This window comes from Camellia sinensis, chromosome 1 (assembly GCF_055761805.1).
Source record: "Camellia sinensis isolate YWXY chromosome 1, ASM5576180v1, whole genome shotgun sequence".
Taxonomy (NCBI): domain Eukaryota; kingdom Viridiplantae; phylum Streptophyta; class Magnoliopsida; order Ericales; family Theaceae; genus Camellia; species Camellia sinensis.
The window spans coordinates 31,085,422-31,157,510 of NC_138961.1; the positions used below are offsets into that span (position 1 = coordinate 31,085,422).

General features: G+C 39.0%; 1 pseudogene across 1 annotated transcript; it reads left to right on the top strand.

Moving 5' to 3' along the window:
- The first annotated feature begins 30,701 nt into the window (after positions 1–30,701).
- LOC114279967 (uncharacterized) lies at positions 30,702–45,946 on the top strand (annotated as a pseudogene). The gene is made up of 4 exons (XR_014328042.1): positions 30,702–30,824; positions 43,829–44,020; positions 44,714–44,843; positions 45,616–45,946. The product of XR_014328042.1 is annotated as an uncharacterized LOC114279967 (transcript).
- The last annotated feature ends 26,143 nt before the right edge of the window (positions 45,947–72,089 follow it).

Below are 72,089 nucleotides of genomic sequence, written 5' to 3' on the forward strand. Positions count from 1 at the left end.
ACACTTCACACGGTGCACAATACACTGCACACACTGCACAATGCACTACACATCATTCTCTGATTTCTGCTTTATCTGCATACTGCCTTACTGATAAGCATACTCATATTTGCCCTGTTACATTCTGTAGTTGTGGGTGTATGCCTACTTTCCGAGGCTTGCCCCAGTGCCGGATGTAGAGACACCCCCCACTGTCCCATACTCTCATCGCTATGACGTGAGGTGCGAGCGAAGGCCGCGGGAGTCTTTCCTGTTCTTCTGCAAATACTTCAACACCATTACCGCAGCTGAGGTAAGTCAAACATTACAGTTTATTTGAGCTTCACTTTGCATTGTACTTTCAACAATAGATAGGTGATAACCAACTGTGTATCCTGTTATTTACAGATCACCTGGCAGCCCTAGGCCGTGTTACCAGATGCAGTGAGAGAGCAATATGCGGGTGCTCGGGAGACTGCCCAATTCTGGATTCTGCTGGAGGGTCCGGTCTGTCGGAGATGGTATTTTGTAGAGCACTTCTTGTGCCAGACCCTCGGTTTGCCTGAGCAGATAGTCCCGAGGCCGCCTCCTACCCATACGAGGGCTACCGAGAGGTGCACCCTAGAGGAGATGATGGATTACACGATCGACTGGGACTCTGACTTCTTCAGAGACGAGGGTGACTACGCCGAGTTCATCCAGGCGTATCTCATGCGGCCTCTGACCGGTGCTCGCCGAGTTGAGAGGGAGAGGCCTGCGGCGTCTGTGAGAGGAACAGGAGCACCGAGGGCGACTCAGGCCCGTGACAGGAGTGGGTCCCGGAGGGGACAGGGAGTTGGATGACCAGAGCTGCCCACCACCATGACTTGCCGAGGACAGGGTGGGGAGACCTATCAGATACCCATCGCTCCTCCTCCAGCTGATCATAAGCTCGTCGGAGTTCGCGGCTCGACCCCAGTATGTACTATACTTTGCATTCTGTACAGTCATTTCATTTCATTTGATATCCCGCAGAATACTAATGATTTTAACACTCTTGCAGGCTTTGATCGAACACTAGTCAGTCTCTTGAGCTGACGGCCTCGGTGATGGGGATCCTGTAGAGGAGCATAGACCTACTGACCATCTACGGCATCCCGGTGAGTTCTTTCAACCTCGGTCTCAAGACTCTGCACATCTATTCCATACTGATCCGATACATCACATTATCAATACGGCACTTAACACACTGCATTCACATACCACTCACGGCACTGATACACTGTAATCATACACTACTCACAGCATTGCTCACGGCATTCATACATTGTACTCATACACTGCTCATGGCATTCATACACTGTACTCATACGTTGTATTCGATATTCACACTCGACTTTGCATAGTATAACTGATGCGTTTGCCAATTGTTCTTTTCAGGCTCCATTCCAGATACCGGCCGTAGGGGGTGCTCCAGCAGGACCATCTGTACCTCCCAGCGCAACAGGGAGAGCGGGACGGGGGATGACGATACACAGCCGAGGCAGACATAGGCGAGCTCGTGCTAAGAGCAATTCACGAGAGCCTTCCCCAGATGATGAGTCGAATGCGGAGGCAGAGTCATCTCAAGGTGAGGCCAGAGATGACTCAGACAGCGGAGGTGACAGCGACGATCCTGGACCTTCGTCCAGGAAGAGGACCAGGACGAACTCCCGTACTTGAGGCTACCGGCACCGACCCAGACATTTTGTTATTTTTCTTCTTTGCTTTATTTTTCTTTTTACTAGTAGTTTAAGCACATTGTACTGCCTCAGGCAGGTTTTATTTTCTTCAAAACTATGTACTTTTGCAAAAGAAAATATGATGGAATGAAACAGCTCTTTTGTTCAAAAAGTGTTACATTTGTACATCGCATCGCATCGCATCGCATCGCATCGCATTATATAACAATGTAAATGAGATTGAACTTTGTTTTGAAAACTAAATACTCAAATTGCATTAATCAGGTACTGAACCGACTAACAACAAAACAACTCGATAAGCAAAACAAAGAACTTGACAAGCTAACCAAATGTAAATATAACTCGATAAGCAAGACAAGAACTAATGAACACAAGATACAACTCGATAAACAAAAGTACAACAACTCGATAAACAAATTGCAGTAACACAGGCGCGACTTCGCAAAATCATCACCGAAAGGCATTTGAAGTGGAACCAATTACAAATTCTCAACATATTCAACACATAGACAGTTTAGAGAACAAAGGGAAAGGCCATCGGCTAAAGGGAAAGGCCATCGGCCATAAGAAATGGCCATCGGCCAAAATTACTAGCCGATCGGCCAAAAATGGCAAGCACATCCAGTATGTTGGCATCTGTCTTCCACTCAACACCTTATCTTCTACAAAAGCCTCAGCTTCGTAGTTCTCTCCATTTCAGCTCAGTTTTTGCACCAAATGGAAGCACTTATTGTCCAAAATCTCACAAATTGGATTGCCAACTTGGATGGCTCGGAAAAGCCAAATTTCCAGGGCTTCAGCATAAATGTACTATTCACGTTGAGTCCTCCATGTTGCGGTAAGGTTTTGGAATCCGGTGACACACGTCTTTAGCTTTGGCGGACAAGAGATGTGTTCCACTTTCGAGGATTTCCAAGCTTTAATGGAATCCAAGCACGATGAAGAAATCTTGCCTCAGCTCCGGTTCGGCCACATCCAAGCCTTAGGATGATGTGCGGCCTCACTTTGCATGATGCTCGGTCATTGATTCACGACAAAGAGCTGGACATTCCGAGCTTGATTCGTCATTTTTCTGATGCCGGTGACCACGGCGATCATGACTGGCAGGGTTATCGGCGACATGCGCTTTGCTTATGCATGTTGTCTCATTTCTTGCTTGCCCCAAGCTCCGGTGGGTTTAGCACTCGTTTGATTGAAGTCGCCTAGGGCTTGAAAGAGGGCAAAAGCTGCATTGCCATGACCTTAGCCGAGACATTGATGGGTTTAAAGGCTTTTCATCGCCAGGAGATGACTAGATTCACGGGGAGTCCACTACTACTACAGGTAATTTTCCCACCCCATCTCACATATATTTCTCACATCACTCGGCCCTCAAGCTCGATTTTTCTCTCAAAACCTTTTTCTCACTTTTCTCTCAACATGCACCTCTCTATTCTTTAATCTCTCATTTTTCATCCCTCCCCAGGTATGGTTTATGGACAAGTTGAGAATGGTGGACTCATGTCCGGCATATTCAGCTCGCAGCTATTTCTTCCAACGACGTCTAGTCGATGCTCCGGATGAGGGATGGTGGTGCAACTGGATGTGCAGTTTGTCTGCTCTTGACATTGCCCCTAGCTTAATTTACCGGCAATGAGCTACAGCATGACCCGCCAGCCCGGGATTCAGTTGATTGGCCTGACACACTATGTTTTTTACTTCCCGTTTCGATTCCGACGCCAGTTCGGACATGATCAGACTTGCCCGAAAGAGGGGATAGAGTACCCTGCTACATTTTCGGTCCGAAGTGCATAGCTAGCTCGGTATGCCACGGCATGGAGGACGAGAGAGCTTCTGGCCCTTGCTCCCACTTTCAGTTGCACCCTCTCTGATGAGTGCATAGCTTGGCTTGATGAGGAGGCACAGATCGGGCCCACTTTGGCATCAGAGACTTCTACAAGCTCTGGAAGGGGACGCAGGAACACCTGACTATGTCCTGAATTTATGTGCTTTAATCAGTACTTTCAAGTTTTCTTTATGAATGTAATAAAAAGCAACTTCAATTTGTATTCAAGAGTAGAAGAACTCTGTATTGAAATCAATGTAATTGAAGGTTGTGGGTACTGAAAATTTTTCGTTTGGTCCAAAAATGGTCTAAGTTATAAAAACATTAATTTGAGCAAAATCAACTTTTATTAAAACTTTTCAAAACCATTTTCGATATGGATCAGAACTGGACACACCTGAGATTTATCACTGAGATGCACAACCCCAGATCCCAACCACTAGAAAGTTGCCCCTAGTCTGAATAGCACTGTACCGAAGATCCCAACCGAGCTCCTGAATGCAAAGTAGACAAAGATGACCAAACATGATCACATGGATGAAGTTGATCGGGGAAGTGTTTATGGCTGGACTTCAGGATGAAGTTGCCTACGTATCCAAAGATGGGAATCAAGCCTTATGTAGTTCGGCTCGGGTTCACTCATGTATTAAGTCTTTCCTTTTGTGCTCTAACTTTTGCCAAGGCCGCCCTTTCTGGGTTTTCAATCTTGCGAGCTCAGTTTTTATGATTTCAAATTTTATGTGCTCTAACTTTTGCCTAGGTCGCCCTTTCGGGTTTTCAGCCTAGCGAGCCACTCAAGAAAAATATTTCTTCAACTTGTCCATATTGATCGATTGGGAGAACTCTAGGCCATCTAGGTCCATCAAAACGACAGCTCCACCCGACCAGATTGACTTGATGATGTAAGGACCAGTCCAATTGGGTTTGAACTTACCCCTAGGGTCGTGGATGGGAGCTTGGTTGTCTTTGAGCACCAAATCTCCTTCTTTCAAATTCCTAGACTTAACCTTCTTGTTGAAAGCCCTGGCAATTCGTCATTAATAACCCTGAACATGGTACAGTGCTTTCAGCCTTCTTTCATCAAAGAGCATGAGTTCTTCGAACCTGCTTTGCTGCCAATCTGCCTCAGCTATCTGACACTCAGCCAGTACTCGTAATAACGAAACCTCAATTTCGATAGGCAGAACGGCCTCCATCCCATAGACCAAGGAATACGAAGTCACCCCAGTAAAAGTTCGAATTGAAGTCCGGTAGCCCCACAGAGCAAACGGCAGCTTATCTAGCCAGTCCCGGTAGGTTTCCACCATCTTCTGCAGAATGCACTTAATGTTCTTGTTGGCGGCCTCAACTGCTCCGTTGGTTTGCGGCCGATATGTAGATGACTTATGAAAAGCCACGTTGTATTTCTCCAACAAGTCGATCACTTCCTTCTTCAAGTGGGAACCATTATCTGAAATAATCTCGTTCGGGACCCCGTAGCGACAGATGATGTTGTTCCTAATGAACTTTGTAACGTGCGATGCCTTCAACACCGCATAAGATTGGGTCTCAACCCACTTCGTAAAGTAGTCTATCGCGACCAGAATGAACTTATGTCCATTGGACCCCTTCAGAGTGACAGCCCCGATCACATCAATCCCTCAGACTGAAAATAGCCATGGCGAAGTCGTGTTGTACAGCTTCGATGGCGGAATGGTCATGCGGTTTGCATGGATCTGATATTTGTGGCATCGCCGGACAAAGCCAATACAATCCTCCTCCATGGTGGACCAGTAATAACCCTGTCTAAGGATCTTCCGAGCTAGCATTACCCCGTTCATGTGCGCACCGCACTCTCCTCCATGGATGGCCTCCATCAAGCGCTTCGATTCTTCAGCATCAACACACAGCTTATGCATCCTGAGATGACCTCTCTTGTACAATTTTCCCCCGCAGACGATGAACTGAGCAACCATTTTTCGAATTGCCCTTTTATCTTTGGCATTTGCCCCTGGTGGATATGCCTCTTTTTCCAAGAAGTTCCAAACATCGTAATACCAGGGGTTCTCATCTTGTACTTCATCTATGGCGGCAATCAACTCGTAGGCTGGCACAAATTTCTGTTCGATGATGATCGGACGCATCCGGACTCCGAAAGGGATGTCTATCATAGAAGATAGAGTTACTAATGAATCTGCGAACCTGTTGTTCTCTCTTAACAGATGAGCGAAATTCAGTTTCTTAAACCGAGGAATCAGCATGTCCAAGGCCTGGTGGTAGATTCTCATCTTTTCTTCTTTGACTTTCTAATCTCTTTTAGCTTGAGATACAACAAGGTTCGAGTCCCCGATGACATCCAACCGTTTTGCCCCTAGTTCCAGAGCTGTTTCTAGTCCAGCAATACACGCCTCATGTTCTGCCTCATTGTTCGAGACTTTGAATCAGAGTTTGAATGCTAGGGGTATGCGAGAATTGTCGGGTGCTATCAGCAACACCCCTATCCCATACCCATATTGGTTTGACACTCCATCAAAGTACATCGTCCAAAACTCTTCTTCGACATGCAAAATGGCCTCGTCTAGGAATAGGTACTCAACTACTTCATCCCCTTCAACTGGGTGATCGGCTAGGAACTCCGCTACCGCTCTCCCTTTCACTGACTTGCGCGTCATATACTTTAGATCAAATTCGGAAAGCAGAAGCAACCAACGAGCTAGCCTACCCGTAAGTGCTGGTTTCTCGAAGAGATATTTGATAGGATCTAATCTCGAAATCAGTATTATAGAGTAAGCTAACAGGTAGTGTCGCAGCTTCCTGGTAGCCCATACTAAGGCCAGACAAGCCTTTTCCAACGGAGTGTAGCGAGTCTCGTAATCCAGCATTTTCTTGCCCAGGTAGTAGATAGCTTTTTTCACTTTGTCCTCAAACTCCTGTGCAAGCATGCAACCCATCGTAGCTTCAGTCACTAAAAGGTACAGAATCAACGGTTTTCCCAGCTCAGGCAGTGACAACACAGGTGGGTTCTGTAAATATTGCTTGATTTGTTCGAAAGCAGCTTGGCATCGGCCGTCCCATTGGAACTTCTTTCCTTTCTTCAGGAGACCAAAGAGTGGTTCACAAGTCAAGGTTAATATAACAATAAATCGTTTTATGAATTGCACTTTACCCAGAAAGCCTCGCACCTCGGTGGTGGCATTTCTAAGATGGCCTTGATTTTGGAAGGATAGACTTCGATACCTCTCTGTGTGATCAAGAACCCCAGCATTTTCCCTGATGTAACACCAAATGTACACTTCTGAGGATTCAACCGCAACCGATACTCTCTGATCCATTGAAAGAATTTCTGCAAGGCGGTGTAGTAGCCCTCTCTTTCCTTGGATTTGACAATCATGTCGTCCACGTACACCTCAACCTCTTTATGGATCATATCATGCAAAATCGTAGTCGTAGCCCATTGATATGTAGCTCCAGCATTCTTCAATCCAAACGACATAACCCTATAACAATAGGTCCCCCACGGGGTGGTGAAAGCAGTCTTCTCCCGATCTTCGGGTGCCATCAGAATCTGATTGTAGCCTGAAAAGCCATCCATGAATGAGAGCAACGCATATCCAGCAGTGAAGTCCACTAATTCGTCGATATACGGCAGAGGAAAGTCGTTCTTCGGACTGGCTTTGTTCAAATCTCTGAAGTCCACACATACCCGAATTTTGCCGTCCTTCTTCGGCACTGGAACTATGTTGGCTAACCAAGTTGGGTGTTCAGATACCAGTAGGAACCCTGTATCAATTTGCTTGGTGACCTCTTCTTTGATATTGAGAGCCCAGTCCGGGCGGATCCTTTTGAGCTTCTGCTTAACAGGTCGGGCCTCTGGGTCAAGAGGGATCCGGTGTTATACAATCTCAGGATTGATTCCAGGCATGTCTTCGTAGGACCACGTGAAAACATCTTTGAAATTTTTTAATAAAGCGACTAAGCGCTCATGCTCTTCCGAAGACAACGTGGACCCGATCTGGACCAGCCGCAGGTTCTTCTCAGTACCAACATTAATTTGGGTGATTTTATCAACCAGCGGTTTTACAAACCTCTCATGTTCTTAATCTAGCAAATATTTCAAAACCGGAGGAATTTCTTCCTCGTCGTTTTCATCGAAATTTTGAAAGTCTGAATTAATGCAATAAATCAAGGGCACAGAAAAATACTCAAAGGCCACAGCCATTCCATTCTCATTAATCACTTCCAAGTTGCCTGATTCCTCTATTACAACACACTCAAAGGAAAAAGAAAAAGATGACCTAGACAACACTGTGGCATCCGGGTTGTCACCCCCAGGAATATCAAACTCAGACTCAAACGAGCTGGAACCTGATTCCGACTCCACAGACTCGGTGGAATCAGGTTCCGGCTCACTACCTGACCCGGTGCTGCTCGATAAGAATCCCTCCTCGTACTGCCAAACGAGAGAGGGTGCGATGGATGCATCCAGAATGTTTGAAGATGGGCTCGCAGCTGTTTCATTCCTGATCATAGACACTGAGAGGTCATCCCCCAAGCACTCATGTACGATCGGAGGATCTAAAAGTAGACAAGCTAGTGCTACCCTCATTTCAATCTCGGTGCTCTCGGAATCCACTCCCTTACACTACTCAACCTCAGCTGATGGGTCTGTCTGTTCTTCGACAACATTATCCCTAGACAACTACAAGTCGAAGAAGATTTCAAATCCCGGCAGGTGCCTCTTCTCTGGGTTTAGCCATGGCTCTGGGAAGCTGCAGAATGGAAAGTCTTCCCCCTCCCGGACAAAGCGTTCGTTTAGGGTACCCTGGATAGGCCGATGCATCAACTCAAAATCCCTTCCGGTCTGCTTGGCTCTGGCTCTCTCGGCAATCTCTTTGCCTTTCCTCACCCAATCCTCTTTGGTAGGCAGATAACCAAACCAAAGGTATGCGGGTTGTGCGGCACTGCGGCTGATGCTGCAATGCCCTTCCGGCCACTTTTTCTTAATCCCATCCCAGGGATATGCTGGAGCTTATTCATGAGGTACACTGACTGTGCGCTGACATATAACCCCTTATCAATAGCCAAAATATTCTGTACGACCTAGGCCTCGGCTAGGGTAAATCCTGACAGGAACATATCCTCCGCGCCATGCTCGATTTCCAAAACCGGTGTAGACACCTCTGGCGGCGGATGGATTGACGAATTCCATAAAACAATAGCCACCCCTTTCCCGTGGGGGTATTTCAATATTTGGTATAGGGTGGAAGAGACTGCCTTCACCTGGTGCAGCCACGGCCGCCCTAGGAGTGGATTAAAGGTTACGAAAACTTCCAAGACATGAAAGTCAATATCATGCTATCCTGGACCAACCTGAGTCCGAATCTTCACGGTCCCCATCACTTCTCTGCTGGTATTGTCATATGTCCTTATCACTTGGGCAGTAGGTACAAAGTCCGCGGGCTTCAACCCAGTTGCATATGTCATCCTCGACAAGCACACGTTAATAGCGGATCCTGTATCGACAAGAACTACCGGTATCCATTTGTCTCTACACTCCATAGAGATGTAGAGAGGTTTGTTATGATTTGCGCCCTCAGGCGGCAGCTCCTTGTCGGTGAAAATCAACGTCGGGGAAGCTCCTCCCAGAAAGACCAGTCCTACCAACTGCTCAGGCGTGGTCTCAATTGAAAGTTTGGCTTTGTCCATAGCAGAAAGGACAGCTTGTCAGTGAACTCTTGAAGCCATAAGCAGTCCCCAGATGGAGATGTCCACTTGTATCTTCTTCAGTTGTTTCAACACAGCCTCCTCTTCGAGCAATTTATCTTTCTGTTTCTCTGCCTCCTTATCCTTTCCGGACGCCTCTGGTTGATCTAAGTGCGGGGGCTTAAAATACCGCCCGCTCCTAGTCATATGATCAACTTTGCCAACATACCAGGTATCATCCGACTGGCTTTTCCCCCAGTCTTCATCAGTGTGGGCAAGACATAGGTCGTCATCTTCCCACCACATGCCATCGGGAGCCGACAGACACCTATATGGCTCTGTTACAACTGTTCCTGTGCCCGCAGCACCTTCCGTTCCTATACCCGCAGCACGTTCTATTCTTGTGCTCGCAGCACGCTCCATCCCTATGCATACAGCACGTTCTGTCCCCGCAGGGGCTTTGGCCTTTCTGGCCCTCTCAGAATCTTCGATCCTTTCCTGCTCAAACTGCTTCAGTGCAACCTGCTGTTTAGTATCTTCCGTACCTAAACTGCCCGTACTTTGAGCAAAATTCTTAACACCGGTGCTCTCCGGCGATGCATTCTGATTACCAGACCTTCCCGCCACGGCTGATGTCCCCGTCCCTAATGGACCCTGTTCTGGCTGAGGTTGCTCAACAACATCCGACTCGTCGCTGAGCCACGCAGTAGCTTCTGCTGACCCTTCCAGATCAAACCAGTTAACAGTCACATCCCCTAAGTCTTGTTCATTGAAAAACTGAAGGTTTGCAATGTCTTCTCCCAGACCCGCTAGGCCATCTAGCCCCTGATTAGGTCCATCCTCCCGTACTACACAAATCTCTGCCCCTACTGGCAATTCCACATTCGGTCTAGCATGGCCTGCTGATGTAATGTAACTGCTCGGGTTGTACATGAAACTCGCAGACCCCTCAGGCTCTGTTTGATCATTCTGATCTGCCCCTGCAGTCGACCCACTTCTATCTTCGATAGCCACCACCACCGTTACTAGTTGGGTTTGGGAGATGTCCAACACGCACAAGTCAGTACTGTCAGGAATGAACACCTCCAGCTTGGGTAGGTGAGAATGGGTGATATATATGCTAGGGTCGTATGACACAACCCTAGTTTGGATCAAATTGATGTGTTTGGGAGGTGGAGCTTGGTTATGTGGTAGGAGAGGGTTGGTTGTGACATTCAGTTTCTCCGGAGGCACGATCACCCTGTTGTCGACGAGATCCCGAATCTCGTGATGCAATCGATAGCACTAGTCGATGTCATGACCATGCTATTGGTGAAAGGCGCAGTACTTCGTTGCGTTATGGGAGGAGGGAAGTTTTTCTGGCAATGGCAGCGGCTCTAGGGGCTTCAAGTGCCCTTTCCTGATCAAAACCCCCAAAGCCTTGGACAAAGGCATGTATAATGGGGTGAAGGTTCTTTGGCCTCAAGGTGAAAACTTGGTTGTTTGCGAGCTACTTCCGAACGCGCCAGTGAATGTTGTAGCTGAAAGGGTTCTTGGGGTGGTGGTGGTGGTGGTGACCATACTCACATCTGAAGCTCTGGCAGCTACAACACTGCTTGTGCCTGTATTCGCACTGCGGTTGAATGCCCTCTTAGGCTGCTCTCTTTCATGATCAATGAGGCCCTGCTTCATCGCGTCTTTGACCTGCACCCCTATCTCATGTAGATCTGCAAAGGTGAGGAGGGGGAGAACGATCATCTCCTACATGAGCTTGGGCTGGAGGTTGCGCACAACCATCCGAATTTGGTCCTTGTCAACAGGCCTGATGGTCATCATCAAGGCCTTAGCCCTCCACTGGGTCACAAAATCGGAGAAGCTCTCCTTCGGCTCTTTCCTGGTTGTCTCAAGATCACGAGTTGTGACATCAATCTGTGTATTATAGGAGTTTTGAGTTACAAAGGCCTCAGCCATCTCCTCCCAATTCCTCTTAACGAAGTCCTCCAATTTTGCATACCAAATAGCCGCTACACCTGACAGGGTCCGGCTAAACAAGGAAAGCTTCTGCAATCTGGAGAGGCCCATCGGCCTTAGGATATCCGAAAACAGCCGCAAATGCACCATAGGATCTCCAGACCCGTTGAAACGGTCTATGTATGGCATTTTAAACCGATCGGGCAAAGTCACGGCCGAGTCGGTATACTTGTCCTCAATATCTGGAATGGATTTCACGCCTTGAGCCTTCTTGAACAGCTTTTCAAGCTTGCTCACTTTTAACGTTGTGGGGTCCACCTCGAACTCAAAGGGAGAATCCAGTAGGTTAGTAGGTGCTTTGGATAGTTGGGGTAAAATTGGGGGCAGAGCCGGCCCTGTTGGAACGTCCGTATCATCCTGGACGTATGCAGTCTCCCCAAGTATGGGAACTCTTGGTGGGGGAGGAACCTGGTGTGAAGCAGATACTCCGGCTTGCTGCGGTGGTTGTTGTTGCTGCAGTCTAACAATCAACTCTGACTGTTGTGCCATAACCTCGGCCTGGCGTGTGGCAAATTCTGCTTGACGGGCAGCATCCTGCTGCATGGTTTTCATACTTTCCGGGAGCTGACGCATCATCTCCTCTATACCTGCCATATTGTGCTGATCTATCTGAACAACCGGTATATCTGTCCCTACAGTAGAAACTGAGACCCCAGCCTGACTATTCACTGGTGGGGTAGACCACTGATCTGGCGACCGCTGTACCGATACACTGCGGCCTTTTTGACCTCCGTCTGGTAACTGGGGGTAAAGAAAGGAACACTGTTTGGGGGATATCTGCCTGGTCGGATGCAATGGTGCTAAACTACCCTTGCAAAAAGATAAATAAAGCATAATAAGGAAACAATGAACAGAAAAAAAAAAAAATGGACAGCATAACAGCTTAAATAAAGACAACACGCAGTTGGCAAACACAAGCTGAAAGAACTGTTCTCAACCACTGATCACTGCCCCAAATCTGAATCTGATACCCGTAGGTAAAACTGATTCCCAAATACTGATGCCCGCAGGCCTGATACCCAGACTTGCAAACTAATACGTGCATTCCTGTAGAGGCCAACTCTAAAAGCACATAACAAGCAAGTGAGAGCCAAAACACCCCTATGTTGGGGTAGGGTTTCCCTGTCCTATTGTTAGGAGCTAAGGTTTCACTACGCACGCAGCGGTTTCAAACAACCTATAATCGGGTAAGCAACCTGCCCTAACTTGGAATGGTCACTACAGTTTCCGATATGCACTAGGTCGAATGGTCAAAAAGGGTGCCCCGGTAAAAATCGAGGTTTGTGTTCCTGTCGTGGCAGAGCCCACAACCGGTCAGCCCTATGGCACACTTCGCAAAGCAAGCCTCTGGCAAACTGCTCAGGAATAGCATATGGCAAACACGGTCTCCCAGGCGCACCAATGCAAATGCAATACAAAGAGACACATAAGTGTAGTCAAAATAAGATATCATGAGTTCGAGTCAAGTTCTCTAAGTCCCCAGCAGAGTCGCCAGAAACTGTAGACGTGCACGAACGTCCCGAGCTCCGCGCGTGAATTAGGCGCGAAATCCATTTTGTTCATTAGCTACTACAGTTCGGACTCAATGTCACGGTTCTGAATCTAATCTTGCAAAGTGCAATGCAAGATTGATAAATCACCAAAGAGTCCAAATCCGGCAAATCGTTTTGGAAAACTGATTTTAATAAAGAAGTGCCAAACATGGACTGTTTTGCCAGATACAAAGTCGCCACCTAAATGTTTTATTTTTGGAAAAATTTAGGAAACCCTGACTCATTTCCTAAGGCCACGTGTTCGTCATCACCAAAGTTGCCTCGGTTCGGGAACTTGGGTACGAGAGGGGAAGGTATGCAATGAGCACCCCCGCTCGCTCGATCAAAGGATCGGCCTTTACTAACATGATATCTTATTTTTGAAAACACATGCGTTCTTATTCCGGTTATTAGCCTATAATTACTATGTGATGCGCACAATACACAAACAAGATCGCCTAAGTTGGAACAAAACATCTCATGTTTGTTTGAAAATAGTTTGAAGGTGCTACTCGCAAGTAGGCTAAGACGTGGATTTGCCACCCTCAAGTGGGCTTAGAAAACATGATTTTGCCACTCTCAAGTGGACTTAAAATTCGAATTTCGATAAATTGTTCCAATTCAAGAAATCTAACCTTCACCCACAGGCATTCAGGCAGTTAATCATTTAAGCAGTTAGCTTCATGGCAAGTATGCTATCATGACAACACTTACACACATGCAAGATGCTAAAGCATAAACACTTGCAGTGTACTCCGAGCCAAAACAAAAGCTAGTTAGTAATCAATGCATGATCCTAGCTATGTTAAGATGGCTAATGCAACATATGCAAAATGCAACTAGAAATAGGCTCGGCTATTCTACATTGGCATATGAAATGCAACTTGATAATCATGTATTCAAGTAGGAATTGAAATATAATGCAGTTTGTATGATGCGCCGAGCCCGGTGCATGCAAGACAAATGAATGAATGCAAACATGCAAGCATAAGGATGCTAATCAAAACATGACCTAAAACTAACCATTGAAAGCAGGTAAGTAAAAGGGAGAAAGACGTGGGGTTGGAAGATATTCACACACGCACGCACACTTATTACAAAATTCGCCCTCTCGACGGAGGGTCCGAATGAATAATACAAACCAACTAATTAATTAACTAACTAACAAGCTAATTAATTATTATAAAACCTTAACTAATTTAAGCAAATTAATTAAGTTACAAAACAGTTAAAGTGGCCTCAAGAGGAGGGACAAATGCATGCTCGATCGGCTTCGCTTGGAAATCCGTTGCCATGCCCCATGTTGCCTCTGTTTGCACACTTATGCTCCTCTGAAAACTATTCCAGCTTCTGTGATGTCTCTGAACCACCCCATGGACACTCTGAGAGGCCATCGGCCAAATGGTATGGCCATCGGCCAAGGGAAATGGGTTATCGACCACTTTTGAGTCCATCGGCCAAAAAATGTTAGCCGATTGGCACTCTAGATAGCCGATCGGCCATCTCTTCTTGCAAACTGCTTCTTTTGCTGCAGCAGAGCACAAACAGAGGCATGGCAATACATTTACGAGAAAATGTTGTGCAATTACACCCCTTATCTTGTTTGAAGCTCAAAGGAGTGTAATGCTCGACTCTCGAGCCATCAACCACGCATTTCGATGCATGGTGGCCAAAGAGGCCGAGTTGCACAATTTAATGTGAATGAGATGCAGGAAAACACACAAATGCCATAAACTCTATCATGTTGGATCAAGAGTGTCGGCGACCGAGGATGGAGGCACGTTTCATTACTTCAAGTATGAAACGTTTCTCGTTCCTCGTGTTTGGTTTAACACCCCAAACCAAACACAATGCAATGCATGCAACATGAAGATGCTATACAATGCAACATAAGCATGCCAATGCAATATGACTCAAGCATGCACATAAGGTTAAGGTAACAAGCATGCCAAATGCAATGCAACCTAAACATGCAAACGTGCAATGTAATAAGCATGCAACAACAATGCCAACAACAGGCATGCGACAACATACAATCTAACAAGTATGCAACAACATGCAAGATGGATAAGCATGAAACAGCATGCAAAGAATAAGCATGCAACAACATGCAATGTGACAATCATGCAACAACATGCAAAGATGGACTTAAACCAAAATGGGCAAACCTCAGTCATACCCAAATCAGTGGCCAAAATGCTAAGAAATGATGGAATGAAATGCAAAAAACAAGCATGCATGCCAATTGGCCTAGAATTAAGGCATGAAGACACTAACTCTTAAGAGCACTTAAAGAGTGAAAAGCATGCAAGTTTGAAAACACTACATGCTCTGAAATGATGTTAGGAATGATGCCAAATCAACTAAACAATGCAAGTATGGCATGCAAGAAAGCTCAAAGCTTAAGGCTAGCAAAGGGGTCTAAACTATGGCCATGCAAAGCAAGCCCCGAAGGGCCAAGGGCAACCAAAATAGTCCCAATGCAGGTCGAGATAAGACCAAAAGTAAGCTTGAACCTAGCCAACACAAGCTAGAACAAGAGTCCAAAAGGCATGAGGCATGCAAGGCTAACAAGGGGTATTACGATACACCTATTAAAACCAAATATGGCATGACTTAACCAATAAAAATCAGAGTTATGGCATGTCAAAATAAGCCCAAAAACCCACTTAGATGGCATCCCAAAAGCTTAAGCAATAAGGCATGCACAATGACCCACTCTTAAGCCATAAAACACCAACTCCTCAAAGCATCAAAAGGGTGACAAATGCAAGTGTATGTCTACACTACATGGACTAAAATCACATATGAAATGATGCCAAATCATGAAAATGGTCTAAGCAATGCATGCTAAGGACTTGGACACTCAAAGCTAACAAGATAGATTGAACCATGGCTATACAAAACAATGCATGCATGACCAAGACAATACAAATATAGCTCAAGCATGGTAAAACATGACCAAAAGCTTCTTTGAGTTGAGCCAAAGCATGCAAGGATGATGGTCCAAACACAAGATGCATGTTATGCTAGCATGCAAAATTGCTCTACAAGTGTATGGTGCATGCAAGAGGTCATCAAGCCAACTTTAAATAGAGGTATAGCATGGAAAAATAACACCAAATACTTACTGAAATAGAGTCAAAACAAGCTAAGCAAACATGCTACCATTATGAGCCACTTATACTAGCATATGAGACACAAGGAGAGGGGGGTGTCCCTCTCCTATTTAAGACTCCAAAACCACCTTTCTACCACTAAAAATCCTCTGGATTTCAGTGGTAGAAAGGTCAAAACAAGATGGTTCCAAAGCTCAAAAAGAAAGGCACAAAACAAGGCCAAACAAGTCCTAAAAGGGGGTAGACAACCCCCAACCAAAACGTGACCTTAAACAAACTTCACAAGCATGAAAAATTAAAACTTTTTACAGTTTAGAGTTAAGCTTAAAACAATATGCAAGTAGGTCTAAAAGCTTAAGCCAAAATGGGGGATTAAAAGGTAGTTTACTCACCCTTGAAGAACACCTTCAAGAACACAACTCCAGCACCTTTTCTGAGCTTAAACCACTCCAAGAACTCTAAAACCAACTCCTAAGGACCTCAACAACCAAAGGATGGTGTTCTACTAGGTGTTTTTGTGCAATAGTATGAAGATTCTACACTTTTGAGCACAAACAAGAGCAAAGGGAGAGAGAAAGGTAAAACATAGAGAGAGATAGATATATAACTTCTATATTAACTTTTCAGTACCTCTGGAAAGGGAATGGAGACTCCCTTCTTATAGAATTTCAATTCTCAGGCTTGTTGAACAAGCTTGAGTCTTGAAACAAATCCCTCCATACGCGTGTATGGAGCATGAGAATTGTGCTCACCAGCTGTCACAGCTGGCACAAAATATCTGCAAAAAGCAGATGAAAAGGTCTCGGCCAAGAAATATGGCCGATTGACCAAAAAGAGTGCCGATCGACCAAAAGGAGTGCCGATCGGCCACCACTTATGACCGATGGCAGGAAAACAAGGCCGATGGCACAAGGCCTTAGCCGATGGGTTGAGGGGATGGCCAACAAGCCACCTTCTTCCCTCAGAAGCAAAACCACAAGTCCTTGGTCCACAACCAAGCACAAAACAGACAAGTTGAGAGATCCTGAGGCAAGGCGCGCAGCCGAGACTTCCGGGAACTCAAAGAGAACACGAGCATGGATGATCATCGAGTGTGCAAACGATGACATCCAAGTCTTGAGGACGGTCAAAAATGGGGTGTCTACACTCGGTTAAAAACATCGGGTGCACCCAGTGTTCACACCACCTTTCTTCCTTTCGTGTGTGACGCGTTAAGATTGTACCCTCGGTTAAAAACATCGGGTGCACCCAGTGTTCACACAACATTTCCTCATCTCATGTGTGACGTGTTAGGATTGTACCCTCGATTAAAAACATCGGGTGCACCCGGTGTTCACACCACCTTTCCTCCTCTCGCTTGTGACGCATTAGGATTGTACCCTCGGTTAAAAACATCAGGTACGCCCGGTGTTCACACCACTTTTCCTTCTCTCGCGTGTGACGCGTTAGGATTGTACCCTCGATTAAAAACATCAGGTGCGCCCGGTGTTCACACCACATTTCCTTCTCTCGCGTATGACGCATTAGGATTGTACCTTCGATTAAAAACGGCAAGTGCGCCTGTTCGTTCACACCACCTTACCTCCTCTCCCATGTGACACGTTAGGATTGTACTCCCGGTTAAAAACAGTAGGTGCACCTATGTGTTCACACCACCCTTCCTTCTCCCGCGTGTAGCTCGTTAGGATCTCGGTTGAGACCTCGGGTGCGCTCGATGGTTACATCGCCCTTCCCCCTTTCTACGCGAGGCGTAGTTAGGTTTGCATTTTCTTACATCCTTTCTATGTGAGACGTAGGTTAGTTTGTGCTTTCTTTGTGTTATTCACGCGAGGCACGCCTGTTTATTCATTTCTTTCCATGTGAAACACGGCAGGTTTGTTTTGCTTTATCTTGCATTTTCATTCAAACATTGCATTCTTCTCTAGATTGTAGCGTTGTTTCATTACTTCATTTACATTATGTTTCATTACATTGCTTCATTGCAAAATCATAAGTTATTTGTTGCATTTCATGTTGTATTTTGCCCCCAAGTTCAATCTTTGCATTTATGTCTTGATTTCTTACCTGAGCCTTGTGGCGTTGTCAAATGGGCCATCTCTGGGCTTTGACATTCACTCACATCACGTCATGACTTCGAGCTCTATTAAAGAAGGGCAACTGTGGACACCCTATTTTTGAACGACTGCAAGGCTCAAGCGCTTTTTCCGGTACACTTGACGATGAAAGTGGTATTGTGCGTGATTCGAGATTTCAACGAATGAGCCATGTTTAAGGCCCCGAAACAATCCCAAATTTTCTATATTTCCATTGATTATACCCAAGAAATCCATTTTTACACCTTGTGCCACCCTGTGTTGAAGCTGAAACAGAAAAACAGGGGAATGCATTGAGGCCCAGCCATGCCTCATTGAGGTCCAGCCGGGCCTTGGTAGCGAGAAACATTATTCCGGGTGGGAGGCTGCCAGCTGTCCATTTTTGAAGATATTTATGATATTTCTGACTCAAATTCTATAAACATGATCATATATCTCTGTTTTAAGGGTTGAAGAATTTCAAAAAAGCCATTATATCACCTTGAGAGCTCCTTCTTCTCCTTCTTCTTGTGCAAGAAACACTTTGAGTTAACCTACCACCTTGAACTCATATCCATACACCATACACACCTTCATACCTTAGCCTAGAAACCTTGGTTAAGCCTTGAACACCATAATTCAAGCTTGAGAGTGTGTTGGAGCTTAGTTTGATCATAAACAAAAAGCTTACTCCCTTGAGAGGTATAAGCTTGCTATATTCCTTCTTGCTTTTATTTCTTTCATTTACTACTTAGTTCTTATTGTTTTGTGTTTCTTTTTATCCTATTTTAAGTGTTTAAGTTTGGGTTTGAAGAGCTACCAAAAAGGTAGAGAGAGTTTGCTCTTTCTACACATTTACTTATAGCTCAAACCTTTACTCTTATACTCTTTTTCTTTGTTCTCTACAATGATTTTCAAAGTTTTGAAAAGACTAAAAATCATGCTTTGAGGTTTCAAAAGTGGAGGGGTTAGCCACCTCTCCTTGCTCTTGTTTACTAGCCTTGTTTCCTCTCTTTGTTGTTTAGCCTTTTAGGCTCTTTTCATGCATTTTTAGCTACTGTTTTTCATCATTTGAAGGCTGTTTTAGGGTTGTTATAAGTTGTTTAAATAGTTCATGCATTGATAGCTTAGTTGTTGTCTCATAAGTTTGCATATATAACTTGTTGTCCATTGTTCTAAGCTTTTCTTCCATTCATTTCCATGTTTAAAAACCTCATTTTAATAATCAACTTACCATTCATCTCTTTCATTTGAGAGTTTTTTTAATCGGTTGACGGTTATTCAAAACGTGAACTAGAGATTTACGCTTAATGGCTTAATCTCTACAGAGGTTCATTACTAACGGTGTAGTCTTTTTTTCATGTTGAGAATCACCTCCCGTTTGACATATTTCTCACTTAGTGGACGTAACCTTTAGTGGACGTAACAATCACCTTGGACTTAATGGATTAAAGGATGATAAAGACTAATGAATTTGGCTTAAAATGAACTAACTCACATAAAGAAAATGAGTTATCTTGCTTGGGGTTCGGCAGGACGTTATGCCGAATCTGTTGTGTCAAGAGTTGTCTAACATCAATTCATAATGTTTTGGTGGTTCTTGAAGCATTTTTACCTCCCTCTTTGAGTTCACTCCATGATAGGAGTGAAGGGAGGTCGTTGTTCATTTCATTTATTGATTTTGTCCAAAATTGTGCATCGAAATCATCAAGCAATCAACTTACTCATTGATAGTTTTGGAAATAATTCTAACCTTCTCTCGAGGCTTTCCCATGACAGAGAAGTGAAAGAGTGACAAACAGAGTCCAAAACACTCTATCTGCACTATTTTCACTTCAGAGCACAAAATAGAATTTAGCATGAAATTGAGGCACGATCGACCTTCTGTAGGCCCTACTAGGCTTCATTGAGGGCCGGTCGATCCTCAATGTTTGGTCTGGAATGTATTTTTGCAAAAAAGAGAAAGCAGTGGCTGAAGGTGAAACAGTGCAAGCTAAGGCAGACAATGCTATGCCGCTGTGTATGCGAACATCGTGCATCCTTATGCATCCTTGTTTGATGATTTAATTATTAATTATCATTAGTTTTATTAATTATCATTGTTGTGATTAATTAATTATTATCATTGTATCATTTGTAATTGTCATAGTTAATTAGCTTAAATAGCTAGTTTACTTATCTTGGTTACCCTTGTTGTAATAGCCTAGTTAGCTAGTTAATGCTTTAATTTATTCATTTGGTTTTGTAATAATTAGTTTAATTCAGACTTTTGGACTATTGATTCGCATCCTCTTACACGAGGGCAATGTTGTAATAAGTTGTATGTCTTCCAACCCCACGTCTTTCTCCCTTTTACTTACTTGCTTATGATGGTTAGTATAGGATAGGACATCGCGTTTTGTTAGCATGCTACATGTGTTGCATCCATTGTCTTACATGCATCCAAAATTCGGCTCATCATACTGACTCGATATCAATGTTCAAACTCATTACTCGAATACGTGCATTATCCCATGTCTTGAGTGAAATCATATGCCATACTCATAGCCGAGCCTATAAAATACATAATGTGCGTTGCATTAGTCATATTGTATGAATTAGGAACATGCATATTTTTCTAATTATTTTGCTTTATTTTGGCTCAGAGTACTAGGTAAGCATTTACTTGTTTTAGCATATTGCATGAATATATTTGTTTTACCGTATCAAAGCATGAATATCATGAGGCTAAGTGTTTAAATGATATAACTATTTGAATGCGTGTGGATGAAAGCTAGTTGCTTGAATTGGGATGGCTTGATTAATGTCCATTTTTAGCCCACTTTTTTCAAGTGGCAAATTCACAAAACAATTTCAAAACAAAACACGAGATCAAGTGTTCCAATTCTTGCAAACTAGTCTATACCTTGTATGCACATCAAATAATAATATAGCTAATAAATCGGAACAAGAGCATATAATGTAAATAAGAAACACATCATGATTAGTAGAGGCCGATCTTTTATCAGGCGAGTGGGGTGCTCAATTCATGACCTTCCCCTCTTGTACCTAAGTTCCCGAGCCGAGACACTTTGGTGATGACTGACTAATGGCCTTTGGCACGAGTCTTGGATTTCTTAAATTTTTCAAAAAAAAAAATATTTAGGTGACGACTCTGAGATCTGGCAAAGCAGTCCATTTTTGGCATTTGATTCCAATATCGATTTTCCAAAACGAATTGTCGGATTTTGACTCTTTTTGTGTTTTCACTGTTTCACATTGCACTTGTGAAATCAGATTCAGAACCACGAGTGGAGTCCGAACTGTAGTGCTAGTCGTCTTCCGAAAGGGGGCACAAAAAGTCGAGCTATAGATGGCGACTCTAAAATCTGGCAAAGCAGTCCATTTTTAGCATTTGATTCAAACATCGATTTTTCAAAAAGAAATGCTAGATTTGGACTCTTTTTGTGTTTTCACTATTTCACATTGCACTCATGAAATAATATTCAGAATCACAAGTGGAATCCAAACTGTAGGGCTATTCACCTTCCGAAAGAAGCGCAGAAAGTCGAATTACAATGGTGAGTGTCTATTTATTCTTATTTACAATATCTTATTGACTAGTTACTTTACATATAAAATGATATTATAATTACACTCTATATTTATTAGCAAACCTATAAAATTAAAACCGCCCTAAATTGTGTAGGCAACCCCTAACAAAAACACATGGTGGCATGTGGCTAATTTGTTTCAAATTGTTAGTGTAACCAATGTATTGCGAGTAATTATTCATGTCTTCAGTGATTTTGTTCATGCCTCCACTTCATTAATTATTCATGTCATATTCATTAATTATTCATGTCCTAAGTGGTTTAATAAGATTTTTATTTATTAATTTAATGTGTATAAATAGTTGAAGTCCATCTATAGGTAAATTAGACCTCCTCCTTTTATTAGTTTAATAACTTACGAAAAAGACAAATCTAAGAATTTGAGTTGTTTGAACTTTGATGAGAAGAACTAATCGGTAAGTTTAGGAAAATTTTGTAAAATCTCCTTCATGTAACTCTTTTATCGTTATAAGGACAACTATAGATTTTTAGTTTGTAAACTCTTTGGAAACGTGTTTCTCATTCCAAAAGGACATGAGATTTGTGAGCTGTGTATTTTTTGGACAATTTTACCCATTTTGTTTACTAAAATTTTATTGTTGTTGATATATATTATTAGTTGTCTTGCATCTTCTTCTTTTCTCTTTTCCATGTTCTTTTCTCTCTTTTTTTTGGGAGGGGGGATAAATTAAACTTTACTCCCTTCAACTCTTATCTTGTATCACTTTATTCCCTCAACTAAAAAGTGTAATAACTAACCCCCCTCATCTACTAATTTTTTTCAGTTTGAACTTTTATGACTAAAATACCCTTTCATCAATTGAATAAATTACACTTCACCCCCTTGCATTATCACCTCATATCACTTTATCTCCTTCAACCTAATATCACTTTTAATTTGGACTTTCTTTTTTTTTTTTTCATTTTATCACTAAATTAATTTTTAATTTTTTAGGGAAAAAAAATTAACAAAACTGAAAACCAAACAACAAAAATATTTATGAAAAAATCTATAAAAAAAAAAGTCTCTAAAGACAAGAAATATAAAGATATACCAATTTTTTGTTTCATGTTTTTTTTTTATCTTTAGTATTTTTTTAAAAAAAAAAATTGCTCTCAAATATTTAAATTTTAGGTGCATCTAAAAATTTAAATTTTGACAAAAATATGAAAAATGAAAAATCTGAAAAATTATTTTTAAAAGAACTTTAAAATTGTGTTTTATATTAAAAATTAAACATTTTTTTTAGTTGAGGGGGTAGTGAGATATTGAGTAATAGTTCGATGAGGTAAAAGTGTAATTTACTTCTATAGTTAAAATGGTATTTTTGCCATTAAGATCTAAATCTGAAAAAAAAAAAAATAAATGAAGGGGATTAAGTGTTACAATTTTTAACTTAAAAAAAATAAAGTGATATGATACAATAGTTTAAGAGGATAATATATAATTTGTCCTTTCTTTTTTTTTTATTATGCCTTAGTTACTTTTACATCTTGTTATTATTATAACTAGTTTCAGATAACTAATAATAAAAATAAATAACTGAGAATTTAATATCATAATATGTATGTTGTTTAAATGATAAATATATTCTTAATGAAACCCAAGGTCATGGGTTCAAAACTTATTTATGTTGTATATAATAATTTTTTTATTTTAGCATATATAAAATTGCCATGTGACATGAGGAGAAGAAGGTTTCACTAAATCAATTTAGGCATTCACTTAATAATAGTTGTAGACATCCCATTTTTTACCGCTCTTAAAACTTGGGCACTACTGATTGCTTACTTGATAGTGTAAGCTATGCTATGCAAAGGTTCGATTTCTTTGGCAAGAAGAGTGTCAAATCCAACCTCACACCCTCTTTTGGATCAAAAATATTTTAGACCTTAAAACTCTCTCTTTGAAAATATTTTTGAAAAAGTTCCTACGATGTTCCGAGGGTCGCATTTCCTTAAAATGTTGCGCTTTTCGGTAAACCGAGCAAGGGCAAAGTGGAAATGAATGAAAGAAAGGTGAACTCTTTGAAAAAATCTTTTAAACATCTTATTTAAAGGTTTGGATTTGAAGAAGAGATGAGAGGAGAGAAGAAAGCAAGTTGGGGAAGAAGTTGGGCATGAACCGTTAAGAGAGAGTCGAGCGGCCCTCGCTAAATCAGGCCTATCCCTTTTCACACTTGGATTTCAGCTATGAGGCCACCACCGTTGGAAAGAAGACTTCTGGGGCTTCATTTTGGACACAAGAATGACCTGAAAAGGAGTCCATATGAAGGAGTTATGCCTGTTTGAGGTTGGACCTGTAGAGCAGAATTTGCTGTCAGCCACTGGTAGTGTCCTGTCGGCCACAGATGTGTACGGTCGGCCACGGAAGTGTCCGATCGGCCAACATTAGTAACAAGTCAGCCAAAAAGATGGCCGATCGGCCAAAAATGCCCAGAAAGCTCAGAATTTGCAGATCTTTTGCTCCGGTTGTCTTCAAAATGCTCCAGCTGTCTCTAAATTAGATATTTTCAGCCAAATGCTCTCTTTTTGCTATATATGAAGGCCATATCTCATATATTGAGAGGTGAGCAATTGTGGGAGCCTCTCTCTCTAAAAAATCCTCTCTCTCTCTCTCTAGAAAATTTGTGAGCAAAATCCTCCCTCTCTCTCTAGATTTCTCTCTATCTTGCCATTTTGTGCATAAAAGTAGAAATACACAACTAGTTTGCCAAGGGATCCTTAACCAAAATTGCTTGTCTTTGGGCTGAGATTCCATGGGACTTTGTTTGAGCTCCAAAAGGTGGTTTTAGCTTGATTTGGTGCATCATTTGTGCCTAGAGTACTCTTTGCTTCAAAGGTACAATACTTACCTTCTTTAAGCTTGCTTTGAACACTTGTTTTGCCATCTTTTCAAATTGTTTTTGAGCTAGTTTTCAACTGAAAAAAAAACTCTGTTTTTCAGTCCTTCAAATGGTGGTTTAAAGCCATTTTGTGCTAAGGGGTTGTATCCCCCTTCTTGTTGCCTAATTGTTAAGCTTTTTGCATCATCTCTTAGCATGTAAAAGTCAAACCCTTTGGGCCTTTAAACCACTTAAATTCAGAGTTATTTCAGTGGTAAAAAGTGTGCTTTGAAGTCCAAAAATGAGAGGGGATGGCCTCCTCTCCTTGTCTCTCTATGCCATGCCTTGTTACCATTACAAAGTAGCATGTTTTTGTGGCTTGTGTTAGCTTAGTTCAAGCATGTGTTAGGCTCCATTTCAACATGTTTTAACTCTGTTCTTGGTTAGTTTAGCCACTTGTTGCTTGCATCTTGCACTTGTAGTGTAATTTTGCTTACTAGGCTAGCATGCTTGATGAGTATGCATATCATTCTAGCTTGTGTTAGCTCAACTCCAGCATATTTTTGCTAATGTTTTAGCATGCTTTAGGACTGTTTTGAGTGGTCTTGGCCTTTTGAGGCTTGCTTTGTATAGCTATAGTGCAAATGCCTTAACTAGCTTTGAGTTTTAAGGCTCCTAGCATGCTTTATTTGAGTTATTTGCATGATATGGCATCATTTAGCATGTGATTTCAGAGCATATTCCATTGTCACACTCTCACATATATCACTCTTTAAATACTTTTGAGAGTTGTGCATTATGCCTTGCTTGAGAGCCAATTTGTGCGCATGATTTTCTTGCCTTTTATGCTTCAATTTCAGCATGTTTTAGCTACTGATTTGGCATGATTAAGCTCTGTTTTGAGCTGGTTTGATCACATGAGCTTTGCTTTGTATGCTTGTAGTGCAATTGTGTTAAATTGCCTAACATGTGCTATTGTTTTGGCCTCTTAATATAGCTATTCTTAGCTTATTTCAAGCATGTTTTAGAACTCCATTTAGGGTGTTTTAGGACTATTTTGGACTGTTAGTCCCTTTTGAGCTTTGTATTGCGTGCTCATAGTGTTGTGTTCTTCACTAGGTTGATGCTTTCAGGCCTCTTTGCATGTCTTACATGAGTTGTTTGCATGATTTTGAGCCACTTGGCATATTATTTTAGTGCTGAAATATATGTCATTGCACTCCATTGTTTCAATCTTTCATTCATTTTGAAAGTAGTCTTAAGTCCCTTGATGGCTTGAAGGTGGAATTGAGGTCCGCATGCCTAATGGTTTTAATCCTCCCTTGAGGATTTCTACTAACCAACAGCATGAAACCTCTTTCATGCTCAAGGCACTTGTGGCTTAGACCATCTTTCCAATTAGTGGACTTTTCACATTGGAGTTAACCGATTAAGGGATTAATTGGTAAGCTGAAATGTGTAAACAAGAATGAGCCAAGTAAAACATGTCCAAGATAAGCATGTTGTTTGCATTGCATGTGTTTGGATCGGACGTTAATCCAAACACAAGAAATATGGGACGTTTCATACTCATAGTGATGAAATGTGTCACATTTCTTGGTCGCCAACGCCCTTGATCATGCATGATAGGGTGGAGGCTCTTTGAGTCTTATGTGTGCATTCACTAAGCTTGTGCAAGCTTGGTTCTTTGGCCATCATGCATTGAAAGTGCTTAGTCGGTGGCTTGAGAGCCAAGTGTCATACTTCTTTGAGCTTGAGACATGATAAGGAGGGTGGCAGTACACACATTTCCTTGCAAATACATTGACATGCCTCTGTTTGCTCTCTGTTGTAGCAAAAGGAGGAAATACAGGAAATTAGCGGCCAACCGGCCACAAGAACTAGCCGACCGGCCATCAAATCTACTGACCGGCCACCAGTTTTGGCCGATGATCACCAACCATGGCCAATCGGCCATCAGTGTGTTCTTGAGATCAAACAGAACCAATATGGAGGTTGGCACAATTTTTAGAGGTTCAAAGATGTGCAAACAGAGGCATCTAGAGGCAAGGCAATGGATTTTCGGGAGGAAGCAATCGAGCATGCATACCTCCCTCACCCGAGAGGCCATCCTTATCGCTTTATTAGGTAGATGTAGTTAATTACATGTGCTGTAATTAATTTAGCTTAGTTCATGTTATAACATTCTAATTAGCTTAGATTAGCTAGCTATTCAATTTGGTTTGTAATAATTAATTAGCTAGAATAGTTAATTATTGGTCTGTAATAATTAGCTTAGCTTAGCATAGCTAGTTAGCTTTTTATTCAGACCCTCCTTCGCGAGGGCGTATTGTTGTAATAAGCGTGCGTATGTGTGTGCATGTCTTCCAACCTCACTTCTTTCTCCCTTTTACTTAACCGCTTTCGATGGTTAGTTTTAGGACATTTTTCAATTAGCATACCTTATGCTTTGCATGTTTGCATCATTCATTTGTATTGCATGCATCGGGCTCGGCTCAGCATTCAAACTGCATCGTATTTCAATACTTCTTTGAATACATATATCAAGTTTTTGCATTCATATGCCATCTTAGATAGCCTTGCCTATTTAGTTGCATTATTGCATGTGTTGCATTAGGCATCTTGTATAGTTAGGATCATGCATTATTTCTAACTAGCTTTCTGTTTTGGCTCGGAGTACACTGTAAGTGTTTACGCTTTAGCATCCTTGCATGAGTGTGAGTGTCGCCATGATAGCATGCTTGCCATGAGGCTATTTGCTTAAGTGCTTAACTGCTTGAATGCCTATGGGTGGAGGCTTGATTGCCTGAATTGGAACAATTCGATGATAGTAAGGTTTAAGCTCACTTTGCGAAGTGGCAAAATCATGTTTTAAAGCCCACTTGAGGGTGGCAAATCCGCACTTTAGCCTACTTGCAAGTAACACTTTCAAACCATTTTTCGAAAACAAACATGAGTTGTTTTGTTACAATTCTTGTGATTGAGTCTATACTTGTATGTTGTGCGCATCACTTAGTAAGTTAGTTAATAACCGGAATAAGAACACATGGTTTATAAACTAACATATCATGCTTAGTAGAGGCCGATCCTTTGATTGGGCGAGCGGGGGTGCTCATTTCAGGACCTTCCCCTCTCGTACCCAAGTTCCCGAGCTGAGGCAACTTTGGTGATGACGGACACGTGGCCTTTGGCACGAGTCAGGGTTTCCTAAATTTTCCAAAAATAAAATATTTAGGTGGCGACTCTGTAATCTGGCAAAGCAGTCCATGTTTGGCATTTTTTCATTCAAAATTGATTTTCCAAAATCAATTGTCAGATTTGGACTCTTTGGTGTTTATCAGTCTCACATTGCACTTTGTGAGATTAGATTCAGAACCGTAACAAGAGTCCGAACTGTAGTAAGACCCAATTCACGCCCTCTCCGAAAGGGGGGGCGCGAGAAAAAAGTCGGGTCTACAGAGTATAGATAGATGGTTGGGAGTGTGCAGCAAATATACACGATGTGTGGGTGTGGCCATTGAAGAGTCAATCAAGTGCTCAAGACTAGTTTGAGAATAAGTTATTTTAATTAATTATTTTATGAAAAGATATTTAAAAAAGTAGAGAGAATAATATGATAGAATATTTTATTTTATTGGCTCTTTTAGCCTAGGATGGACTATTTTAGCCCATTTCAAACACCCCTAAGTGTACATACCAGTAATTGTGAAAAGATCCATGGTAGAAATAACAACAACATGCCATAATTTTATCAATTTTTTTAGGGACATTTACACAAAAGTCTTAATTTATGAATTTATACTCCATGAAGTTTTAACTAAAATTTTTTTGGAACTTCATGTCCCATTAAATTTTTAATAGCTGGAATTGTCCTTCAAACAATAATTATTCATCATTTATGATTATCTATAAAGGAATATGATGATTTGACATTTATTTTGATTTCTAAAACTTTAAAACATCAACTTTAAAATTGAAAAAACTAAAAAAAAGATTACGTGCAAAAAAAAAAAAAAAATTAAAAAACTAATTTTTTTTTGAAAAAATTGAATTATTTTTTGTGCAAAACTAAAAATTTTGTATCTATAAAGGAGTATGATGATAAAACATTGATATGCAAAACTGGAGAAAAAAAAATGATAATATTTTCAATTTTATTGGATAGTTTAATCAAACCAATAAGTAGAGAGACAAAAATGTTAAAACTCATACTCTGTTTTTTTATCAGTTAGTGAAATAATTATCTGAAATATTATGCTTGTGAGGTGGCAGAGAAACAAAAGTCTAGGTTTTTTGGTGTTGTAAGGCAACATACTCCTCAAACATAGCATTAGACCAAATGAGAGAGAGAAATGTGTTAGACTTATTTATTTTGATGATTTATTTAATTATGTTTTAATTTATTTGAAAGAGAAAAATAAAATCCAAAATTTATGTTGATGATTTATTTAATTATGTTTTAATCAAAATTTATTTTGATAATTTATTTAATTATGTTTTAATCAAAATTTATTTTGATGATTTATTTGAAAGAGAAAAATAGAATCAAACTTTATTTTGTCCCATTATTTATCATCTAAATCTTTATCCTAAATGTTGTTAAAATGTATTTAATATTTGATTAAATCAGGAATTCAAACAGCCCAAAACAAAGGTTCAAACAGCCTAGCACAGCAGCAGGCCAAAAGGTTCAAATGAATGATATTCAAATTAGTAATGATGAAAGTACAACAGCTATAAACGGCTATAAAGGTTCAAAATGCCAAAAGGTTCAAAAGGTTCAAGTGGAAGATATTCAAATTTGTAATGATGGAGTGGAAGATATTCAAATTGGTAATGATGGAAGTACAACGACTATAAACGGCTATAAATTCAAATGACTACAACGGCTATAAACAGTTATAAATTCAAATGAATACAACTGCTATAAACGGCTGTAATTTTCATTACATATACCAAAGTCTCTAATGTAAATAAGTTACAAAAACCTGAAAATATTCTTTGATCTATAATCACTCACATCGATTCTCATAAATTATATACTAAGCCTTATAGCATTAAGCTCATCTTTCCTGTGTGAGATTTACAGAAAAATCAAAGCTTCATTTTATATATCTATCTTTGAGAGATATTTATTGTAAGCTTTCTTTGAAAGTAAAAATACCATTTCATCTTGTAAAAGTGTTATAAACACTGTGTTCTTGAAATCTTGAGAGTGATTGTGAATCGCCTAAGATTTGCAAGGGTTTGGGCTTGTGAAGTCTGTGTAAAATCCGTGGAGGATTGCTCCATTTGTAAAGAGGTTGCTAGCACCCCTGTGAAGCTAGAAGATAATGGAAAATCTCAAGTGAAACTTGAGGAGTGGATGTAGGCTTGGTTGAAGCCGAACCACTATAAATCTGTTTGTCTCCTCTTCCCTAATCTCTTTACTTTCCTACTACTGCTATAGCTATCTAATATTCATGTGTTAATATTTGATTTACCATGTATGTTAGTTATACTTCATTATTATTTTGCTTGATCATTTACTGCTAAGTTCATCATTGTACTTGTTAATAATTTGTTGTACTAGTAGCTAATTTTATTGGGATATTATTAATCTTAATTTGTAGAAACCTAATTCACCCCTCCCCTCTTAGGTTGCTTTTTGGATAACAATTGGTATCAGAGCCTGGGGCTCTTGTTTACATTTAACAATCTTGAGTTTTTGATCCATAGCAACCATGTATTCTATTTACTCTGCTATAGGACAAACTAGCAATAGGCCACCTCTCTTTGGTGGTAATAATTACATTCATTGGAAAGAAAAAATAACTTTGTATCTTCAAGCTACAAATTATGCTTTGTGACTCATTATCACTAAAGGTCCTAAAATCCCTACCAAGGTAGTAGACCATATCAGTGTGCTTAAACTTGAGGATGAATTTGATGAGCATGATTATAAACTCCTTTAAGTTAATGCTAAAGCCAAACTTATTCTTGTGTGTGGACTAGATGCAAATGAGTATAATAGAATTTCTGGGTATATTACTACTAAAGAGATTTGGGATAAACTTGAAATCACTTATGAAGGAACTAGCCAAATAAAAGAGTCTCGGATTGACATGCTTATTCATGATTATGAACTCTTTACTATGAATCATTTGAATCTATTTCTGAGATGTTTTATAAATTTACCAATATTATTAATGCTCTAAAATCTCTTGGTAAATCTTATACTAATGATGAGCTTGTAAGAAAAATACTTAGGTCTTTGCCAAATGAATGGGAAGCTAAGGTTACAGCTATCCAAGAAGCAAAAGACCTGAAAAAATTAGGCATTGAAGAACTCCTAGACTCATTCATGGCTCATGAACTTTCAATGATAAATGGCAGCAAAAAGGAAGCCATTTGGGGAGAAAATGATGGAGTAGCCAACCTGTGTCTCATGGCTCTTGGAGAAGAAGAAGAATCCGCTCACAATGAGGTAATTTCTAATTATGTTGAACTTGAAAGTGCTTTCAATGAATTACATGACATATTTAGAAACGTTTGTGTTAAGAATTCTAAATTAAAGAAATTAGTTACTTCTCTTTCAAATGATATGTGTGTTTTAAAAATGAAAAATGCTACTTTGAAAAATGACTTTACGTCTATTGCCAATGAGAAAAACATTTTGAAAAACAATGTTGAGGATTTAAACAAAACTTTTGAAAATTTTGTAAAAGGAAAAGAAAACCTCAACAAGCTTCTTGAAAATAAAAAATGTGTTTTTGACAAAGTAGGCATTGGTTTTAATCCTCCTAAACCTTTTATGAGATTAAATGTTCTTGAGACTAATCCCTATGGACCCAAGAAAGTATGGGTACCAAGAAAGAAATCAAAATATTTTGTAGGTGGAATCTTAAAGAACACCAAGGATTTTGAGAGGAAATGCACAACAAGAGTGTTCAATCTAAAGAGCAAAATCAACTCCTACAAGAAGAAGAATGATGAAATGAAAATTACCAAGATAAACAATAGAGGTAATATATGGGTAAAGATTCCAAAGAGGTAAATGAAGGTATAACTCCTAACACACCTTTAAGCTTAAAGTTCTATATTCTTTAAGGTGTAATTTGTGTACAACAGGCTGTGTCTAATCATTGATTCCATGTAACCTAATTGTACTAAGTTTGCTAAGTCATGTTCTGCTAGTTTCTTTCAAACATTCATTGAACTCAAAAATGAGAATTATATTATTTTGATGAATTCCTATTAGAATATGAATGATTCATGTATTCATTAACATTGTATATCATGTCATCCATTGTTATGAAAAAGAGATAAGAAGTGATAAATTTTTTTGTGAGCATACTTTTCACATCTTATCTATGACTTCATACTAATATGTTAATTCCTTTTTGAGTTATATCTTTGTATAATCAATTTTGATGTCATAGCATGTTTTTGAGATATATACCATTTATATTTTGAATTCTACATTTGTGATATCAAGAATATGCTCAATATGAAAATTTCATGCTTATATGCTTTACATTGGAATATTTGAATGAGTTGTGAAATTCCTTTATTATGATTCATCAACAATGTCTAAATGAAAAGAAATATCATACGTTTGTAGAGACATTGCATCTATCCTATTGAATATCTTTTGAATATGGATTATATTGGCATACATCTCATGAAATGCTTTTGATTGATAAATTATTGAATTAATTGTTTATAACATTCATGTTGTGTTCCACATTAAGTAAAATGTTTTATCACAATTGAGTATGTGGATTGAATTGATGAAAATGCCTCTTGATAATGTTATGTGATTAAATGAGATTGTTGCATCATTTTTTAATAAAACAAAGAGCATAACACTATTTTCTTATGCATATTATGCTATGTGCTACAACTTGAAAATTATGGAAAATAGCATTCCAAACTCTTGTTTGATCATTGAATTATTTTTCACCTTTTGAGTTTGTGATAAGAAATGATTTGCGCTGTATTTTTATTGAGTAACAATGATTGTTCTATGAATGCTATATTTACACAAATCACATTAGAAAATGGTAGCACCAACTTAGGGGGAGAAATCATTTTGCTAAAATACTTGTTAAACCCTTTTGAGATGAACTCCTCATGAAAGAAAATTGAAGATTGAAAAGCTTTCATCTCTTGAACCTAACATATGCCTCATATACTCTCTTAAGCTTTTGAGGTAAAAATTCTATCTTATATTCTTTGAGCTAATACTGTTATTACTTTGATATAAAAAAGATTGATTATGCTTCATATAATTTGCAATGTATACTCTTTGATGATGCTCTTGCCTAAAAATCATGTTTATGCTTAAAATGTGTGCTATATATTGAAATTCATGATTTTTCTTGGCATATGGATTGCTATACCTTGAACATGCTTCATTTTTTGAATTTACATTAGCTCCATGAGATTATATTTAGTTTAACCTATTATGAGCAATATTTAGTATTCTACATAATGCTTGAGATATGATTGTTAAATCTTCTATATTGCATATTAGTATCCTTAGTAGATTTCATGTTGGTATCATTTTGGCATCCTATTTGATATTATTGACGAAAACATTTCAGTTATGAGTTTTCATTTATCATATCCCTATTAAATGTGATAATACTAGTGTCATCAATTTAAGAAAAAATCCGATTCAACACTCACGAACAAAACATATTGAAATTTGACATTATTTTTTAAGAGATCATGTTCAAGAAGGGGATATTGTACTTGAATTTGTAAACACCGACAAGCAATTAGGGGATATTTTCATAAAACCCCTAAGCGAGGATCGCTTTAATTTTATTCGTGGTGAGCTTGGAATGTCGATTTCTACTTAAAAAGTTTTGTTATGACTGTGAAACTCGAATTTTTGTTAAAATGATTTATGTGTATTGCTACATTGATATGGAAACATCTATATCAGTTGAATGCTCGCAAGTCCTTCATACATTTATTCCCCTTAATAGTTTGTTATTCTCAACTGTGTAATTTTTATTTTATTTTTTTGGTTCTGCATCTTGAGGTAAAGTTAACTTTGCATACATTAATTTTTTTTAAACCCTCATGGTATTTTTTTTGCATTACCATTCCAGCAACACCAACATCTCATTAAGGTTAATATCTGCTGGTATTATTTTATTTTAATTTAATTTAATTTTTTATTTTACTATTAGGCTTAATTTCTTTAATTTTATTTTTTTATTATTTTTTGTTTGGACTTAATTTTCTTTTCTTTTTTTTTTTTGCTTTTTAATTTCATTTTTCAGTACTTAAACATAAAAACAAAAACAAATCCAAATACAAATATTTACATATAAAAAATGAAAAAAAAAAACATCCTTCATTTTTTTTTACAGCCACAGGCCGATCCAAATAAACATAAAAAAAAAAAAAAAAAACAACAACAACAACACCCTTCATTTTTTTTTTCCGGCCATACACCGATCTTACTTACTCTCCTCTTCCATCGTTTTCTTCTTCTTTTTATCACCTTGAGCGACCCTTGATGCCTCTGCCCCTGTACTTTCGTCGAGAGGGGCGACTCCCCGCTGACTATCAAAGGCCAAGAACAATGTTGCTCCAAATCGAGCCATGGAGGTGGTCTTTCGTTTAAGCTCTTTATTTTCAGCCTTCAATGCGCCTATTTCTGCTCACGCATCCTTGTACATGCGCTAAAGCAGAGAGAGTTGGGCGTTGACCTGGTGAAGCTCACTCGTTCTGTTCTGCAGTCGATGCGCCAATTTTGTGACTGTAGTCACTGTCTCCATACAGGACGTCAGTGTGAAATGATTGGCTTCAATATCTGATTGAGCTGCCATGATTTGCTCAATTGACATCATAGGAAGAATAGGAAGAGGAATGACAGGAAGAGTAGGAGTAGAGGCACTCGGTCCAGCCGAGCTTATGGGATCGTTTAGGTCCGAAAATAGAGTGAGGGGACGGGATGAGGAAGCCATGGTTTAGAGGTGAGAGCTGTAAACGAAATTAGTTGCAAAGAAATAGAAGAGAACAGACTGAGGTTTGGCCTCCTCCGTTCAGTTTTCTTTTGTCTCTCGATGAGGAAGAAGAAATAGACGAGAGTGGTGAAGAAGAGATAGAAGAGAATGGTGAAGAAGAAAATGGAAAAGTGTGTGATTTAGAAGAAGGCTGAAGAGAAGACGACAAGGAGAGGGAGATAGCCGAGGCAAGCGGCAATCGAGGAGAGCTGCTTTTGTCGACCAATGAAGCAAAAGTCAGGCCGTGTGGCAACCGCATTTTGCAAAAAACGAGAGAGACGCGGGAGAGTTGTATGTATATATATATATGATTATATATTTTTTGATGCCATTTATCCCTATCATTTTCCTCCTTCTCCTCCAGATTCTGACCCATGATTTCCTTTTAATAATGTCACAGGAGGAGAAAACTTATGATGTTATGATGTTATGTATTATAGTATTATTTTCAAATTATAGTATTATTTTCAAACTAATCTGATGTTATCTTAGTCTCATATCATGTCTCTAATTAAAGCTTATTTATTACACATGTGATAACCTATCTATTCAGAAATGAATTCAGAGAGCATGACTTGAGGGGGAGCTTTTCTTACTCCCAAATAAAATCAAAACATCATTGTGTGCCATCATCAAAAAGGGGGAGATTGTTAGACTTATTTAGTTTGATCATTTATTTAATTATGTTTTAATTTATTTGAAAAAGAAAAATAAAATCCAAAATTTATTTTGATGATTTATTTAATTATGTTTTAATCAAAATTTATTTTGATGATTTATTTGAAAGAAAAAAATAGAATCAAAATTTATTTTGTCACATTATTTCTCACCTAAACCTTTATCCTAAATGTTGTTAGAATGTATTTAATATTTGATTAAATCAGGAGTTCAAACAGCCCAAAACAAAGGTTCAAACAGTCTAGCACAGCAGCAGGCCAAAAGGTTCAAAAGGTTCAAATGAATGATATTTAAATTATTAATGATGGAAGTACAACAGCTATAAACGACTATAAGGGTTCAAAATGCCAAAATGTTCAAAAGGTTCAAGTGGAAGATATTCAAATTTGTAATAATGGAGTGGAAGATATTCAAATTGGTAATGATGGAAGTACAACGGCTATAAACAGTTATAAATTCAAATGACTACAACGGCTATAAACGGCTATAAACAGCTATAAATTCAAATGAATACAACTGCTATAAACGGCTATAATTTTCATTATATATACCAAAGCCTCTAATGTAAACAAGTTACAAAAACCTGAAAATATTCTTTGATCTATAATCATTCACATATGTTCTCAGAAATTATACACTGAGCCTTATAGCATTAAGCTCATCTTTCCTGTGTGAGATTTACAGAAAAATCAAAGCTTCATTTTATATATTTATCTTTAAAAGATATTTATTGTAAGCTTTCTTTGAAAGAAAAAATACCATTTCATCTTGTAAAAGTGTTGCAAATACTGTGTTCTTGAAATCTTGAGAGTGATTGTGAATCACCTAAGATTTGCAAGGGTTTGGGCTTGTGAAGTCTGTATAAAATCCGTGGAGGATTGCTCCATTTGTAAAGAGGTTGCTAGCACCCCTGTGAAGCTAGAAGATAGTGAAAAATCTCAAGTGAAGCTTGAGGAGCGGATGTAGGCTTGGTTGAAGCCGAACCACTATAAATCTGTTTGTCTCCTCTTCCCTAATCTCTTTACTTTCCTACTACTGCTATAGTTATCTAATATTCATGTGTTAATCATTTGATTTACCATGTATGTTAGTTATACTTCATTATTATTTTGCTTGATCATTTACTGCTAAGTTCATCATTGTACTTGTTAATAATTTGTTGTACTAGTAGCTAATTTTATTGGGGTATTATTAATTTTAATTTGTAGAAACCTAATTCACCCCCTCCCCTCTTAGGTTGCTTTCTGGATAACAAAATGCTTCTTTACGAGAGGGTGGCTCATAATCAATATAGAGAGAAGAAAAAGAGGATTTTTAAGAGACAGACAAGTCGGGACTGTTTTAGATCTGGTGAGCATATGATGAGTATTTGTAGGAGGAGGAGGCAAGAAAAGAGGAAGCTGAGTAGAAATTGACTGAATAGGAATAGAGTGAGGAGGTTTAGGTATAGAGGGAGATGTAAAAAAAGCACTAGAGTAAGGAGATGAGGAAGATGGAGCCACTGGATAAGGAGTAGAAGAAGAAGAAGCGCTAGGATAAACCAGAGATGAAGGTAAATAAGAAGGAGAAGACCAGAAAAAATTATGTAACTGAGGCAAAGAAATAAATGAAGAAGTAGATGAAGAGGGAAGAGAAGCATAAGGAAAGTTAGACTCATTAAAAACAACATGACGAGACAAATAAATTTTACCTATAAGAGGATTAAGACATCGATAGCCTTTGGCAAATGGATGGTAACCAAGAAACATGCAAAAAATGGATTTGGGCTGCAGTTTATGAGAGACATATGGTTTGAGCCAAGGAAAGCATTGGCAACCAAAAACTCTTAACTGAGAATAATTTGGTAAAGAATGAAATAACATTTCAAACGGAGACTTATTACTCAATTTAGAATAAGGTAATCAATTAATAAGAAATGTGGCAATAGCCACAACATCAAACCAGAATTTCAAAGGCATTATAGCATGATGTAAAAGGGCAATAGTTGTGTCAATGATGTGTCTATGTTTCCTCTCGACCACTCCATTTTGTGAAAGGGCGTAGGGACAAGAATGTTGATGAATAATACGCTAAGTGGAAAGAAAATTCTTCATTTTATTGTTAAGATACTCAGTACCCCCATAGTTCTCAAAATGTGTAAGGATGTGTGAAATTGCTTCTCTACATAGGCCTTAAACTCTACAAATTTAGTATAGACTTCACTTTTATAGGCCAATGGATATAACCATGTAAACTTAGTAAAGTCATCCACAAAAAGAACATAGTACTTGTAGCCAGAATTAGAGGTATATGAACCCCACACATCACTATGAATAAGAGAAAGTGGTTGATCAGTAGTAGAGTTTGAAAAATGAAAATGAAGCATGTGGCTCTTGGCAACACAACAATCAATACATGAAAGTGATGTTTGCTTATTAGCAGTACAATGTAAAAGTTTATGTAAACACTGAAACTTCAAGGGAGAGGGATGGCCTAGTCTATTATGCCAAGTACTCGCACTAACAAGTGAAAATGAATGAGAAGTACTAAGATGCAATGGATGCTATGGAGTAGATAATGAACTAAGGGCAACAGTAGATGGCAAGAAATGATAAAGACCACTGATATTAGAACCCTTGTGAAGCACTTTCTTCAAAAGATTGTCCTAGATCACAAAATTAGCATCATCAAATATAATAAAACAGTTGTTATCCTTTACTAATTTCTGAACATAAATAAGATTAGAAGAAATTGAAGAAGCATGAAGAACATGATTAAGTTTAAAAGAATGATGAGGTGTAGGTAAGAGACCTTTACCAGTATGCTGAATAGGTACGTAATTATGATTACCAATGGTGATGTGATCTGTCCATTGATAAGGCTAATAACAAGTTAGATTAGTCATGTCATTAGTGATATGATCTGTTACTGCAGAGTCAAGGTACCAAGGAACTTGGGAAGAAGCAACATAAGAACCATATGATGCAACAAAAGCTCTGGAATGTGAAGGAGTAGAGTTAGAAGAAAATTGATATGGTTGATATTAAGGATCCATTATGTAACCACCACTCAAGAGCAGTGTGGCTAAATCCACCACATATCTAACATGATTATAAAGTATAGGAATTTCGACCTCTGCCTCTAACAGAACCATCTGTGAATCTGCCAAAACCACCACCGCCTTTGTAACCATGAGATTGACCCTATTTCCTCTATAAGAACTTTTGCCTCTGAAAACATGATTTTGGTTTGAATTTTCTGGATTAAGTTTTTTGAAAACTAAGTTTTTTGGTTTTCGTGTTTTTTTGTTTTTAGTGAATATTTTTAAAATTTTAAACATTTTTTTTAATTTTTTAGATGTACCTTACTTAGATGCATTTAAAAAGTAAAAAATTTGTGAAAAAATATTTAAAAAAATTAATAAATACATAAAAATATAAAAAATGTACTAAATTCTTGTATTTTTTTTGTATTTTTGGTATTTAGTGAATTTTTCAAAATATTAGGTGTGTCTAAAAAGGAAAAAAATTGCTTAAAATATTAAAAAAATTCAGTAAAAACAAAAAAATACGAAAAATAAAAAAGTAGAATTTTCTTAAAAGTGTTTTTGAAAAAATGAAACCAAGCAAGCTGAGCTAGGGGTGTGCGCGGTGCGGGTCGGTGCGGTTTGAGAGAAAAATAGAAACCGTATGGCGGGTGGCGGATTGATAAAAGTGTCATTAGAATTTGCCATTTTCCTTATCTAAAACCGGCGGTTCGGTTGGCAAATAATGGCGGATTTGCCTTGGCGGTTCGGGCGGATTGGCGGTTTATAAAAAATATAATTCAAATTACAAAACTTAAATCAAAGAGTAAAAAAAAAACAAGAGATACCGTGATGTTAAGCATCTTGCGAAACTTTCTTCTGATGCAGCAAGTGTAGCAACAACATGATAATATCAACGACTATGCCATCAGTTCATTACAAGCATCTGTGGAAGCTACAATGATCAAATACAATACATAAAATTCCCCTCGAGCAGTAATGTAATACTATATTCTAAGGTATAGAACAACAAGCAAACTTAAGTAAAAAAGAATTTTTAGAATCTTATAAAACATGATTTAATAGCGGTGCGGGTCGGTGCGGTTTAGAAGAAAAATAGAAACCGGCGGATTGATAAAAGTGTCACTAGAATTTGCCATTTTTCTTATCAAAAACCGGCGGTTCGATTGACAAATAATAACGAATTTGCCTTGGCGGTGCGATTCGGTGCGGTTTTGGCGGTTTCGACGGTTTCGACGATATTATGCACACCCCTAAGCTGAGCTGTAGGTTCTAAGATATTCTTTTTAGTTTTTTACTCCATTTGTATGGCTTCAGAACAAAGCAAAGAGGACAACTCATCCATGGTGATTGGTTCAGATCGAGATCGAATAGAGGTGGTAAAAGCATCAAATTCATCAGGAAGACCATTTAGTGTGAGTAAAACAAGATCTTCATCATTGATGATGACTGAAGCAAGAGCTAACTAATTCACAATTTCTTTGATTTTGAACAAATATGCTTCCATTGAATCTGTCTTCTTCGCAACAGTGTTAAATTTGTTCTTCAACTGATAGATGTGTGATCTGGAAAGTGTAGTAAAACGCCTGTGCAAAGCAAACCAGATTTTAGATAAATGTTGACATTGCAACACAGTTGAGTAGATTGAAGGAGATAGAGTTGCAGTAATACAACTTAAGAGGTGAGCATCAATAAGACTCCATTAAATTCGATCAGAATTGGAGACCTCTGTTCCAGTTGAATCTGTGATAGTAACAAGAGGACATGAGATTGTGCCATCAACATATCCAAGTAGATCTGTAGCTTTGAGAATATTCTGAAGTTGGCTTTTCCAAATCACAAAGTTACTAGAATCAAGTTTCACAGTAATAAATGAAGAAAGAGAGATTAACATTGTGAGATTAGATGGAATCAAAGAAGAAAAAAATTGATTGGCCATAGATCTGTGCTTATAGGATCTGTGCTCATAGGAGCTTTAAAGCTCTGATACCATCAAGAAATTGAGATTCAAGAAATAATTACTATTCAATGAATATACTTTTACAGGTTACAATCATATATATCAGTTGGGAGTTTGTTATAACAAACTACTGATACACTAGTTACATACACACTAACCAACTCCTAAGCTAATTGACTTTGAAACCAACTGAGCCGATGTAGATGTGGCTGCAATGTCTGCTGCTGGGGCTGGCTTAGCCATTAACTAAGCTTTTGAGCTGAGTTTGGAAGATGTAGTATTCTCAAAAATTATTATTCAAAATTGATAATGTTCTTAGTTTTAAAAATTAAAAAAAAAATTTAATAATATTCTCTATTTTATTAAATAGGACTTATTAGTTCAAAAAAATTTAGATAGAATCTAAGCTGCTGTGACATTTATAAATGAGATTTTTAAATAATTAACTCATTTTTTTATTGTAGAATATTGTTGATGGACACCTTAAATGATCTCCACTAAGCTATCTTGAATTTGAAGACATACAATCTCATGAGATTGGTCACAGGCCCATTGTTGGCGGACTAAACAGTCTAGCTGGGTTATTGGCCCATAATATTCGTCACAGTCCATTCTTATGATTTTTTTTATTTTATTCTATTTTATTTATTTTATTTATTTATTTGAACATCATCCATTCTTATGATTCAATTCATGTCCATTCTTAATAACTTAAATTTTTTTAGACAATTAATAATCTATCATGGTTGTGACGTTATGGCCACCAAGACCAAAACCATCACCTAAATTTCTTTTTTCTTTTTCTTTTTTTTTTTTTGGTACATCACGGAACACATGGTGTAGAGGTGAGTAGGTGAACTAAAAAATTCACAATTCAAACCAATTCAGTCTAATTCGGTAGATTTAGTTTAGATTTGTTTCAAACCATTTACTATCTCATTCTACCATTATGCCACACACCCTACTGCATACAATCTCAACATTTATAAATCTCTCATTATGCATTTATAATTATATATATTTGTAAATGATGGTGAGAACCGTAATATAAAGTGGTGATGTCCTCCATTTTTCCAAGTTTATCTTTATTCTTTATAGTGCTTGAAATGTGTATTGATTAATATTACAAGTTGATTTCCAACATAATCTCTATTCGTTGGTGATGTCTTTTTTGCTATTATTGTGTTGTGTTGCTGTTTTTGTTGTTTTTTTTTTTTTTTTTATTTGCTAGATGTTGAACTTATATTTATTTGTTAGAGGATAAACTTATATTTATGTGCTACATGTTGAATGTTTGTAGAATAATATTATATGATTTTTATTGTGTGAAATCGTGGTTCCAAATTAAACAATTCCGTATTTAAATGGTTTTGATCGAATTGATTAATCATGGTCCCAAATTAAACCATTCCGTGTTTAAATGGTTTTGTTCGAATTGATTCTACGGTTTAAATGATTTGGATTGGTTTTAATTTTTATGGAATCGTAATTCGTGAATTGATCTTAATTTTACCCCAAACCAGTCAGATCTGGATTATGCTCACCTCTAAAATGATGGTTTTTTTTATCAAACACCAATTGTTATCCAATAAAATTGTCTTAAATTTATTTTTCTAAGTTTAAGTTATTTTACGAACTTGTGTTTTCAAAACAAGATTTTCATATTCAGGTGGTGGTTTGAAAACATGATGTGACATAAGCATTTTATAATTAAAATTGTGTCTTCAAAAGTTTTTTATTTTAAAATGATAAATCCGTGAGTCAGACACATTATTCTCAGTTTGTTTGGGAAGAATTATTTAAGCCTGATTTTTTGATTAATTTGGAAAAAAAATATTTTGATTTTTTTAACTTTTTTTATAAGAAAATAAGTATAATGATTATGGTTTAAATGTGACATTTTATTAGTATATTTTGTCTTTTTATACATTTTTAATCGCAACTTAAACCCAGCTCACTTGCTAAACCGGGACTCTGTATAAAATCTTTATATATACTACTTTTTATGTTTATATAGCATCCCTCTTTTTTTTTCTTTTTTTTTTTTGGCTAGTGAATTTTTTTTCTTTATTGGATCAATATTAGCTTGAAGCCCAAACCCAAAATGGTTTGTGTGAAATAGAGATAGCTGAAGTCCTATCCATTCAGACCAAAAAAAAAGCCCATTCTCTCTCGGAGCATGCCAATCCTTTTGTCCTAAATTTTTCTAAGGGCCATGACTAAGACCCCTCAAACTCTCTACTACCACTCCACACACGTGGGAGTTAAAAAAAAAAAAAAAAAAAAAATTACCAATAAAAGACAAAAGGAGTCATGGGATGCACCAAGGATCCTCTAGAGTGAAATTTCTCTAAAGTTTCCTAGAGTGCTATATTGTGTGGTTGAGATTTACTGGCAAGTCACATCAGAAAAATTGATGTGACTTGCCAGTAAATCTCAACCACACAATGTAGCACTCTAGGAAACTTTAGGGAAAAATCACTCTAGAGGATCCTTGCTCCATGGGATGACCCTCAAAAGGGATCCGAATCTTTATTGTTTTTCCAATAACCCTTAACAACCACATCTGGATCAATCTCTAAATTTATGTCATTGAAAAAAAAAATTATTACTCTCATAGTTTAATTAAGATGTTGCACTACGGAAACATTAATGATTCTTGAATACAATATGAATAACCACTTAAATTAATACACCACCAAACAGGTCGCAAGGGTGCCGTAAACAAAAAAAAAATTAAGTTCACATAATTGGGATCCAAAATAATATTGGCGCAAATTTTGTAAATGTGATGGAAGGAGATAAAATAGAAAATAATTGGTATTGTTTTAAGGCGCGTTACAACATCGCTTTCTTTAAGACGATATTCGCCCCTACCAATTCTGTCGAATGTGATATGTACCAGGTTACCTGCAAATCCGTCTCTAGAATATAATGAAACCCAGTCTAAAAATTGATGTTTGACTGCGTTATGCACAAACGAAATCAGATCCCGAATACCTTTGGATTTTTCTAATCGAAGAAACTAACAATATGAATCATTGATAGAATTTCCATGGAAATTATATAGATTTCATATGGATGATTTCTATCTAATTTCCAACTCATTCTGCCTTTATATAGGTATGGGTTTGTATCCTCTATACCAAAGGTCGTATCCTTTAAATTCAAAAATGACACCCTTTAAATCCAAGAGTCATATCCTTTGGTTTAAATTCAATAGTTACACCCCATAATTTAAATCCAAAAGATATACCTTTTTGTTTAAACTTAATGGTTACACCCTTTGGTTTAAACCCAAAAGCTACATCTCTTTAATCATTCATATAACTATATTATTCATTTAAATATATATAAATATATTATGAAAATGTTCCAACTATCCCCCACTATTTTCAAAATATATGAAAATAACAACTTGGATAGATTAAGAAAATTTATGAATAAATAAAGATATCTTTCGATTTGAATTATTCACCTAGAGCCTGTTTGGTAAAGCTTATAAACTGATTATTTCAATTTTTAACTTAATTTAAACTAAAATAATATATTTGGTACAACTTAAATTACCAACTTATAATTTAAACCAAATTATTTTTAACTTATTTAAATTAAAATAATATATTTGGTACAGCTTAAATTACCAACTTATAGTTTAAACCAAATTATTTTCCAACTTATTTCAAAAGTTGGTGATGGGGTGCTTACGGATTTAGACTTAAGCGTGCAGTCGGGATTGGGGATTTAAATGACTTAAATGCCCCTCTCAAACTTCAATATTTACGAAACTGCCATTATATATACCCGTTATCTCTGTTGCCCTAAACACTGTCTCGCTTCTCACACTCTCATCTCCTCTTCTCCTCTCCTCTCTGGCGACCAAGAAGAACTGTCGTCCGCCTCTTGATCGCAGCAGATTGGTGCTTATAGAACAGTCGCCTACCTCTCCAAGAACAGTTGTCCCCTGTTTTCCGTTCATCTGCACCGAAAAGGTAACATTTCATGACTGTGATATATACAAATACATATATATATATGGACATCGATTAGGGTTGATTTCATAACTGAGAAGTTATATACAATACATAGGGTTGATTTCATCGATTAGGGTTGATTTCATGATTTCATTAGGGTTGAAAACGCCTCTCTCTTTTCTTCACTCTCTGATTAGGGTTGAAAACCCCCCTTTTACTGTGATCTGTTATTTATTTATTTAATCCTTAGATGTTTTTCAATTTTAAATGCATAAATTTGGTTCTCTATAACTGACTGAGCTATTATAATTGTTTTGTCTCTGTATATATTGGGCAAAATCTGGTTCGACTGCTCTGCTAGTTGCTTGTGCTAGGTGTGATTTCTGCACTCTGCCAATAAACATTTCAACTTTTAGATCTTTTTTATTTTTTAATTTTTTACCTCCTCTTTTGTTCCTTTTCTTTTTTATCGACAATTTTTATGTGTAAAAATGTGATTTTCTTGAATACCAAAATGATGGGTGTACTAATTTCAACAATGAAAGAGAGTATACAAAAAGATTTGACCTACAAAACGATCCAACATACTGGGAATAGAAGAATGAACATTTTCCTGTTAGATAGTAGAAAAAGAATCAAAATTAGATTTTCATGGGCAGACATCCTACCAAAATTATGGTAGAAATTCATTTTGGTTTTCTTCGTTTGCAGATGTTTTCGAGATGAAGATCTTAGGGCAAATAGACAGCCTGAGTTTACACAACTGGATATGGAGACGGCTTTCACCCCTTTGGAGAACATGCTGAGGCTCAATGAAGATTTGATTAGACAAGTTATTAAGTTAGTTGTCAGGTGGTTAAAATTCTAATTAGATTTGGGAAGCACCCTGATAAAAGATCAACAAATAAGATAGAGAAAAATGAATCCAATCAAATTATCTCAAAATACCCTTTGACAGGCCAAAAATTTTCTGAGACTAAAAGCTGCTAATGAATTAACTTGACCCAAATTAATTTTATGTGGCATTTGTCAGCATTGTGATATGAAATCTTTTAAGGTTTGCTTAGGCTGATGCCTAATCACTAGAATTTTTTTTGGACACAGATAGGCTTGGGTTGGCTTTACTTCAGCTCAGAGTATGTCTGTAGATGGGATGAAAGAGTTTCAATTGATATATTGCAAGGTTTTCAAAGCTTCAAACCCAAATCTAGCTGCTAAAATCTATAGCATTTACTAAGGAATAGACTATTGAGATCATAAAAGTTGATCCAATTTGTACATTTTTTCCTAGAAATGACTGGGTCAAATTCCTCTTGAGCAGAGCCCATCTCGGTTTGTCTTATGGCCTGAGCTCACCTTTTGAACCTTAAAATTTTTCTCAACCTTGATTTGTAGTGAACCAAACTTGTTAGTGCATGAAGTTGGTGTGCACACTATTGAGCACCTTGTAGAGTCCAGGACAGGAGATTGCTTGCACATAGCAGAGCTTGTTGCATCAAGTTATAAATTATATGTTATATAATTCTTTTATTAATTTTGTTTATTTTTATGTTCCTGAAACTTGATTTGATCGATGTCACTATGAGGTTTGATTAGATATGCTTATTGTAGGTTTTTCTGGAGATCAAAGTTATTCAGCTACCCAATCCTTTCCCGAGGCTTACATATGCTGAAGTAATGAGTCAATATGGTTTAGACAGGCCAGATGTTCGATTTGATCTCGAATTAAGAGATGTAATAAGGCCTACCTCCCTCTCTCTCTCTCTCTGTCTGGTTTGGGTGGTTTATTTTTTATTTATTTATTTGGTGGTGGCGGTGGTGGTGGAAGAAATTTACTTATATGTTCAACATCAGGCTTCTACAGTGTTTCTGATTGGATCCTGAGAAAACTAATGCACTTTGCTGAGTGTTTGTTTTTAACTTCACTACTTTCCAGTTTTCATTGGCGTACCTGTTAAAACAGTTTATAGATTATAACCTAACAGATTATAAATTATGACTTTAATCAGAAGTTGTTAATCTGTTTGGTGTAACTGTTAGATTATAGATTTAAGTTGCTGAGTAGTGTTTGTTAAATAAGCTGTGAAATAGCTTTTTCAATTAATTTTTATTTTTTGTTTGTCTACATTTCTCATAAAAAATAATAATAATAATCTATAGTCCATTTGGATCTTTTTTTATTTTTAAAAAAATAAAAAATAAAAAAATTTAAGAGTAGAACAAAAAATTAACATGTCCACAGTAGAAGTTGATAATCATAAGCAAAGGGTGAGCAGTTTTTTAGAATCAGCTCTTTTGAGTTAAAATAAGCTGTTAGAATTAGAAACTGTTTGAAATAAGTTTAACCAAACAGTCTAAAATAATTTTTTCAAAGTTAAAAGTCATAAATTAGCTTTGAAAAGCTGAAACAAACACTCTCATTATCTTCGGTTTCTGATTTTTCATACTGTAGTTGAGCTGCTATCATAAACTTAATGCATAGTTACCACTTTAAAAAATGAACATGACATTTATGACAAGCCAACCTTGCTACCAGTACATTATACTTCATTTCGCATTTACTGATCCTTTACGTGGTCATGTGATGAAGGTATTCAATCATTAAAATGCTCCATGCCTCCTAGTCTTCTCTGATGAGCCAGTGTAAATGGTTAACCATTTATGTCCTCTTAATTATAGATATGATGTGGGAGGTTTATATAATTTTATCTGTCACTATTCTCCTGCTTTCTCCAGCAAATAATAGTGACAATAATTATTATAATAGTTGTAGAATCAGAATACATATCTTGTATTGGCTTCCTGTTTTTATAAAACACAATGTATTGTATTGTATATCAGAAGAACTTTTTACATCCTCAGAAATGTGTAGAAAAATTACCTTAAAAATAAGAAAATATCTTACAAGGATGAAGCAGTAGGCAACATATAATTGATTATATGATAAAAAGCATGACTCTTACAGTTAATATGAATTGTGAAAATATAAGCTAAATCTTATAAAATATGTAAAGAGACATAATATTTATATGTCAATTTGCAGACGAAATTAGAAGTTCTTTAAATATCTAGGAAGTTTTACTTTTATTGCCTTGATAGTTTTATTGCAATGACATTTTTTTGTTCCCTTGTGAAAAATAAAAATAAAAAAATAAATTTGAGGTAATGTAAAAATGTACCAAATTACGTACTAATTAATCAACTTCTATTGATGAAATAACTTTTTTAAAATTTAAAGTGAAGAAAATGACAAAATTACAATTTTTATGTTCATAAGGGCAAAAATGACAATTGCACAGCAAAAAGTTATTTTACAACTTATTTACCAAACACTACCCTGCTGCTTAAATCTATAATTCCACAGCTACACTAAATAGGTTATCAGCTTATAATCACAGCTATAAGTTATAATCTGTTAAGCTATAATCTATAATCACTTTCTCACAGCTCTACCAAATAGGGCCTAAGTGAAAATATATCAAAGTTAATCAAGATGGCATAGTAGACTTATCTTTGAACTAATGATCTGATGCGATTAACCGGACACGTCTCGCACACAAATTTTCTTCTCTTTAGATAATTCAAAAAGCTGACACGTGGATTGACCTTATGTCTATATCCCGTTTCATGAGCGCTCTAGAGTCAAGCCCTTGGACTCATATAAAGCGGCACCACTTTCTACACTCATATAGATAAGTGTACTAAGAGTACCCTATAACTATAGTACCCTATAACTATATTATCCGAACTCACCGTTGTAAACTTATTATTAAGAGCTAAGTAACTCAACCTCCTCTATTGCATTACAAGTCCCAAGCACTTTATCTTGGGATGGTTGTAGAAATAAAAATTTAAGTGCTTGCAATCACGACGTATGGTGTACTTAAGCTCATTGAATTCAAGGACTTAATGTTTCTTCAAGCGTTGAGTCGAGTTTCTACCAGGAGTAATATGTTACTTGGGCTTAAGACCCATCCCTTTTGATGATCTCACATCAAATCCCTTGCAAGTATTTCTTAGATAATTCACAGTCACGTGAACAAAATTCTTACATAGCTATGTATCATCACAGTTTATGACGTGATCAATATGTCCGGACTAACAATCACTGTCATAACTATCAACTCATGTTAATGATGAGTTTGCATCTTGAAAAATTCAAGAAAAGTCCATGACAAAAATACCATGTCACTCCATCTCTTTTGTTACAAGAGATTAACAAATTGTAAAAATCATCTCTTTAATTCTAAGAGATAAACTCCCACCAAGAGTAATCTTTATTTACTCTAAGCCATAGTTTTAATGCTAAGTGTTCAAACAGGCGCCTTTGTATCCTTTCAAATAATTGCATACCCACTTAAACATATAAACTAACCATTCTTAATAATTTTGAAAAATTAAATTGTGGGACTTAAGCAGTAAATACTAAAAGCTATGAAGAACCAACACTTCCTTATAGCTTAAGTTTCATGATTTGTGCTTGTAGTTGTTTTGAATCATAAATTGACCAATCAATATAAAATTTTCATTTAAATACAAGTTACATAAATTTAGGAATTCTAATTTAATAACATTCAGAAAGTTAACAAGTATATAATAAATATACTCTATATTTTCTCAAACTTCAAGAGTTCACAAACCAAAAATCATACATGATTTTTATAATTAAAATCATAGCTTGATTTTTTTTTTAAATAAAAAAACATTCTTGAAACTTCCACAAATAATCTTGTGGGCTATTTATTAAAATAAACCATGAATATAAATTTGAAACCTTAGACCCAATGATTTAAATCCAATATATGGATTTAACTACTTCAAATCAGGCATATAAAACAATACATCATTCTAGGTCTTTATATAATAAAATTGGGCCCATTTCTTTTATATTCATAACAATTTGGCATACACGGGGCAATATAACACAAGTAAGTCTATTTATAAGCCCATTCATAGATTAATGATTAGCCCAAGTCCAAAAATAAATTTGTGAAAAGATGCCGACGATTCCAGTATACACCATTCGATATATGTTAATAGCAAGCCAACAATACTACAATGCATTCAGTTTATACATCTACAATGTATTCAGTTATATGGAACACATAACAACATGATCAATTTTTACAATATATACACAAAAAAAAATTAATAAAATTTTAAAACAAATCATATTAACAATATCCTATAAAACTTAAAAGTTTAATGGACATTTATAATATGTAAATAAAATAACAAAATCATGTGTTTCACAAATAACATACAAAATGTGGCAGAAATTATAGTTGACCCACATTCTAGTCATCGAATACAAAAAGTTACAAAAATCTTATTTTATGAATTACACCTCATTGATTGTAAACACATACTAACAAAAATTATATTTATCATGCAATAGAGAAAGCAAAATTTAAAATAACAATTATAATTAAAAATGCATAACTTGTTCATAACAGTTTCTTTCATGACATATGAAAAGTATATGTTTCCTTGAAGATTTCGTGTCAATTATAGACACACTTTCTTACCAAGAAACAACAGCTATAGGCATGCAATTATTCATATAGTACTAATTTCAAAAACATAATAGAAAATAATTCATACTTGGCAATCTGATTTTTATTATCATTATCATATAAAATGCTACATATATAGAAAATTCATACCCCGTTTCTTAATCCACTTTATACCATAAATAAAATTGAATTCAGCCTTACTTGTTGTACATAATTCGAAATACACATTAATGTGCTTCCATCTCCTTCGAATATCGTCTTAAGATTGTTAGTGCAAATTTTGTAAATGCAATTGTAACAATCCCGACCTCTGATTTACGTTAATTCGTTGTTGAATAAGCTTAATCAATAATTAAGAGAAAATCCGAATTAAATTGCATGTGTGTGTTGCCTTATTTGTGTTTATATATGTTTAACGTAAAAAGACCTGTTCATGTTTCGTTATGGATTGCGAATTGAAAGCCTTATCGGCATCCGATTCAGAAATTGACTTGATTTATGTGATTGAAAAATCTAGAACTCCACTAGATATTAATTTGTGATTATGTATCAATTTAAAGCAATAAAACAATCCCAATCAAACAATCAAGACAAATCGACACAACGATTTTAACGTGAAAAAACCACAATTGGAGCACCTCCAATTGTGATAAAAAAAATCACGGGCAACAGCCACAAAACAATCCACTAAGAAGATATAAAGGAATTACACAGGTATACTCTCAATTACCTAGCGAATCCACGCCTGAATTGAACCAACCCCTATGTGCCTCTTCCAGCCTCGTCTTCACCTCGGAATTGTCTTGACGATGAGCCACTCGAGAATCCACCAAAGCTCCAGGCTCAAATTCTTCAAAATCCACCGAAGAACAACTCTCTCTTTTGTATAGAATGAACAAACAAACCTTTGATGTATTCTTCATAACCCATGAGTTGAATACTCAATTAAACATCAAAGAAAACTAGCAAAATATCCCCAGATATAAACCTTAATATCTAAAAAGAAGATATGAAGAAGTAACCCTAGATTTGGAGCAACATACGAATTTATAGAATCTGAAATCGCGAGGTCCGCTTGAACGTGAGAATGGACGCTCGAGCGGGGACACTATATGATGTGTTCCAAACCAGGATGTACACTCGAGCGGGGAAATGGACGCTCGAGCGTGAAAACACGGATCACAGTGTATTTGCAGACTCACCAAACTTCTGGAACTCAGCATTCTCCGCTCGAGCGGGGGAATGTCCTCTCGAGCGAACTGGCAATTTTGAATGCATTTTTGCATTTTGCACTCTGCTAGACATTGATTTGTGATTATGTATCAATTTAAAGCAATAAAATAATCCCAATCAAACAATAAAGACAAATCGACACAACGATTTTAACGTGGAAAAACCACAATAGGAGCACCTCCAATTGTGATAAAAAAACCACGGGCAACAGTCGCAAAACAATCCACTAATAAGATATAAATGAATTACACAGGTACACTCTCAATCACCTAGCGAATCCACGCCCGAATTGAACCAAACCCTATGTGCCTCTTCTAGCCCCATCTTCACCTCGAAATTTTCTTGATGATAAGCCACTCCAGAATCCCCCAAAGCTTCAGGCTCAAATTCTTTAGAATCCACTGAACAACAACTCTCTCTTTTCTATAGAATGAACAAACAAACCTTTGATGTATTCTTCTTAACCCATGAGTTGAATACTCAATTAAAAATCAAAGAAAACTAGCAAAATATCCCTAGATATAAACCTTAATATCCAAAAAGATCTGAAGAATTAACCCTAGATTTGGAGTAACATATGAATTTATAGAATCTGAAATCGCGAGGTCGGCTCGAGCGTGGGAATGGACGCTCAAGCGGGGACACTATATGACGTGTTCCAAACCAGGATGTACGCGCGAGCGGGGAAATGGACGCTCGAGCGTAAAAGCACGGATCACAGTATATTTCCAGACTCACCAAACTTCTGGAACTCAGCATTCTCCACTCAAGCGGAGGAATATCCGCTCAAGCGGACAGGCAACTTTGAATGCATTTTTACATTTTGCATTTTGCTTTGGGGGCGCTACCCCTCTACCCCGCCAAGGCGCTGCCTCGGACCCGCCAAGGGGCGCTGCCCCTTGGACCCCCGCAAGCTGACCGGGCAGCTCGATCCCCGTCCTAGTCAGCGAAGTGGCAATCTTAAAAGAATTAAACACCACAAACTTCTCTGCAAGGCACGATTCGGGTTGGATTCGCATCTAATAAACTCATAGCCTCACTGAAATAAAAGTGCGAAAACAAGTACAACTGAAAGGAGTTTTATCAAACGGGATTGCCAAGAATAAAAACCTAACAATCTCCCCCTTTGGCAATGCCGTGACAAAACACACCGAACAAATAAAATCCTAAACACCCAAACCTATAACAGCTAACAAAAGCCAACTTCTTTCTCAAGGTCATGATCTGCAAAACAGTTATTAGTGCCACAATCTCCAAAACAACTATTAGTCCCACAAGAGTATATGAAAAAGCACTAAACATATGACAACCTAAGACACATGCACCCGACATATGCACCTGTCACATGACATGAATACATGAAAAACAACTTTCTCTCCATTTTTGTCACGAATTGACAAAGGAAGCTCAATCAACTAAAGTAAAATCATAAACCACACAAGCAATGATATGATGATGTAAATATCAGGAGCATGCAAGAAGGAAATAATAAGCAAACAGTGCATAGCAACATGCAAAACAACTATAGCCAATCTCCCTTACCAAACAAATCAAAGTGTTCATGCTAACAAACTCTTGTAATGATAAACCAAACTCCCCCTCACTAAAAACAATGAACAAGAAGAAAACGACAAAAAATAATATGGTGGAGCAAGCAAGGAATTTCATATTTGTACCTTAAAACACACAAGATTATCCAAGAAGCACAATTACTTGAAAACACAATGTGCACAGCCTCTAGAAGATTCCTCATAAAAGAAAGTCATGCATTATGTGAAAAGCATAGATCCCATGATAAAAGTGTGTGTGTGACTCTTGGAGTTCGACAAACACAAGATTCAAATCCTAGTAGTGATTTGATAGCTAGACCTCTGACAAGAGAATCTAAGCACAACTAAGGAAAGTCAAACCACTAGGAATCAAGGGATATTTGTTGAGTAATAGCAGAGGCTCCCCCTCAATCAATGAATCCATTTTTTTTATTTTCGCATTTTTTCTTTTCTTTCTTTTACACTTTTTCTTCTTCTTCTTCTTCTTCTTCTTCTTCTTTTGCACACTTATTGGCGGCTGACACGCTCAAGAGTATGGAAACCGAACCAGAGAAGCATGGATATAATAAGGATAGCCTGGTTGGTGACTCTGAGGTAGCCTTTTTCTCATGGCTGGACTACAAAGAATAGAGGGGAAAAGTCGTAGAGATGCAAAGATGGAAGGTGGTTAAAAGACTCAACAGCACCCAAGATATGCTAGTATCGGTCAATTTCTCTAGAAAAACAAAAGGTACCATGCCAGAGGTCCATAGAGAAAAAAGATCACTAAGGTGGAAGACTCCAATATTTACTAATCCAAGAGTGTGTACAAAATGAGACATACTAATCAAAGAACACACACTCCGAAATGAGTAATGACCACAGAAAGCACACACATATTAACATGTAATGGATATTCTCATCAATTCTAATATGCACCAAGGACCACTCAAAAATCTCAAGCTTGCAAAACCATACTAAGAAAATCTTTTTGGGATTTTTTTTTTTTTTTCTAAACAAAGCAAGACATAAAATGAACATGCACACATTTTTTTTTTCTAAACAAAGCAAGTCAAAGAACGAACACGCACACACTAAATGACTCAAAAAAAACATACAGAAACCCAAAAACTAAAACTAATAAACAAATTAACACAAGTCAAGTTTTCTCACCCAAACCGTTTTAGTATGAACAAAGTTATGAGAATGGCGGTTCTTGGGTAGTGTCTTGACATTATGGTTCCCTTCCCTTTCAATGGGAACCTGTCTCGACATCGTTTCCAACTTCCTATTTCTAGGTCTAGGCAAATACAAACTCGCTCCATGTTTGGTCTCAAGCAAATCAAAATAATGAGATCTAATATGACACTTAACCTTATTACCACCAATGAAGTGTCTCCTACCCCACGAGATGTTGGAATTTCTTCCATCTCTATGAGACATTCTCCTATGCAACTCATAACAATAAGGGCGAATATGACCAACCAAACCACAATGATGACATAAAAACAGGGTGTACAGGATGTACCTTCTTTTCTTTGACCTTACCAACTCTAGAAAGATTGAGAAGTCCATCCTCATGCTGAATTTTTTGTTCTCCCTTTCCTTGAGTTCTTATATCATGAGATGTGGAAGCACTCTATTTTTGCTCTTTCTTACCATCAAAGCCAATGTCACTCTTGTTAGAACAAATTTGTTGAGACAAAATGATATTGCCAAAGTCTTTGGTCCTCTATTCCAAAGACCAATGGTAGCCATAGCACACTTGAGTACTTCCTCTTGCTTGATTATTAGTTCTTCCAAAGCAACTTGAGACATCTCGAGAGTTTCAATTTTTTCTTCATATGTTGCATAGATTTGTTGTACGTCATTCCTCTCTGTCTCACAAGTCAAGAGCTTTGCACAAAGAGCTTGTCGATCATTAGAAATCTTAAGGGCATCATTCCTAGCCTCGGAAATCTCTTTCTTTAATTTGACATTCTCACTTTCACATACTTTGAGTTTCGTAATGAGTTTGTCATTTAATTTGGATAAGTTAAGAGATTCCTTATATAACTTTTGATATGCTTGCTGAAGTTCTTCGTCTCCACTCCCCGAGGATTCATCATCAGTGGCATTCTCAATCGAGCTCTTCGAATACTCTATTCGTCCATCAGTTTCAGAAGCTGCCATGAAGGCAAGGAATTGTTTGTGTCCCTTTTCATCTTGATCTTCGTTGTCACTTTCATCTTTATCAGATTCTGATTCATCATCCCAAGTGATAGCAAGGTCTTTCTTCTTCCTCAAACGAGTGGGGCATTCTTGAGCAAAGTGGCCAAATCCTTGGCATTCATAACATTGGACTCTTTCAGAGTTCCCTTGTATCTTTCCTTTCTCCTTCTTGGCTATAGAATTAATTTTGAGTATATCTTTGCCTTTGGATTTATGAGTATGAGTAGAGTCCAAAAGATTAGGATTCTTTTTCAAAAAAGATTTTTTAAATTGTTTTACAAAAACATCCGTAATCTTGGAATCTATCTCACAGTCCTCATCAGAATCTACTCCATCTCTATGAGCACTACTAAAAGCAATAATATCTTTTTGTTTCTTATTGAAATTCCTATGTGCCTCATAAGTTTAGAGATTTCCAACCAATTGATCTAACTTGAGGTTATCAACATCTTGAGCCTCCTCAATAGCCGTAACTTTTAATTGGAACCGATCGGGCAAGGACCTCAAAATTTTTCCTACAATCTTGGATTCCGGTATTTTTTCATCTAAATTGAAGCTGGAATTTACAATGTCACTCGCCTTCACATAAAATTCATCAAAGGTCTCGCTATCTTTCATTGAAAGGTTTTCGAAACTAGACATGAGCCTTTGAAGTTTTGAGCGTTTAACAGAAGGAGTGCCCTCATGAATAGTTTATAAGATATCCCAAGACTCTTTTGCGACTTCACAATTGCAAATGCGACTAAACTCTTCAGGTGTGACAGCGCAAAAAAGAGAATTGATAGCTTTACTATTCCAGCTACTATTTTGGTAATCAATTGTGTCCTACTTATCAATTGGTGTGGGGAAAGTTACTCCATCAATGGTAATCGTTGGTTCGGTCCACCCATATATGACAGATTGCCAAACTTTTTCATCAATAAATTTCAAAAACGATCTCATCCAAGCTTTCCAAAAAGAATAATTGGATCCGTCAAGTAGGGGTGGTCGAACCATAGAACTTCCCTCACATATTGAATCCATTATTACAAATCAAACAAGATCTCGCTCAAAATTTTTTTTAAAAAAAAAGAGCGACCCGCTTTGATACCAATTGAAAATTCTAGAACTCCGCTAGATATTGATTTGTGGTTATGTATCAATTTAAAGCAATAAAACAATCTCAATCAAACAATCAAGACAAATCGACACAACGATTTTAATGTGAAAAAACCACAATTGGAGCACCTTCAATTGTGATAAAAAACCACAGGCAACAGCCACAAAACAATCCACTAAGAAGATATAAAGGAATTACACAGGTATACTCTCAATTACCTAGTGAATCTACGCCCGAATTGAATCAACCCCTATGTGCCTCTTCCAGCCCCATCTTCACCTCGGGATTGTCTTGATGATGAGCCACTCGAGAATCCACCAAAGCTTCAAGCTCAAATTGTTCAGAATCCACCGAAGAACAACTCTCTTTTTTGTATAGAATGAACAAACAAACCTTTAATGTATTCTTCATAACCCATGAGTTGAATACTCAATTAAACATCAAAGAAAGCTAGCAAAATATCCCTAGATATAAACCTTAATATCCAAAAAGAAGATCTGAAGAAGTAACCCTAGATTTAGAGCAACATACGAATTTATAGAATCTGAGGAACTAACCGAAAGCATGGGAATAGACGCTCGAGCGGGGACACTATATGACGTGTTCCAAACTAGGATGTACGCTCGAGCGGGGAAATGAACGCTTGAGCGTGAAAACACGGATCACAGTATATTTGCAGACTCACCAAACTTTTGGAACTCAGCATTCTCCGCTCGAGCGGACCGGCAACTTTGAATGAATTTTTGCATTTTGCTTCGGGGGCGCTGCCCCTCGACCCCGCCAGGGCGCTACCGCAGACCCGCCAATGGGCACTACCCCCTCGACCCCCGCGAGCTGACCAGGCAGCTCGATCCCCGTCCTAGTCAGCGAAGTGGCAATCTTGAAAGAATTAAACACCACAAACTTCTCTGCAAGGCACGATTCGGGTTGGATTCACATCTAATAAACTCATAGCCTCACTGAAATAAAAGTGCGAAAACAAGTACAACTGAAAGGAGTTTTGTCAAACGAGATTGCCAAAAATAAAAACCTAACAGTGATAATTAGGATTTTTAGAATTTTATGGTAAGTTTAATTAAAATTCGGTTCGGAACAATTAAATTAGAATAATTAATGCCAATATGAATAGCATAAGCCAAGGTTAATTAATCACCACTAAGCAAGCCTATATAAGGCTTAAGCTGATTAAGGAACATCACTCACACTCTCATTTTATCATCCTTGAGGCAACAAAATGTAGAGAGAGAGAGAAAGGGGGGGAAGAAGAGATTGAGCTCAACTAGGATAATTCTTGGAAAAATCAAGCTTGAACCCTTTGAATTCACACCTTATGTGTGAACATTTCCCTTAAATCTTGGAAATAAGGTGCATAGAAAGTGAATTCATGAGTCATGTAAGAATATTTATATGAAATTGAAGAGAAAAAGTTAGAATTATGTCAATCGTGGAAGAAATGAGCTAATTGTATACATGCATGTATAATTCATGGATTTTGAGTTTTGATTTCAACAAATTCTTACATGCAAGGGCCTATTTTTGTTAAATTATGGGAGCTCACTATGGTTTTGCACCTTAATACTTCATTTGTACGTGTTTGGGAAGATTTGAGTTCATGATAACACATGCATGATGTGTATTTATATAATTCAAGTTTGTTTTGAAGAATCCACTTGCTTTTGGACCTTGATTTCGAGTAATGATTCTTAATTCATGATGTTTTGCAAGTTTACAAGCGTTTCCTTAAGTTTTTGGCCCAAGAAAACATAGTTTACAGCTTTGGGGTCAAGTTTGAAGCTTGAAAGCAATTCTGGAAATTTCAGAATTCTGCTTCCACACTCGAGTGACAACCACTTTTATTTTTGTACTTCCGCTCGAGCGACCAAAAGTCCGCTCGAGCGTAAAATGCATACTCCCAAAAGTTTGCGTGTTTTGTAGATCGCTTGAGCGACAAAAGTCGCACTCAAGCAAGGGCACGAGTCTCACGCTCAAGCGAGCATCAAGCGAGCATCGTGCGGAAAAATCAAACAACTAGAACTTTTTCAAAGTTTACAGGCTGCTCGAGCGAATAAATGTGCGCTCGAGCAACCACTCACATTTTGCATGTCCGCTTGAGCTAAGAAAGCAGTGCTCGAACGAGACCCCCTACTTTCAACAATTTTTGTTAAGTGTTTTCAAGTGTATTTTAGCATCTTCATTGCATCCTAAGCATTCCTAGGCCAAGATTAAGACACTATAATGAAGATAAAAAGTAGAAACACACCAAGATAAGAAAGAATTAAGTTACTATTTCCGGGTGTGTAATTTAGTACGTGTTCATTTTGTACTTGTGTAGGTCAGACACCACAAGATATCTGAATTGCCTACTCTATTCGTCTACTTGGAGCCATCTGTTATTTTATGAGTAATAACTTTGTAAAGTTATGTTCAATGTTAAATATTTTTTGAACATTATGGTATGAAATGATCAGTTCCCTAAAATGCTATGTTTTGTATAAACGAATGATTGCTCAAATTTTTGAAATGTATTTGTGGCATCCTTAGCATCATATGATATGCGTCCCTCTATGGGTCATCAGAAATGTCTCCGTGTACATGAGTCAATAGAATGCTTTTGTGGTCGTCCCTTTATGGGTCATCAGAAACGTCTCTGTGCACGTGAGTCATCATAATGCCTTATGGTTGTCCCTTTATGGGTCATCGGAATGCCTTTGCGGCCGTCTCCTTGTGGGTCATCAGATTTGTTAACGCTAATGAATGTGCCACGCATTATAATGTGTAATGTACGAACTTTGATTATGAATACGAACATATATAAGAATTTGTTTCTGATTTGAAATCTGAATATGCATTAGACTCTGTTTCTGCATGGACATCATTCAGTAAAATCCTTACTCTATTATTATTCACTGGGCTTCCGCTCATTATTTATTATGTATGTAGGTGATCAGGCACGTGACCAGGCCCAGATTTGATGGCCAAAGATTCTGTTTTGTTAGCCTACAACTGTGCCTCCCGAGGAGGTTTCTTTTGAGAAGACCATGTCAAGGCTTTACTTTTGTTCTGTTTATCTGTACTTGGGCTAAGTTCCCTTTCGACCTTATCTATGTAAATACGTGACATGAGATAATGTGTTTATGATGTTACATGTATATATATATATATATATATAAGTTTGTTTGAAAATTTTGTCTCATACATGTCAACACAGCTCAACGCGAAACCTATATTGGGTTTGGGTCATAACAGAGTGGTATCAAAGCACGAATTATGCCGCACACAAGTCCATGTGAGCTATAGGATGTCCTAGTAAGCATTAGGGGCATCTCATCCACATGTGTGAGTGTGTAGGCTAATGTTTGTTAATGTGGAAACTGAATCTGTCTGACCATAAATACATGAAATAGAAATGAATGGACCATGATTGAATGATATAAACATAGTGAAAAGAATTATTGGCCTATGATTATTATTGCTTTGTTTACCTATAACAACACGGAGAATGCAAGGGAAAATGATACAAGTGAGTCCTTAGAGGCCCGAATGAACAGAATGGAACAGATGCTTATGGCCCTGACTGAGGCAATAACGCAACAACAAAGGCAGCAACCCTTGCCTCCCCCGCCTCTACCAGCACAACATAAGCCAGATAACTGTGATATAATCAACCTGACCCAGAAGTTCATGAAGATGAAACCACCAACTTTCCTGGGAGGTATTGAACCATTAAAGGCTGAAACATGATTGTTGGAAATGGAGAAATTGTATGAAGTGTTCCCCGTTCTGAGATTCAGAAAGTCTTTTTGGCCACCTACACCCTGAAAGAAGAAGTATAGAGATGGTGGTTATTGGTTCGAAATAGTAATGAGAATATGACATAGGCTCAGTTTAATACAATCTTTTATGACAAGTACTTTCCATAGTGTTTTCGGGACTAAAAGGTTTCCAAATTTTAGAAAGTCAAGCAAGGCAACATGTCTGTAGCCGAGTATAAGGCCAAGTTCACTAAACTAGCTCGGTTTGTGCCTCATATGGTCGACACGGACTATAAGAAAGCTCAAAAATTTGAAGGTGGATTAGATTTAGATATATTAGATCGGGTGGGAGTCCACAACCTACCTACGTATGTGAATGTGCTTGATAGGGCGTTGAAGGCGGAAGCCATTTTGGCAACGAAGAAACAATCTCCAGCTCCAGCTTCAGCTCCAGCAAGCGAATAGGGGGCAAAATATCGGGACCTAATTTAAAAGAGGTCGGTCATTCTCAAAGAAGCAAAACACGAAATCTTACAATAACTCAAGCCAAAGTAGTGGATCTGTACCGACTTGTTCAGAATGTGGTAGGAAACACAAGGGAGTTTGCTATCGAGCATCAGGTGCTAGTTTCAGGTGTGGTAAAATCGGCCATATGATGAAGGATTGTCCTATTAGGCTCGAAAATACTAATCGCCTAGCAACAAGTTCAGCCGGATCCGCTTCTGCATCAAAGATGAACACGAAAGCTAACACCAGGAAGGAAACCTTAAGGCAGGGTAGAGTATTTACACTTGTGCCTGATGATGTACAGAACACTGAATCTGTGGTGTCAGGTATAATTTCTATCTATGCTCAGAATGCCTATGTGTTGATTGATTCTGGTTCCACGTATTCATTTGTATCGCGTGTTTTTGCTCGAAAATTAACTAAACCGTTAGAACCTATGAACTGTTTACTATCTGTATCTACACCGACTGGGGGTTATATGATATGTGCTTGTGTTTATCCAGCATATGATATTATAATTGGCGAAATGACATTGTATGTTGATTTGCTGCCCCTGAGCATTGATCATTTTGATTGTATTTTGGGTATGGATTAGTTGACTAAATATTGTACCACCATTGACTGTGCAAGTAAATCTGTTGTGTTTAGACCACCTGGTATGCCTAAGTTTGTTTTTACATGAAATGGGGTAGTCCCTCCACCATACTTGATTTCATTTATGAAAGCCAGAAAATTATTAAGGAAGGGATGTCGAGGCTACTTATGTTGTGTGTCGACAAAGTCTTCGGATAATACTAAAGTGGAAACAATATCCATAGTCTGTGAATTTCCTAATGTATTTCCTATAGACCTACCCGAGGACTTAATTGATAAGGAAATTGAATTTACAATTGATGTACTACTTAGAACACAACCTATCTCCAAGACTCATTATAGAATGTCGACTTCTGAACTGAAAGAGCTAAAAGTCCAACTTCAAAAACTCTTAGACAAGAAATTCATCTGTCCGATACCTCACCTGGGGAGCCCCAATGTTGTTTGTCAAAAAGAAAAACGGATCTTTGAGACTATGTATTGACTACCGGGAGTTGAACAAAGTAACTGTCAAGAACAAATACCATTTACCTCGAATATATGACCTATTTGACCAACTACAAGGAGCACAAGTGTTCTCCAAAATAGATCTTAGATCTAGGTATCACCAATTAAAGGTCAAGGCAGAAGATGTAGAGAAAATAGCACTCAAAACTCGATATGGACACTATGAATTTTTAGTCATGCCATTTAGAGTAACAAATGCACCCACAGCCTTTATGGACCTGATGAATAGAGTTTTTAAACAATTTCTAGATGAGTTTATAGCTGTATTTATTGATGATATTCTGATTTACTCAAAAAACAAGGAAGAACATGAGAGTCATTTGAGAACTGTTTTGCAGATTTAGAGAGAAAAGAAGTTATATGCCAAATTGTCCAATGTGAATTCTGGCTTGACAATGTAGCATTTCTGAGACATGTGATCAACATAGATGGCATATCAGTGGATCCACAGAAAATTAAGGCTATTGTGGACTGGCCTAAACCGACAAATGTGTCAGAAGTTAGAAGTTTTCTGGGACTTGCAAGTTACTACAAAAGATTTGTAAAAGATTTTTCAAAACTTGCTATGCTATTGACCCAGTTAACCCATAAAAATATATCATTTGATTAGAACAATCAAAGAGAGTTTGCCTTCCAAGAGTTAAAGACCAGATTAGTAACTGCACCGATTTTGACTCTGCCTAATAGTACTGATAGGTTTCAGATTTACAGTGATGCAGCCTACAAAGGTTTGGGTCATGTATTAATGCAAAATGGTAAGGTGATTGCCTATACTTCTCGGCAACTCCAACCACACGAAAAGAATTACCCAACTCATGATCTTGAACTGCCAGCTGTAGTATTTGCATTGAAAATTTGGTGTCATTATCTATACGGAATAACTTGTGAAGTGTATACTGACCATAAAAGCTTAAAATACTTCTTTACCCAAAAACAACTGAACATGAGACGGAGAAAGTGGCTAGAATTTGTGGAGAAATGATTTGGAAATACTCTTCTGATCCTGGGGGACGCTCTTGATCCTCGAATAGACACCTGAAAGGAAATGAACACTCCGGTCAGGGGTGCCGGAATTACCACTCCGACGGACAAGTCAGTCTCTGCTCTCTCTGGGTTACTTGTATTTTAAGTTAAGCATACTAATTCTCACATACCTTTCTTCGTCTGTTGTTCCTTTATTTATACTCATTTCCTGGGCCTCGGGGCCTGGCGCACTTTTCACTCATTATTCGTTTATTTACTCAGCTCCATAGTTCAATAGATACTCGGCCTATCTATTGCATTCGGCCTCCTGATCGTGTAGGATAGAGTCGAGTAATATATGTCTTCCAGAGTGTACGCTTCTGATTCTGCCATTTATTCGGCTCTCACAATTGCCCCCCAAACTCCCCATTGACGATAGTTAATTGGTGTGTTTGGTTTCGAATTTGAAAAGGCAAGAGAAACGAAAGTTAGGCGACTTCACCTATCCCAATGTAAATGTCAGAACGCACACGCCGTTCAGTCATCATTATACTTTCCCACCTCATTCATGCATCTCTCGCATTTATTACGATTTGAAGCACCAGTCCCTTTGAATGCATGCTTTTTCAAATATTTGAGCCTCCTAGATTGCCAGTCGGTATCCCTTCTCTGACGCACGTCCTCTGCAACTTCTCCCCGTATCTCCTTGTCTCCTTTGCCTCTTGTAAGTTTTCTTCTCTTCTCTTTGTAATCCTATTTTTCGTGTTTATTTTAGATTTGGCGTACCTATGAGTCCTCACTAGAATGGCTAAGCACTTGAAAGACCTCCTTTCTGAGGGTCGTATTTCGGGATTCTGACGACATTTTTCTATCCCTGATGATATCCACCTATCTCTAATGACGGACAATACTCTTGATATGGAGAGGGAAGATCAAAATACAATCGTCTTTCCTCTCCTATCCATTGTGGAGGATGAAATCTGTTTTCCCCTACACCCATTCCTTAGGGCCATCCTCTGCCATTGGGGTCTAATTCCTTCCCAACCCAATGTGAATTTTTTTCGAATCATCATGGGAATCGGAGAGTTGAACCGGCGCCTTAGGATCAACCTTGGCATTCTGGCCATTCAGCACTGCTATACTTTAGCCAAATCCTCCGGTCGGCATGAGCGCTACTTTCTCAGGGCCAAGGACACTGACCACCACTTAGTAACCATGCTTGCCAGCTCTGGCAAACGAGTTGATGATGTGATGGTCAATGTCCGAGGCAACTGGGAATTTAGTAAAGGCAAAGATCGCCTAGACCCTATTTCCAGACAGAGAGGTGAACCAGGTTGCCGTGCAACTCCTCGTGTTTATTTATCTTTCTTTTACTTGGCTTTTTCTCCCAGTCTAATCCTTTGTTTATGCAGGCAATAAGTTGAAGAAGATTTTGACTACGGCCGACGAGGTAGTCCTTGTGGAAATTAAGACTACACTCAAGTATTTTGGCCGTCCAAACGTACAGAAGCAAAGAAGAGCCGCCCATATACTCCTACGATACGAGCCTACTTATACTACGTTCTCGGCCGCGGACGACATTCCGATCCCAACCGGCGAACAACATCTTACGGCTCTTGTCTTCTCCAGTTTCAAGACCCTTAGGCAAATCGATTTTGAAGCATCTGATTCGGAACGAGACGTAGAGCCGGTGGTCGAGGTAGTTACCAAACCAATGAGAAAGTTTGCTGCGGAGGCCGAAGAGGTCAACGAGGCTCTAAACTCAGCGTTTGAAATGGCCGGTCTTAACCAGTCTAACTCACCGTCCACTTCGGGTCGGGAGGAGTTTTCCTTTGGAGATATTTTTACTGGTTTAGAAGATCTACCGGCTCCTATTCTGTGGGTATGGCGAAGGAATCTCTTTCTCAACTTGCACGAAAAAAGAATGTTGAGCGTTTAGCCACCCGTCAGAAGGCCGAGGCCATTACTTCCAAAGTTGCCCTCCCTGAATCATCCGAGCCAGTTGTCGTTGTTGAAATGGCTCAAATTGTTTCTGTTGAGATGGAATGGTCAGTTGAATTTTTGACTCCAGAGGCCGATAAGGGTAGGGAAAAGCGACCCGCCGATTTTGAGGCCATCTCTGAAGAAACCCCTGTCGAAAAACGGCCGCGCTTGGAGGAGTCAGACGTGGTTGTTCCTTTTGTGGATCAGCCGAAGATAAAAAACATGCCGATCTCCTCTGACGCATCGGCTGTGAAAGACCCAGCCGTGGCGTTGAGCCTGGCTTCGTCGGTCTCGTTGCCCGTTAACAAGGCGACTTTTTGCTCGGAGCCGGACGTGTTAGCAATTGCATTGGCCGCTCAGACAGCTCTTCTAGTATATATCTTGATCTTATCTTTTGCGTTTCTACATATATTTGTTTTGGTTTTAATTTTCTGTTTTACAGACAGTCGGTAGGATAGCCAAGATAGGGCGACGTCAGCACGACGCCGTCGAAGAAATCGGCCGTTTAAGATCAGAGGTGGAGGGCAAAAGGAGTAGGGCCAACTTTGAGGTGGCAAGGGCGACGATGAAGAGTGCAAGGGCGGAAGCCGAAATGGAGAGAGTGAAAAATGATAAAGAGCAGAGATTGGTCACTGAGCAGAGGGCAAGCGCGAGCGATGAAACACTCAAGTCAACCCAAGAGGCGATTGCCAGGCTGGAGAACGAATTGGAAGATTTGAAGAAGGCAAAAGAAAAAGCCGACTCCGAGACTTCCAAGGCGTACAAGGCCGGGCAAGGCGCCGCCCTTGCAAGCTACGTGGAGGAAGTTCCTAAATTTGAAAACCAGGGATTCAAACACGGTTGGCTCAAAGCCCTTGCTGCTGCAAATGTGACATCGGCAATGCCAATTCCATATGAGCAAGTGGACATCGAGCCGCTGGAGTCTGACCCCGAGGACCCTGAGGATTGATTTAAGACGACACACTGGTTGTTTTTGCCTAGGATTTTCAATGTATTTTATTTTATTTTATTTTATTTTTACTCAGGGCGATGTTCATGTATATAGTGATACTTTGTCTGTATTCAGTTTATCAATGGAATTTTCCCTTGTTTTGTGTTATTCCTGTACTTAATTGAATGAATAGACAATTATTCTATTAAAAAGATGGATGATTCAAAAGTTGGGAGATATTCATGATTCAGATTTAAGGAATCTGCCCTTGCCTTAGATATGAACTAGACCACCGAATGAGTCCGGTTCGTGAAATGGCTGTGGCACGATCCTTTCGGCTTAAGGCCAAGGAATTTAGCAGACTCGAGTAGAGAGCCATTGATCGTTTGAATTAAGGGATTTGCTCCTGCCCCAGATATGAACTGGACCGCCGAATGAGTCTAGTTCGTGAAATGGTTGAGGTACGATCCTTTCGGCTTAAGGCCAAGGGGTTTGGCCGACTCGAGTGGAGAGCCATTGACCGTTTGTAAGGCCAAGGGATTTAGCCGACTCGAGTGGAGAGCCATTGACCGTTTAAATAAAGGAACTTGCCTTTACCTCAGATATGAACTGGACCGCCGAATAAGTCCGGTTCATGAAATGGCTGAGGTACGATCCTTTCGGCTTAAGGCCAAGGGATTTGGCCGACTTGAGTGGAGAGCCATTGACCGTTTGTAAGGCCAAGGGATTTAGTCGACTCGAGTGGAGAGCCATTAACCGTTTAAATAAAGAAAGTTGCCATTGCCTCAAATATGAACTGGACTGCCGAATGAGTCTGGCTCATGAAATGGCTGAGGTACGATCCTTTCGGTACCTTTCAGCTTAAGGCCAAGGGATTTAGCCGACTTGAGTAGAGAGCCATTGATCGTTTGAATTAAGGGATTTTCCCTGGTCGGGGGTGAAACTGGAAAGCCAAAATTCGGCGGCTTACGGAATGCGTGCATTAATGAGGTCGCCTTGGGAACACGGTGTGCCCATGAATTATTTAAAGAGAGGGTTGTGTCTAAACAAAACTCAACCCTATATGAGGAACTAAACAAAACTTAACCCTGCAGCGAAGAGTGAATGTCTAGCAGATTATTCTTCAATAGCAAAGGGGAAGGCAAGACACTGGCGGAGCTGGACTCAATGAATCGAGATGGCGAACTTCCCTGAACGGGGGCTAGAGTATCTGCTGAGCATGAGAGGCGTCATTCTCCTCATTGACGAAGCAAGTCACCCAGAAGGGAGAAATGCCAACGGGCAGTTCCCCTCATCCGCGCAACGAAGCCAATGGGCCACCACGCGCCATTGAGCTTTGCAATTTTTGTCGATAACAAACCGATGACGGAGGCGGATTCAATCATCCGAGATCCAAATGTGGCAGTAGAATTTGCGCGACAGATTTTTCCGCCAGAAGTTCAGCAGTCGATGGTTGGTTGACGAGACTTTGAAGTGTTCCGAGAGGGCATTCATGGAGCGGTGAAGGGGCTATACACCTCCTACGAAATCGGTATGCGTCTTCGTGCTGCTCGACGGGAGATAGAGCAGAGGGACGAACGCATTCAAAGCCTAGAAGCTCACGTGGAGAAGGCTGAGCGTGAGCTCAGAAAGGTCAAGGCTGGTGGAGAGCAGTCGGCCGGAAAGTCTAACTCGATCGTGGAAGAAAGGGTGACACAACGGCTAATAAGTCATGCGATCGCCGATCGGGATACGACTAGCATGTTTGCGATTGAGTCTGCTAAGACTAGGGCTTACGAAAAAGGCTTCCATGAAGGCCGGAAGGTCGGAATAGAAAAAACCAGGGAAAAACTCGCCGAGGAGGTCTGCCGATGTGAAAATTGGGGATTTCGGTATGGGTGGATCGAGGCACTGAAGGCCGCGGATGCCCTCCGTGCAGCAGGTGTTCAGTCGGCTTCACCGTTATATCATCGCTGCAATCTTCCCTTTGACGCGTACGAGATAGAGAAGAGTGACGATGAAGGTGGCGCCGCATAAACTTTTATGTAAAGATAAATACATTTTGCATTTATTTATTGTTTAATTAATAATGTATTCGAAAGTAGTTTAATGAGGACATATATTTTTCAGAATGTTTTTGTTATTGTACCAACTATTTTATGAGTGGATTTAATTGTGACATTATGATCTTTTTGTTCCAACTTTGATAGTATGAAATCATACTTGTTGATAAAATGACCATGACCATGAAAATATACATAGTTGGCCGAAACGTAAATTGCGCAAGGTGTCGCGAATTCGGCCCAAACATATGGATGCAACTCTTGGAATTCGGAACCTCATTCAGCCCAGGCTCGACGGTGTCATGCACTAATAGGGCTCCCAATCCGGAGTCTTAGTCGGCCCAAAGGTGTCATGCACCGATGGGGCTCCGAATCCAGAGACTTATCTTGGCTAATCATGACATCCACGAAGGGCACTCCGAATCCGGAGTCTTAATCGGCCCAAAGGTGTCATGCACCAATAGGGCTCCGAATCCGGAGACTTGGCCAATCGTGACATCCACGAAGGGCGCTCCGAATCCGGAGTCTTAATCGGCCCAAAGGTGTCATGCACCAATGGGGCTCCAAATCTGGAGACTTGGCCAATCGTGACATCCACGAAGGGTGCTCCGAATCCGGAGTCTTAATCGGCCCAAAGGTGTCATGCACCAATGGGGCTCCGAATCCGAAGACTTGTGCTCCAAATCCGGAGTCTTAGTCGGCCCAAAGGTGTCATGCACCAATGGAGCTCCAAATTCGGAGACTAATATTGGCCAATCGTGACATTCACGAAGGGCGCTCCGAATCCAGAGTCTTAATCAGCCCAAAGGTGTCATGCACTAATGGGGCTCCGAATCCAGAGACTTGGCCAATCGTGACATCCACGAAGGGCGCTCCGAATCTAGAGTCTTAAACGGCCCAAAGGTGTCAAGCACCAATGGGGCTCCGAATCCGGAGACTTGTCTTTTATCGAAACACTTTTGAACTGGATTACACAATGAATAAACAGGAATCTTTGTATTATAAAAGTGGAATGTGTACACGGTGAACCGTTCTAAATTAGTATCATTCCCCACAGGTTGGGTTTAATGATAGAATTTACGCAAATGCGTTGAATTCCAAGGCCGTGGCAGACTCCTTCCAAACATGTCTTTGAACCGATATGCCCCTACTCCTGCGATCGAATCGATCTGATAAGCGCCGTCCAAGTTAGGACCCAATTTTTCATCAGCCGATTTCCTGGCAGCTGGGAGTACTTTCTTCAGGACCAACTCTCCCAGTGTGTAGCGGCGCAATTGAACACGCTGGTTATACAACTTGGCAAGCTGTTACTGATATCGTGCCATGAACGCAAGGGCTCGGTCTCTTCGTTTTTTGACCAGAATCAAATCCAAAGCCAGCATCATGTCGTTTCGGCCCATATCAAACACTTGCGATTTCAGGGTTGGGGCCAATCTCCAAGGGTATGATCGCCTGGGTTCCAAAGCATAAAACAAACGGCGTTTCCCCGGTAAATCGCCTCGGCGTAGTTCGATGAGCCCACAATACACTCAGCAATTCTTCGACCCCTTGTCTTTAGCCTTTTCCAGCCTCTTCTTGATGTCGTCCAAGATGGATTTGTTAGAGGCTTCAACTTGACCATTGCTTTGTGGGTAAGCCAGCGTGGAAAAGTAAGGCCGGATACTATACTTACTGCACAACTCTCAGTGGACGCCACAATCAAATTGGGTACCGTTGTTTGAGATAAGCACTCTAGGAATGCCGAATCGTGTTATGATATTTCGCCAAACAAAACGCTTCACGTCGGTATCTCGGGTGTGCGTTAGTGCCTCCGCTTCAACCCATTTTGTAAAATAACCTGTTGCGACAATCAAGAATCGCTTGTTACCCGGGGCACGAAGCAGAGGTCCGATGATGTCAAGTCCCCATTGGAAAAACGGCCAAGGACTGGTTATGGAGCATAGCTCTTCAGCGGGCAGGTCAAAGGAGAGAACTTCTGGCACTATTCACACTTTTTCATGTAACATTCGGCATCGGCTCTCATTGTCGGCCAGTAATACCCCTGCGACACGACTCGATGAGCGAGAGATCGCCCGCCAGAATGGGCGCCACAACTGCCTTCATGTATTTCGGACAGAAGCTCTTCGACTTTGTCCGGATGTACATATTCCAAATATGGACCAGAAAAGGATTTTTTATAAACCTTTCCTTGCGGGTCCAAGTAGTATCGCAAGGCTTTGTTTCGCAGTTTATGCGCTTCTTTCTTGTCCTCTGGGAGCTGTTCGGAAGATAGGAACGCAACAATGGGATCCATCCAACTTGGTCCAGATTCTATGACATTGAATTGGACTTCCTCCGAAGGGCCAATGCTCGACTTCGGGATGAATCATACTTCGATGGTCCGTTTAATCTTTGAGTTAATTGTGAAGGCCAGGCAAGCCAAGGCATCTGCATGTGTGTTCTGATCACGTGTTATCTAATTTAATTCATGATGGTCAAATTTTGCCAGTAAGGAGTTAACCGTTTTCATGTATGCCGCCATTTGGTCGTTTCTTGTCGCGTACTCCTCCTTTAGCTGGTTGATCACCAGTTTTGAATCGCAAAATACAAGCAAATGTCGAGCACCCAGAAGATGTGCGTTCCCTAAACCGGTTCGAAGGGCTTCGTATTCGGCTTCGTTATTTGATACTTCGAAGCCGAGCTTGACGACTTGCTCAATTATTGCGCCGTCGGGAGCCATGATTACTACTCCTACCCCACTACCCCGTTGATTGGATGATCCATCACAGTATAACTGCCAAATGTCCCCAACATAAATTCTCCAGTTCGGCTTACGTTGAACTTCGTCAGACTTGAAGTCGGCAAGACCCCCAGTGAATTCGGCCACAAAGTTGGCAAGCACTTGTCCCTTGATGGAGGTTCTAGGGAGAAACTGAATATCATACTGGCCGAGTTCAAGAGCCCACTTTGAAACACGTCCTGATGCTTTTGCACTACGTAGCACTGATCGGAGGGGGTGATCTGTTAGAACCCCGATGCTATGCCCCTAGAAGTAATGCATCAATTTTTTTGCCGCCATAACTAGGGTTAGGATGAGTTTTTCCAGCGGAAGGTAGCGTGTTTCGGCGTCAACCATTGCCTTGCTCACATAATACACTGGCCGCTGTTCCCCTAGCTCTTCTTTTATTAGTACGGCGCTAACGGCCCGATCAGAAACTGCCAAATGCAAAATGAGTAGGTCACCGGCCGAAGATGTTATCAAGAGTGGCACTGATCGGAGGTTGGTTTTCAAGCCGTTGAAGGCTGCTTCACATTTGGCGAACCATTCGAAAGTCTTGCCCTGCCGTAGTGTATGAAAGAATTGTCGGTAGCGATCTGTGGACCGGCTGATGAACTTGTTGAGTGCGGCAGCCATCCCCATCAACTTTTGAACCTCTTTCACTGAACAAGGGGAGCCACTCCAAGATTGCAGTGATTTGCCTTGGGTTGGCTTCGATTTCACGGTAGTTGACAATGTAACCCAATAATTTGCCAGAGCCGATCCCAAACGCACATTTGGAAGCGTTCAGCTTCATTTTGTATTTGCGTAAAATGCCGAATGTCTCTTCTAGGTCGGCTAGATGAGTCTGCTCTTCTATGGACTTGACCACCATGTCGTCAATGTATACCTCCATAGTCTGGCCGAGTTGCTCCTTGAACATGGTAGTGACCAGTCTTCGGTAAGTTGGCCCTGCATTCTTCAGTCCAAAAGGCATAACCTTATAGTAATAGGTTCCCCTTGGGGTGAGGAATGCAGTTTTGTCTTGGTCCTTCGGATGCATGGCGATTTGATGGTAGCCTCTATAAGCATCGAGGAAGCTCATGCGCTAATGGCATGACATCGCATGCACAAGTTGGTTAATTCTGGGCAAGGAAAAGCAATCTTTGCGGCAGGCCTTGTTCAGGTCCGTGAAATCAACACACACTCACCAAGTCCCATTTTTCTTCTTCAAAATCACTGTATTAGAGAGCCATGTAGGGTAGGCCACTTCTCTGATAGCCCTGGCGTCAAGCAGCCTGTCGACCTCCTCGACAACGGCGACAGTGTGCTCTGCAGCTGATCGCCAGCTTTTCTGAATGATCGGCTTACATTTAGGGTCAATATTCAAACAATGCTGTGAAACGATTGGATCTATACCCGGCCTCTCGTACGGAGTCCATGCAAAGACATCAAGGTTGCTGAGCAGGAAAGAAATTAGTTGTTGCCTGTCGGCTTGATTCAGGGAGGCGCCGACCATGAAGAACCTGTCTAAGCTTCCGTCAATCTCAACTCGATCTAGGGATTCCGTGACCTTTTCACTTGGGGGCTGCCCAACATCGTCGAGGCCCTCACGATCCGATACCTCAATGGAATTCACTTGCAACTCTTTTGGCATCTTCCCCGCAAGGAAATAACATACTTGTGTCGATTTCTAGGAGCCACGGATTTGCTCAATGCCGCGTTCCGTTGGGAAGCGTAGCAGCTGATGATAGGTACTCAACACGGCCTGCATGGTGTGCAACCAAGTTCACCCCATAATGAGATTATACGGCGATGGAAGCTTGACGACCAAGAATTCTACTTCCACTGTCCAGGAGGCCGCCCGAAACGGGTAGTGTGATCTTCCCCAACAGGTATTATGGATTGGCGTTGAAGCCGAATAACGGATAAGGTGCCGAAGAGAGATCCGATTCGGAGAAGCCTAGTTTGGTGAATGTCTTGTAATACATAACTTCTGATGTGTTTCCCGGATCAATGAGTACGTGCTCAACGGTGAACCAGTTTACGCGCAGCTCGATTACCAAGGGATCAATGTGGGGTAGTGTCACTCCGGCCAAATCTAAATCATCAAAAGAAATGCTTGCAGCTTCATGGGGCCGTTTAGTCGGAGTAAGTTGATTTTGAGGGTCGGGACTCGACTAAATCGTATGCACCGCGGATGACATTGGCAGGCTGCATATCATGTGGATCACACCGAGTGGAAGGGAATCCTACCTTAAGGCAATTGCTTTGGTTAGGTTAACTTTTTGGACGTACTGTTGTAGCCGACCATCTTGTACCAATTCCTCCAAGTGATCCTTCAATGCATAACAACTCTCAGTTTCATGGCCATGGTCCTTGTGATACTCACACCGTCTATCCCGTCTTCTAGTGTCGGGAGGTCCCACCATTTTGGACGGCCATTTGAAGAACGGAAGGTGTTGGACCTTGGACATAACAGT